Source organism: Staurois parvus, unplaced genomic scaffold, assembly GCF_062004578.1.
Source record: "Staurois parvus isolate SC_StPar_1 unplaced genomic scaffold, SC_StPar_1.0 ptg000311l, whole genome shotgun sequence".
Lineage (NCBI taxonomy): Eukaryota > Metazoa > Chordata > Amphibia > Anura > Ranidae > Staurois > Staurois parvus.
The window spans coordinates 1,464,708-1,530,960 of NW_028318107.1; the positions used below are offsets into that span (position 1 = coordinate 1,464,708).

The 66,253-nt window shown below is 42.8% G+C and overlaps 1 protein-coding gene across 1 annotated transcript; it reads right to left on the reverse strand.

Moving 5' to 3' along the window:
- Nucleotides 1–8,396: 8,396 nt before the first annotated feature.
- Nucleotides 8,397–54,933, reverse strand: LOC149457629 (uromodulin-like). Its single transcript, XM_089683485.1, has 15 exons — nucleotides 54,758–54,933; nucleotides 54,554–54,679; nucleotides 41,951–42,128; nucleotides 40,838–41,041; nucleotides 38,297–38,311; nucleotides 31,218–32,054; nucleotides 30,955–31,068; nucleotides 27,081–27,283; nucleotides 25,781–25,935; nucleotides 22,959–23,204; nucleotides 19,869–20,031; nucleotides 17,329–17,407; nucleotides 13,400–13,420; nucleotides 12,447–12,467; nucleotides 8,397–8,997 (listed from the first exon to the last, which is right to left on the reverse strand). Exons 1-15 carry the CDS (start codon nucleotides 54,824–54,826, stop codon nucleotides 8,933–8,935), a joined length of 2,496 nt encoding a protein of 831 aa, XP_089539611.1. The 5' UTR covers nucleotides 54,827–54,933; the 3' UTR covers nucleotides 8,397–8,932.
- Between the last annotated feature and the right edge of the window lie 11,320 nt (nucleotides 54,934–66,253).

Here is a 66,253-nt window from a genome sequence, read left to right on the forward strand (position 1 = left end):
TAAAGAAGAAAATTTTAAGAACACTTTACATTTTAAAAAATTTTAGTTTTTAGGCCTTTAGTGACAATATTTCAGCCTCATGATGTTATTTCTTTTTCTGATTTGCCAATTAAAATCCTTATTAAGATAAAAAAAATATATGTAGAGAGAGAAGAGATATTTAAAAACAAATAATAGATTTAAAGATTTTGGTTTTCAGGCCTTTATTGGCAATATTTGAAAAATGATTTTTTTTTATGATTTGTCAATTAATATCCATATTAAGATAAAAAAATTCAAAGAAAGAAAAAGAAGAGAATTTTAGGAACAAACCCCACTTGGAAATATTTTAGTTTTTAGACCTTTAGTGACAATATTTCAACTCTGAGATGTCATTTCTTTTTCTGATTTGTAAATTACCAGCCTTAACAAAAATAATAAAAATTCAAAGAAAGATAATGAAGAGAATGTTAATATCAATTTACAATTTTACAATATTTTAGTTTATTGACCTTTAGTGACAATATTCTGTGATGTTATTTCTTTATATGATTTTCAATTAGTATCCTTAATACAATGAAAAATAAATAAAGAAATATAGAGATGAAAATTTTAAGAGCAAATCACATTTTAAATATTTTGGTTTCCAGGTCTTTAGTGGCAATATTTCAGCTCTGAGACTTAAAATGTTATGTATGGTCAATGATTATCCATATTAAGATAATAAACATTGAAAGAATGAAAAACAGAATTTAAAGAAAAAAACAGTATCTTCCATCTTGCTTGATGTCAGTCTTTGCTTTTACTCTGTCTTATCTCTAGTCTAATTCTAGTTTTATAACCATTGCTGTGTACATTTTTTTGTTTATTTTTGTTTATTTTTTATTTATTTTTTTCTCTTAGAGATTGTTTCTTTTAACATTCTGCTAAAACTTTGAGATGTAGTACTGCTTGGACCGTGAAGAAGGGGACAGCTTGTCCTGAAAATTGTATGGTAGTGCAAATAAAACAAGTATCATGGACAGTACTCAATTGTTTCTAAAAAAAGAACACGATTGGAAATATTTTAGTTTTCAGGACTTTAGTGGCAATATTTCAACTCTGAGATGTTATTTCTTTTTCTGATTTGTAAATTGCCATCTTTATCAATAATAATAAACATTCAAAGAAAGATAAAGAAGAGAGGTTTAAGAACAATTTACATTTTAAAATGTTTTCGTTTTTAGGCCTTTAGTGATGATATTCAAACTCCATGATGTTATTTCTTTTTCTGATTTGGCAATTAAAATCCTTATTAAGATTCTGAGATATTATTTATTTTTCTGATCTGTCATTTACCATTCTTATCAATATTAATAAAAAATCAAAGAAAGATAAAATGAATTTTAGAAACAATTTACATTTTTAAAATAGTTTAGTTTTTAGAGACTTTGTGACAATATTTCAACTTCATGATGCAATTTCTTTTTCTGATTTGGCAATTGAAATCGTTATTAAGATAAAGATAATTTCAAGAAATATAGAGGAGATCATTTTAAGAACAAATCACAATTTTAAATAATTTAGTTTTCAGGAAATATTTCAACTCTGAAATGTTAATTCTTTTTCTGATTTGTCAAGTACCATCCTCATCAATAATAAAAAAATTAAAGAAAGATAAAGAGAATTTCACAAACAATTTACATTTTTTTTAAATATTTTGTTTTTAGACCTTTAGTGACAATATTTCAACTCCATGATGTTATTTCTTTTTCTGATTTGGCAATTGAAATGCTTATTAAGATAAAAAATTATTTAAAGGAATATAGAGAAGAAAATTTTAAAAACAAATCACAATTTAAAATAGGCCTTTATTGGCAATATTTCAACTCTGAGATGTTATTTATTTTTCTAATTTGGCAATCAACATACTTATCAATAAGAAAGATAAAGAAGATAATTTAAAAAACAATTTACATTTTAAATATTTTCATTTTTGGGCCTTTAGTGACAATATTTCAACTCCTTGATGTTATTTATTTTTCTGATTTAGCAATTCAAATCCTTATTAAGATAAAAAAAATAAAACAAACATAGAAAAGAGAATTTTGAAAACAAAGCATAATTTTAATATTTTAGTTTTCAGGTCACTATAGCAGCATTAGTCCAACTCTGAGATTTTGTTTTATAATTTGTTGATTAATATCCATATTAAAATAATAAGATTCAAAGAAAGAAAAAGAAGAGTATTTTAAGACCAAACCACGATTGGAAATATTTTCATTTTCAGGCCTTTATTAGCAATATTTCTTTTTCTGATTTTCAATTAACACTTTTATTAAAATACAACAATTTAAATAAATATAAAAATGAAGATTTTAAGAGCAAATCACAACTTAAAGTATTTAAGTTTTCAGGTCTTCAGTAACAATGTTTTCACTTTGAGATGTTATTTTTTTCCTGATTTGTCATGTAGCATTCTTACTAAGAATACAATAATTTAAAGAAATATCAAGAAGAGTATTTTAAGAACAAATCACAATCTGAAATATTTTAGTTCTCAGGTATTTAGTGGAAATACAATATTTTAACTCTGAAATGTTATTTCTTTTTCTGATTTTTTTATTAACACTCTTATTAAAATAAAACAATTTAAAGAAATATAAAGAATAGGATTTTAAGAGCAAATCACAATTTAAAGTATTTAATTTTTCATGTCTTCAGTAACAATGTTTTAACTTTGAGATGTTAGTTCTCAGGTCTTTAGTGTAAATACAGTATTACAACTCTGAGATGTTATTTATTTTTCTGATTTGTCAATTTCTGTAATATTCTTATTACAATAAAAAAAATTTCAGAAAAGATGAAAAAACAACTTGTAATAACAATTTACATTTTAAATTATTTTAGTTTTCAAGTCTTTAATAGCAATATTTCACCTCGTGTAGAGTGTGGAATTCAGAAAGTCTAATTTCGAAGTAACAGACCTAAATTTTTTTTATAGTACCACAGTTTAAATGCCACATCACCGGTAATTATTTTTGATTGAGTAAACTTAGAAAAAACACGATACTAAAATATAAAATCTAAAGCGCTAGGTGTCAGGTTTATTTTCAATTCTAGCCCAGAAGCGCGCCTTTCCCAAATTAGCTGATGGGAGGGTGTTACATTTTGTAAGTTATTTCTTCTTATTATTTTGCAACTTTGACCTGTGTTAGTAAATCCGTACATATCATCACAACTACATATTGTATCCAGGTGGATTATATTGCGCTTTTTTTCAAGACAAATTGGGCTTTCATTTGGTGGTAAATGGTAATGATATCTCCTGATGGTTTTTTTATTACAAAAGTAAAACTGGCCAAAAACATTTATTTTAAATGTAGCTGTATATTTCTTGCTACTGCCATAACCTACCAAAGAACAACCCAAAATAATTTCTCCTGCTCCTGTCAATCGCAGAGATATCACATTTGTGTATGTGTCACTGATACTAATTAAAAAAAAACCCTGACTCTGATCTTTTAACCTGACCTTTTATCCTGACATTGACCTTTGACCCTGACCTTGATCCGAACACTAACCCTGGCACAGACCTAGATCAAACCTTGACCTAGATATTTTTGTTTTGTTTTTTTATTAATATTATTTTTATTTATTTTTTACACACACTTGTGTTTTTTTTTCTCTCTGAAAGGACAGAGACAGATACAATGTATAATATGATGTGTATAATGATACAATTTATAATATGATGTATATAATGATACAATTTATATTATGATGTATATAATTATATAATGTATATAATGATACAATGTATAATTTGATTTATATAATGATACAATTTATAATATGATGTATATAATGATATAATGTATATACAATGTATCTCTCTCCTCCATTCATAGTGAGAAAACAAAGGGGCCGGGCTTCACACTAACTGGTCGCTGTGCTAGTCAATGAGAGGCTATCATAGTGATCAGGTGACCCTGGATTGGGTGTTCCGGGTCCCAATCATTAGAACGGGACACGGGGCTCTCAGTGACACCTCAGTCTCTGTGCTGGGAACGTGCTGTGCAGTGCACTCCTAGTAGAAGGACGGATACACAAATTAGCGGCCCAACTGAAAAAAGCCCAGCTCTGTGAGGCCGCGGTTGGTCGGCATCAAGGGGTTAATCATGGAACATCGATTCTCTATATGATGTTATGTCCTCTACTCTTTCAGAAAGGTTTCAGTTCAGTCAATTTAGCCTTGCAATCATTTTCAGGAAACCCCTGCTATGATTAGTTCATTGGTGGTCATTGGAAAATAAAATCCTGTTACATTGATGGTGGTCAGTGGCAAGAATGCTCCCCTTACAGTGGTGGTCAGAATGTCACCCTTACAGTTGGCTCTGCCAAGTGATGTTGGACCCGGAACTATGCAGGAACCATGACATGGGAGCTCAGTTGGCCAGAGTTCCAGGAACCCCAGCCATCTCTAGAGGGACCCTGGTTAAGGATGGCTCTGCTAGTTGTTTCAACATTGCTTGAGGTACCTCTATGACTAAGTCCTGTGGGTGGGGCAAAATGTGTCAGGGGGCGTGGTTATCAGAGGGGTCATGGCTGAGGCTGGTTTTTACTTCCTCTGCACTTTAAGTCATTTGGTGTGTGACGTTCACCTACCTTGTATTACTTCTTACTGGATTAGCACATACGCCAGCACCCTTCTTGAGTGGGGTACCCGAGGCATAGCATTGGCACTTGGAGTGGTCCTTTGTTACATACCTACAAGGTCACATTGCATGGGGGACGCCACACATTGAGCCATTGATGGTTTAATTCCATGCTGGCCTCTGCATCACTTATCGCTTTGTAGGCAATCATTCTCTACAGAACACCATTTCTACTAGTAGATGAGGGGTGTTCAAGTCAAACTGGGAGTTTTGAGTTTATATACAGTAATAAAAGAACAAATTTCAAGGAGTGGAAACTACATTTATTTTTCAACATCCTCCCCTGCTACATATATACGCTTATCCAATCATTTAACTAATGCCTGGAAAGCTTCGGCATAGAAAGATGTGTCAGGAAGCCTGAACCATCCTAGGACAGCCGGCTTCACTTCCTCATCATTGTGTTCACCGATCCCATCGCTGGAGATAAAGTGTATGGCCTCGTAGGCGAGTCAGAACAATAGGATTCATTTGTATGGACAGATCTCCAAGCATGTCCCCTCAGTGTCACCTTAGCAGATCAAGGACTTATATAGATAGATATACTGTATGCAGCTTCTGGTCAAAGAATGTCAATTCCATCCCCCCCCCCTATTATTGCAGATCTCCACACCTGGAACTCAACATTCTAAGCTCCCAGCCCCAAAATGATTGAAGTGCAATATGTTGAGTGAGGGACTTGCCCAGCACAGTTTTACATACTGGCACACCGTCCAGAAAACAATGATAATGCACTTTATAAACAATGAATAATCTGTTTATTTCTAGACTTGTGCGGATTGTTTCATTCTGAATAGGAGCAATTGAGTACTGTCCGTGATACTTTTTTTATTTGCACTAACATACAATTTTGAGGACAAGCTTTCGGGGAATGTCCCCTTCTTCAGGTCTAAGCAGTACTGAAACAAAGATTTAGCAGAATGTTGGAAGAGATGTAGGGGATGGGAAAAAAAAAACAGAGATAAGACACAGCAAAAACAAAGTCTGGGGGGGGGGGGGGACAACACTAGCAGAGGCAGTCATGCTTGAGCTGATAGTCATAAAACTGTCGGATAATGATTGAGGAATCCCAGGTCCAAATTCAGGCCGTTATCTCTTGTGTCAAATAGAATTATCATTCTTAGTTCAAAAGTTGTTCTTTCTTGAATGGATTTGAAATTACCTTTAAGAACTAAAATATTGAGGTCTCCCATTGTGTGGTCTGGTTGTGTGAAATGGTGTCCCACAGGTGTGCAGAGGTCATCTTCTTTATGTTCCTGGATGGTATGTCTGTGCAGATTCATCCTTGTTTGCACCTTCTGTCCTGTTTCACCAACATAAGATCCTTTGCTGCATTTTCTGCACTGGATGAGGTACACAACATGACTGGAGGTGCAGCTGTATGATCCGGAGATATTGAAGATCCCTTTTGAGTGTCGGACACTTTTTGATGGATTGATTTGGTTGCACAGTTTGCAGTGTTTCTTATTGCAGGGTTTGCTTCCATTATTTGTGACATCATCATCAGAAGGAAGTTTCCTACTGATTAGTTTATTTCTGAGGTTGGGGGGTTGTCTGAAGGCCAGTATTGGGGGGTTGTCTGAAGGCCAGTATTGGGGGGTTGTCTGAAGGTCAGTATTGGGGGGTTGTCTGAAGGCCAGTATTGGGGGGTTGTCTGAAGGTCAGTATTGGGGGGTTGTCTGAAGGTCAGTATTGGGGGGTTGTCTGAAGGCCAGTATTGGGGGTTGCTGGAATATTTCTTTCAGAGTTCCATCCTCTGTTATTCTGAATAGAAATTCAGACGGATTTTACGTTATTCAGAGATTTGGATGTATCCAAATTTCAACAGTAATGAATCCGAAATAATGAAATTATATTTTGTCCAAAATTCAAATCGAATTTGAAAACGAAATTGAATTTGAGAGCAAATTTTAAGTATGAACATATTGTTGATTTCCTTCAAAGACTATGGGGTTTATTTACTAAAGCTGGTTCACTCAGGATCTCGTGCAGTTCTGCATGGAAACCAATCAGCTTCCAGGTTTTATTGCTGAAGCCTAATTGAACCAACTGAGGTTAGAAGCTGATTGGCTGCCATGCACGGCTGCACCAGATTCTGAGGGAACCAGCTTTAGTAAATAAACCCCTATGTGTATTAGCATTAGAATATAGCGGTCTTTCAAATAGAATATAAAATAATAGAATAGAAAATAAAATAATGGACTAGAATAGAAAGTATAGGCATAGAATAGAATAGAATAAAACGATAGCTAAATGATAGCTAAATAAAATGATAACTGAACCCACTTACATATTTTTTTTTACATTTATTATCCCACATTTGGATTCACTGTGTACACAATTGGTGTATGGTATTGATCCCTTGTTAGGGAGTGGGTTCAGTATATGAGTTCATGCACTATTTATTTTATTAGTTCACTTACTGGGTCCAAGTTTAGGACCTTGTGTGTTTATGCAATATTGTTCACTGTTTTGCACATTTTATGTAGGTCCTATGAGTATCATTTCACTTATATGGTTTAATTTATTTATGCATATATAGCGCTGCACCATATTATTGTTTAGTTTGTTTATTCACCTCTAGGTAAAAGGTTTGAGGTGCTAGCTGCTTAGTTTAGATTTATTCATATTAAGCGCAGGGGGAACACTACTCTGTTTAATAAAATGATAGCTGCTTTCTGAAATTCATTTTTTTTAAAAGAATAGAATAAAACAAACTGAATAGAAAATAAAAAAATAGAATACAAAAGAAAAGAATAGAAAATAAAGGAATAGAATAGAATAGAATAAATATAGCCGTCATTCAAATTCACATTTCGAAAAGAATAGAATTGAACAGAATTACTTGATTACCAGTCCCCAAGTGTACTTTGAAACACCACCTTTTGTTTCATTCCTCAAAGAAATGAACATGTCCTTTGGATCTGTAACAGTAGCAGTTTGTGAAGATGCAGGGATATCCTCCAATAAAGGAAGCAGCAGCATTGGAAGGGACAAGCTATGTGAAGAAAGAGGCTCATTTCCCTGCTTGGGTTTCTTTGTTTTAGCAGGACTTCTAGTAGAAGGGCTGTCAGGTGGGCTGCCCAAGGTCGGCTGTGGGTTGCAGAAGACTGAGCTGGTGTCCTCAGCCAATGAGTATGAGTGCTGTGTGTCTCTGAAAGCAGCTTCCCCACCATCAAGCCAAACTCTGCAATTGGGGGATTGAGAGCAGTCAGCTTTGGTAGAGCTGATCGGGTATTTTGCCTTTTGGGCATGGCTGGAAGGGTCCCAGAAGCTCGACATTGAAGAAGACAATGCTCCTTGAGCAGCTGTGGAGCTTCAGGGAGTGAGAAGGAGAGTGGAGCTCTTTCAGCAAGCAGTCATTGAGCTCCAATTCTTCAGATTTATTTGTATATGACAATTAATTTTTCATAAGGGTCTGATTGATGGTAGTCCAGTTTGGAATATTAAAATGATCAAAATAGTGTATATGCTGCATTTTCCTATATAATTATAGGTTAGTATGGTTTACTCCTTTTAATAATGCATTTTTTGTGAAATAAAAACATTGTTTTAATTATACCTTCTCAGCTTTCTTTTAATTACTTTGGCCCCTTAAAAGTCCCATATGGTTTTAATTTTTGATTTTGTATATATTATACTTGCAGACAGTATACATCAGTTATCTGGGAGGATCCCATGGTATTCCTTTGTAAAACAAAAAGAGACAATCCATCACAAAACTTTTTAGATGCCATTTATTATATCTGTATTATACTCATTGAAAATCATTTCCATAATATTTGTTTTTTTTTCAAGCTAATAGTGTTTAGTTTTGGTAATCAGGTATAGAAAATGATCACATGAAATACCATCTAAAAGATTCCCCTCAACCCATATATGTGTATATATCTCCTATTTATCCCAGATACAAATCATTCCTTGAAATGTCCCACTTTGGACACGTTTTTAGTCTTGTAGATGCTTCCAAATGTTTGACCTGACTTTCTCATTTTTTATTTTCTTCTGGCTATGCTGGTCAGCAAAATTCTCCCACATTTATTAATGCGTTCATGTTTTAAGCCATATAAGATTTAATCGATATGCCAGGAAGTGTGATGGTTGTGGTTCTCCCGATATTTACCATCTTGGCAAGACTTTGTCTGCAGTAGAGGATCATGCTTTGCTCTGAGTGTTTATAAAACCCTTCCACAATGTGTAGAGTGTCACTGATCTACAAATCTGACACCAATTCACATGGATGAGTCTCACTAATGCTAGTACAATAGGAACAGGAAAACAATGGCGGAGATGAAAAGCTTTGCCATTGGTACAGCAGTGCCTGGAAGACAAAAAACAAAAATGATCATTTCAAAAAATATCCCTAAACATGATATCAGTCATCCAATCTGTACACTCATTTTCCCCCAGCAAGAAAGTATCGGGGAACTCTGCAGTGACCCCCCCCCCCATCTGTCTGTGTATACCAAATACAACTATTCAAATGAAAGTGCAGGTGAGTACAAATGGTTAATGTTTTATTTTTCTGTGCCGACTTTTCTGCAGTTATCTGGGTCAAATTTTCAGTTACAACTATTACGATGTTTATGTGAGCACTGTGTCCCTGGGGTGACCTGCTGGGTGAATGGATCTCAGAGGAAAGGGTTAATGTGGCTGGCCAGGTCTTCCCACCAAAATTCTGAGGTCCACCCCCCTGCAGGTCAGCCCATATAAATAGAGTCTCTTCTGTGCCCCTGAGAGCTCTTCCTAAGTCACTGCCAAGATGTATGCTGTTACCCTGCTGGACTGTGTCCTCCTCCAGGGGATGGGGGGGGGGGGGGGGCAGTAGGGATTCCTTGAGGGGCTGGAAACCTGAAGACTTTATGAATTCTTAACTGCCAGCTATGGACTTTGTGCCTTTATGGATTATTGCCAGACATGGACTTTAAGGATTCTTGCTTCCACTTGTGGGTTCTTTGCCTTAACGTGGTTCTAAAGGATCAAGGTTTTTTATCTTCATGAATTCTCTGCATGAAGGTAAAAAAACCTTCTGTGTGCAGCAGCCCCCCCCAGCCCCCTCAGAACTTATTTGAGCCTCATTGTGATTCAGCGGTGTGAATGACAGCCTTGGCTGTTCTGAGTCTCTACCTCCTCATTGGCTGAGACAGCAAGCAGGAACCATTGGCTCTTGCTGCTGTCAATTACAACCAGTCAGCCAATGAGGAGAGAGATGGGAGGGCAAAGCCACTGCTCAGTGTATGAATGGACACACAGAGCAGCGGGTGACCATAGCAAACTTCTTTCTGTGGGGTCACCCAACAGACAGGAGGAGCCAGCAGGGGACCCAAGAAGGGGAGGATCCGGGCTTCTCTGTGCAAAACCATTACACCTAGCAGGTAAGTATGACATGTTTGTTAGTTTAAAAAAAAAATGAACCTTTAGAATCACTTTAATGGACTATTGCTTTTAAAGGACTATGGACTTGCTGCTAATCAGGTATTCCTACCCAATGGGCACTTAGAGAATCTTTGTACTGGGATACATGTGATCTTGTTACAAGAAGAGATGCTCCTGTATGTTTTTCATTGCTTGGTTGTTGGTTGTCATATACCTATCTAAGCAACAGGGCTATATCAGCGATGTAAATAACACCCTAGAGACAGTTCCCTCCACTCTCCATGTCACCGCCATGTAAAACAAGGGAAACACAGATAATATAACACCCTTTTATGTCATAAACCACAATATACACAAATTGTGACCTTAAATTCTACATAGATATGTATGCCTCCTCTACTGGCCCCAATCCAAGATAGTCGTGTGCTCCACAGACCTTAAGTGACGTCTTGGACATAGCCCCACCCAACGCATTTCATCTAAAGAATGTCTTCAGGGATGGAGATCCCAGGATTCCAGTCTGTGGAGCACACGGCCATCTTGGGGCCAGCAGTGCAGTTTATATGTATGAGGCCTACATATCTATGCAATATGTAAGTATGCAATGTGTGTATGTTGTGGGGTTTATTAAATACATGGTGTTATATTATCTGTGTTTCCTTTATTTTGCTTGGCGTGGATGGAGAGTGGAGGAAACTGTCTCTAAGGCAGGGAATTGGAGGAAAGTAGGGAAAAGGAGGAGATCTTAAAGCAGAACAGCAGAAACTTTATTTGTTTGCACTTTTAATGTGAGAGCTAGACATGTGTGATTCTTATCATTACGAATCATATTTCGGGAAAAAGTTTTTGTTATTCAGAGATTTGGATGTATACTAATTTCTGAATCACAATAGGAATGAATTCCAACAAATCTGAATGAAATTATACCAAAACAATGAATTAATTTGTATTCATTTGTTTCATTCTAATGATATGACACTACAGTTTGGGCATTTTATTATTGTTTGAAGCATCCGAAATAATGCAACGACATAACTAATGGATCCAGAATTAACTTTTTTCGATACGTTCCTCTGGTTCCATTTCAATTTACCATTTTTCATTATTATAAAAAATGCATATTTGAAATGGAAACATATTGCAATAAGTACAGCAAGGAAAGATGAAATAAGATGATGATTCCCATGTATTGTGGTTGGGTTGGATGGAGGTGAATCCATCAGAATCTCTAAATCATAACATAACAAATTAATATAACATTTAGTTCCATTCGTTCTTTTGGATATCGTCCAATCAGCTCATTCCAATTTTCTTTATTATGAATGAAGATAATGAATGAATCCAAATAAATTTTGTTCCATTTTGTTTTTTTTGGAAATCATCCAGTTAGCTCATTGCATTTCTCTTTGTAACAAATGAACATAACAAATGAATCTGAAATCAATTTAGTTTCATTGTTTTTTGCGGATATCGTCCAATCAGCTCATTGCATTTCTTTTTATAATGAATAAACATAACAAATGAATCCAAAATTAATTTTAGTCCATTGGTTTTTATGTAAATCTCCCAATCAGCTCGCTCCATTTCGCTTTGTGGGTTGGACTAGCCGAATTTGAAAATATGAAACTAATCTGAATATCCAAAACTAATCTGGATATACAAACCAAACTCCAAATATGTGAAACAAATCCGAGTATATGAAAGGAATCTGAGTATACAAAATTAATTCAGAAAATGAATCATTCTAACATAATGATAATGACAAAATTCATTTTTAAACTTACCAAATTAATCCGAAATAAACAGATTTTTTTGTTGTGCGCATCTCTACAGGTAGTACATTTGCTCATGAATGTTTTGAGGCACATATTTTATGATACGATAATGAAGAGGATTTGTGTAATTATTCATACTGTGAGCACAAGCTATTTATTTGTTACTCAAATAATAATTTTTCACCAGTGTGGATTTACATTTATTATTTTTTTACCGAGAGTATATTTGTTTAGAGCAAACAGCGCTCCACCTCTGGAATATCTCTGTAGTATCTCCACCTTCCTTATCAGGAAAGAAAAAGGTGTCCAGTATCAGTACTTACCAATCAGCACCTTGTATTTTCTATAGGTGCGGAATTTATATTAGAGTTATTCTAAGACTCTTACTTTGTCTCATAGGAGGGACAACCCCGATCCCTCTATACAGAGGAAGACCTCCACATTTCTGAAATCCCACCTAACTTCACTGAATGTTTGAAAGTAACACACCTTCCCTGGAATAGGGACTCAGATTTATTATTTAGACCTTTTTATCCCAATGAGTTACTCCACCAGCCAACCAAATGTGATCCACCATGACTAAAGGCAATTGATTTTAATATATAATTTCCCTTCTTACCTCCATCAGAAGACAGAGCAGCTGGAAATAAAAGATATAAACACAAATCAGACGTTTTTTTTATAACAAAACTATGTTACTTATCACATTTGTTCATATATATTTATTTATTTATTTCAGGTACTTATATAGCGCTGTCAATTTACGCAGCACTTTACATATATATTGTACATTCACATCAGTCTCTAACCCTCAAGGGGCGTACAATCTAAGGTCCCTAACTCTCATTCATATAGTAGGGCCAATTTAGACAGGATCCAATTAACCTACCAGCATGTCTTTGGAGTGTGGGAGGAAACCGGAGTACCCGGAGGAAACCCACGCAGGTACAGGGAGAACATGCAAACTCCAGGCAGGTGGTGCGTGGTTGGGATTCGAACCAATGACCCGAGTACTGCCAGGCGGAAGTGCTAACCATTTAACCACTGTGCTGCCCATATATATATATACAGTGGAGCTGTAATTGGCTCTCAGTGGAGCCGTAATTGGCTTTTAAATCAGCTGTGCTTGGAATTATTAACATCAAGGCAACTTCAAATTAACTTCTATTAAACAATCATATTTAGGAAACATTAACAAAAAGACAAAACAAGAATAAAGCACCCCCCAAAAAAAAATAAAACAAAACAAAATAAAACAAAAAAAACACTCCCCCCCAAAAAAAAACCACAACACACACACACAAAACAGACAGACTCGATGGACCACTTAGTCTTTTTCTGCCATCACATTTCTATATTTTTTAATTTCAATGTTTTTCCAATCCCCTTTATTCTGATTGGATACCAAAAATGAGCACAGGTGCTCTCCGCATGGAAAGAATTAACTCCTATCCAGCCAAATACGTTTACCAGCCACCAGTGATAAGACTTCTACTTAATTCTATACTTCTTTTATATGTATAATGCACTTGATAAAATTGCAGCTGATTATAAAAATAAACTCAAGCTCACCTCCAACAGACACCTCAGCAGCTGAAAGTAAAACAAAGATACAAATATTATTAATGAAATTTGTATTATTAACTTAATTTAATTTTGTATTATTAACATTCTTACCTTAACTTTTCATCGATTTTTAGAAAAGGTTTATTGTACTTCTAAAATATATATTTTTGTATCAATTACTTTATGAGATATCAGCTACTGAAATGAAGCCTGGGTATTACAGATATCCAATTTGTTACAAATAAAGAAATAGATATAAAAGAAAAAAACAGAATAGCGCATCATTACTTCTACATCAGTTTTTAACAAGTTATTTTCACTTTTAGGCTGCGTTCACACCTATGCAGTTTGCTTGTTATCCATTTTTCAGTGCTTTTCGCAGTTTGGTTTGCGTTTTTCTACACGCATTTTTTACATGATTTTGATGTGTTTTTGTGTTTTGTTCAGCTATTTTTTTTTCTAATCATAGAATTTTTTTTATTGCTGGGCAGAATTAAAATGCAAAACATGGGAAAAAGTGTCAAAAACGCTCTACCATGCATTTCAGCAGCTTCTCCATTGAACTATTAGCAAAACCGCTGCTTTTTGCTTTTGAAAACTCTCTTAAAGAAGTCTTGTAAAGTGAGAAAAATGCCAGAATATTCTGCTTCTCAACATTACAAGAGGAGGGAAATTCATAATATTTTTGACATACCAGTAAAATCTTTTTCTTGGTGTGAAATTTGAAATATAGGATCCCTATTAATTACATTGAATATTATGCAGCTACTTTCAGGTGATTGGACAAAAAAGGGGTGTATGCAGTGTCATCCTCCTTTGTAACTCCTCCCACTCCAAGATAGTTTCAGTTTTGTAGCAAGCAATCAAGAGACCAGATTTTCTCAATTTCTTCTTGGTCCATAATGTACAAGTCAGGTCCTCCAGCTCTGTGGATGTTTATTGAACTTTTTATATACACTTCATTATTATATCCTTTTGAGTCTTCCTTTCTCCATTTGCAACATTTATTTTTGTGGGTTTAGGAGTGCCACATCTTTTATTTTATCCACAAAGTCAGAGAGCTGCTTGTAGCACCTATGGCTGAAATCACCATTAGAGGAGGCCTTAATGTCCACCTGGTAAATCTTTACAAACATGTGAAAGGAAGACCAAGTGGCTGATGCTGAAAAGTCCATGAAGCACTAACAGGTTTGGTAGAGTTAAAAGGGAAGTGAGGAAATCTATTATTTAGATCATGATGAACTCAGGTGATGACGTGTCTAATCCGCTTAGTAATGGTGGAATCTGAAGTAGAAATTCCTCTTTGGGAACCCTCAGGAAGCACAAAAAGGGGATCCAATTGCATAAAAGAGGCACCAACTAAGAGGTAAATTTTCATAGCAAATATTATGTCAGTGCAGGTCATAAGCTAGAAATGACAATGTACCGGAGGAGGTGTAGCGAAGAAACCACCTCAAGGAGGAAGGAGGCTTTAGGACAGCAATGGGCAAACTACGGCCCGCGGGCCGTATACGGCCCGCCGGACCTTTTAATCCGGCCCACGGAGCTAGGCTCCCGCTAGGCTCCTTTCACAGTCCGCCCTGAAGACCGGTGTAGCATGAAAATCTGTCTCCTATGAGGATCTGTCCCCCTCGACGTATCTGCGCATGTGCCGGAGATTGCCGATCGGCTGCTAATGCCTGAAACTGGCACATGCGCAGATACGTCGAGGGGGACAGATCCTCATAGGAGACAGATTTTCATGCTACACCGGAAAGGCGCGGGAACACGGCGAGAGGAACGCGCGGAGCAAAGGTAAGTGAATTGACACAGGGGGGACTTGGGGACTTAATATGGGGAATGAATTAATATGGAGAATGAATTACTATTTGGGGGATGAATTACTATATGGGGAATGAATTACTATAGGGGGGATGAATTACTATAGGGGGGATGAATTACTATATGGGGGATGAATTACTATAGGGGATGAATTACTATATGGGGGATGAATTACTATATGGGGGATGAATTACTATATGGGGGGTGAATTACTATGGGGGATGAATTACTATATGGGGGATGAATTACTATATGGGGGATGAATTACTATATGGGGGATTAATTACTATGCTTACTATGGGGGAATATTACTATACTTACTGTGGATGACACATACACATCATTCATCTACTCTTGGTCCGGCCCCCGGGTCCAATATATGAACCCATTGCGGCCCTCAAGTCAAAAAGTTTGCCCACCCCTGCTTTAGGATAACCTTGTCCTTGTGCAACAGTTGGAAGGGCTCCTCACAGGCTAAGGCTGCTATCTCAGAGACCCTTGCGTAGAGGTGATAGTAACAAGAATGGCCACCTTGTAAATGAGGTCAAACAAGGGAATATCCCCAACAGGTTCAAAGGGCAGCTTCTCAAAAGCTAAAAAAAAACAGATGAAGACCCCATGGAGAAACAGTGGAGTGTGCAAAGTGAAAGATGTGTGAGACAACTTATACAAAAGCCTTAAATAGTGAATGAGAAGCTAATGACATATGAAACCATACAGCCAAGGCTGATATTTTGCCACTTTAGTACTCAAAGCCATGTGCTGATGCAGACCAGACTGGCAGAAGGGCAGGATGAGTTCCCTGGAGTATTTCTAAGGAGAAATTTCTTTAACTTGCACCAAGCAAGATAGAATTTCATGAAGACTGATCATGTTCACTTGCCAGCTTTCCACTCCAGGGATGTGGATGTGTATAGGGCCAGAATATACAGTTCTATCCATGAGAAAATCATGTATGCTTCCCATTCCACATCTTTGGAGTGAAATTACTTCCTTGACTCCAGTACTGAGTTGGAAACCCCAAACGCCAGTGAGAGTCTGGCCTTGGGGTCTGATGCTGACAAAATGGTGAGATGCAACAGACTGGAGAGAAAGTAGACGTATGGCACTGCTTCAAAGAGGCAATCCTTCCACCCCCAAAAAATCGTGCAGCCACATGACTTTGCCCCAGGGTAGTAAAATCCTGGATCATGTATAACAGGCCAAAGCCCTCTAGTTTGTGAGAAGGTTCCAGCAATGACTTACATAGGCTGAGGATTAAACCAAAGCTTTGCAGAATCTGCATCGTCTACTGGATGTTAGCTGACAGGGATAGGGAGGACTGATCCTTTACCAGGAGATCATCCAGGAATCCCACAACATGAATCCCCAGAACACAGAGCAGAGCTCAGACTGGAGCAAGCGCTTTTGTGAAAACCCGAAGGTACCAAGGACAGGCCAAAGTGATGAGAGACAAAGGGGTGATGCTGATCGTCCATTGCAGAACTCAGATAGCATTGATGGGGAGGATAGATGGAAATGTACAAGTAGGCTTCCCAAATGTCTACTGAAGCAAAAAGATCAGAAGCAAGGAGGCAATTACTGGCCTGGCAGAACCCATGCAGAACCTCTGAACGCATTGAGAGTCTTTAGATCCAGAATGACAAAAATTCCTCCATTTGGTTTCCAACTGTAAAGTGATGTGTGCAGAGGAGCTGCTGGACAACAGCAAGAAGATCCAACCGCCCTTGCTGCACAAGAGTCGCAGTGACTATGGTTCCGCAATGAATATAATCGGAATTAACAGAGTAAGAAAAGCTTCACAGGAAAAGGAAACTTCACTAAGCTAACACTAGCAAACAACTGAGGCTCTCTGGGAGAGGGAGGTCTTATATAGGGGGATGTCCCTGTAGACTTCTCTTTTTTACCGGCGTCCAATCACCTGAAGGCAGATGCATAATACCCAGTGCAACGACTAAAGATCCCGTGTCCTGTACCATACGACTAACACCTTCCCATGCTAAGCATTGTTATACAAATGTTTTGTGAACTAGAAGTAGATATTGACAGTCACATGTACAGTATAGCAGACATCACATATTTCCAAAAACAGTCTTTATAAAAATAAATCTTACCTTTCTGGTATATGGGTCCAATAGTTATATTTTTCACATTATCATTGCCAACCGAAGAAGATCTCATAGCCGGACAACTCTAAAACCCCAAAAAAAGAGTCATCAAATTCTAACCCAGAAACAATAATAGAGATGTCACAAACATGTATTGTCAAATTCTGAGGGTTTCTACATCCCAGGAATGAGAACAATTCTTAATGTATTATCAGATCTTCCCAAAGAGCCCCGGGTGTTATATAAATGACAACATGTTTATACTGCAAATAAAACTCCTCATCTTATTGGAAATATCAGTTAATTATGTATATTGTTCAAGAATATTTTTAAGGGGAACAAATGAATGCAATAAAAATCATTATTATCAATTCATTGTTGCAAATAGGAAATACTTTCAATTGCAATAAATACATAACATGCCGACTTATTATGAAGACATGAACTATTATATGATAAAAAAAATTATCAAACTGTCATCTAATAAACATTTCAAGAAATTTCAAATTAATAGTAAATGTATGTGCCATTGTCTTATATATATTATTTTTTATAAATATTAATTTTAATTGAATTTTCAATTTTCCTAACATTGTTTTTCATTAGTTTATCAAAGAAACTGATAATATTTGCCACATAAAGACAAACCAACAGAAGAACTTAATCCAACTGACCAACCACAGTCACACATTATTATTATTATTAGTAGTAGTAGTAGTGTTGGTAGTACTAGCAGTAGTGGTAGTGTTGGTAGTAGTAGTAGAAGTAGTAGTAGTAGTAGTGTTGGTAGTACTAGCAGTAGTGGTAGTGTTGGTAGTAGTAGTAGAAGTAGTAGTAGTCATGGTAGTAGTAGTAGTAGTAGTAGTAGTATTGGTAGTAGTATTGGTAGTATTAGTGGTAGTAGTAGTAGTAGTAGTAGTGGTGGTAGTAGTAGTGATGATAGTAGTAGTGGTAGTAGTAGTAGTGATGATAGTAGTAGTGGTAGTAGTAGTAGTAGTAGTGATGATAGTAGTGATAGTAGTAGTAGTGATGATAGTAGTAGTGGTAGTAGTAGTAGTAGTAGTAGTGATGATAGTAGTGATAGTAGTAGTAGTGATGATAGTAGTAGTGGTAGTAGTAGTGGTAGTAGTAGTGATGATAGTAGTAGTGATAGTAGTAGTAGTGATAGTAGTAGTAGTGGTAGTAGTAGTGGTAGTATTTTAATATTAATATTGTTTCATAAAGCCGTCACACATTCTGTAATGCTGGACAAGGAGCTCTGAGCCAATCGGCTGCACCGGAGGAGCTTGCACTCTAATATTCCCGCCTCATTAGACATACAACACTCGCAGTTTAAAATGGAACATAAAGTGTTGTAAAGGCAGAAAGTTTTTGCATTATAGGCATGAAGGTAAAAAACCTTAAGTCTTCCCCTCCCCCCCATTGTGATCCAGCACTGTGCATGAGAGCATTGGATCTCTTAGGTCTCTCCCTCTTCATTGGCTGAGACACAGCAGCGGGAGACATTGGCTTCCGCTTCTTTCAATCTTAGCCAGTGAGGAGAGAGTGGGAGGCGGGGCGGAGACAAGCTCCCTGTGTCTTATAGGCACTTGGAGGTGGAGCGGGAGCGAGCATGCTTGAATGCCTCCAGGGCAGGCAGGGGCCAGAAGCACTGGTGGGGGACCCGAGAAGAGGGGAATCGGGGCTGCTCTGTGCACAACCATTGCACAGGGCAGGTAAGTATGATTTGTTTGTTATTTATATACTTTGTTAATATGTGAACCATTACAATCTAAATGTCACAAATAAACCATTGAGGACGGGCAGGATCTTTCATGCAGAATATAGATACAATGTCTCTGCATTACACTTCCCTTGCCTGCCTGTCCTCTCTATACACGGAGCTGTGCATGCGCTGCTCACTGCAGAAATGCAAAAAGCCGGATCACTGAACTCCCATTGTGTGTGGGAGTCACAACATCTTGGGCCAGCCAATTACATCATCCCTGGATTGATACCCAAAGACCACCAGGCTGGTGATGTCAGTGCCCAGTGGGGAGCTCTGGGGGAACACAACACTGGAGAACAGGTAAGTAGAGTTCTGCTTTAAGTGGAGCCCAATTAGCCTATCAGTATAGTAAAATCTTTAACCTGCCAAAATGACATGCAAATCCTTTCCAGTCTGATTTGTGATTCCCACCCTTCTACCACACTACACCTATAGAGGGCGCCGCTCCTACTTTGTTCTTCAGATTTCAGGCTCCTGCTCCCATCTCTGTCTCTAGCCTGCTCATTAGATAATCAACCATCATCATCTCTATGATAACTCATTGTCCAATTAGCAGGCAGGTGACAAAGAAAGTTACTGAAACAGGAAACAGTGGAGTTATATTTCTGGCTGTGCAGTGTGGCAGGGGTTCCTAAACCACAAGACTAGCCAAACAGATTCACAAAATTCCTTTCCAAGAGAAACATTTCACATGTATCAGTTTTGACTTGGAATTCATCTATTTTCCTGAATTCCCAACCTTAGAACACAGAAATGTACATTACCAATCAATACTCACAGCTGCGCAGTAGGAGTTGGAGGTGTCACACAAGCCGACCTGACAGTGTAAGTAAATCTGACTGAATCCTGCCAGGAATTTAAACACTTGAAGTGAAAAGCGACCTTTAAGGGACACTCCATTTTCTGCCATGGAGAGTGTTGGGTCATTCTTGTTGGGACATCTAAAAGTGATATCATCAGACAAGGATCAGAATATTTTCAGCAATATCAAGCTATAAAGGTGAGTAATCCCCATTCATTAATATTCTCTTTCCTGTAACAGTTTTCCTGATCTGAAAGGTCATTTTGGGGTTTTTTCCACCATTGATTAGATTCCGACACCAATGCTTGACAGGTAAATTCTAGAATCAGTTTGGTGAGCAAACAGGAGGCCCATTCATTATATAAAAAAGACAAAATCATTTCCAACCTGTCCTTTCCCTTTTTTATTACCTTGAGATTTAGACACAAATACAAAAAAACAACTTGAAAAAAGTAAAGAGACTTTAACAAAATCATGCAGCCAGTGGTAACCACCTGCCCTCCGAAAGATTTATGACCGGGCCATTTTTTTATATACAGCACTGCGTTACTTTACAAGACAATTGCGCGGTCATGCAAAGCTATACCCAAATAAAATTGAAGTCATTTTGCCCACAAATAGAGCTTTCTTTTGGTATTCTTTGATCACCACTACGCTTTTTTTTTTGTTGTTGTTTTTGCGTTATAATAAAAAAAAAACACAGTTTAAAAAAATATATATTTTTAAAATTTCTGCTATAAAACATATCTCATAAAAACATTGTTCTTAATAAATTTAGGCCAGAATGTATTCTGCTGCATAATTGTGGTAATAAAATGCGAACAAGTGTATATTGATTGGTTTGCACAAAAGTTATAACATCTACAAACTATGGGATATAGACTGGAATGTTTATTTTTAATTTTTTTATAATAGCAAGTGATCAGTGACTTATAGAAGGACAGAAATGCCCGTAGCGAATAGGGAAGAATGGAAATAGCGCAGGGCATACATGACTAGGCCCAGAGTGGTGTAGGGAACGGAATGGGTTAAATTTAGCTCCAGGGGGTGGGGAATTGATTGGGAATTATATTATTGGCAGATGTGGAGTGTAGGAGGGGTCTGTGGTACCTTAGGGTGGGGGGTTCTGCGGAAGGGGAGTCAGTGGAGCAGGACGTGGCGAGGACCAGAGCTTCCCTCCCGCCCTCCCTGTTTTTGGTTAGGTATAGGGTCTTGTCCGGGGGCAGGTGAGTTAGACTGTGAAACATAACACGACCACAAGAACAAAATGGACACCAGTTGTCAGGGGGGTTTTTCCGTTGGTTCTTGGGCGGTTGTTGGTCTTTGGAGGCGGTTCTCATCTTGGAAGGTAATACATTGGTGTGGGACCCCATCCGTGGTATGAGGGGCCCGGTGGATATTCCCAGTTAACCAAGGTTTAACTGGAAGGTGGTGGTGCTGCACTGCGGACGGTATGGTTGTCTCCGAGCTGGTTGGTTGCGGCTGGAGGCCTAGTGTATAGGGTTGTCCGCAGGTGCATTTTGGATCGTTTGTGGGTGCCTTTGAAGACCAACAACAATTCCGTTTTCCGTTAAGGAACGGTTGATGTATGTTAAAATGTGAAGTTGTTAATAAAAGGCCATGTTGGCCATTTACTCCAAATGGTGTCATGTTTTTTGTAAAGTTTAGTTGGTTAAGGGGGGTGTGGAGGGGTATGGATAGGTAATGGTGGAAGTAGGAGTGGACAAGCCTATCTATGGTGCATTAGTCATGCAATATTGCATCAGACAATCGGACACTAACTGACACCTTGTGGGAACCAGTGACACGGATACAGTGATCAGTGCTGAAAAGATAGACTGACACTGTAGTAGTGACACCGGTGAGGAAGGTGCTAAACATCTAAGGCGATCAAAGAGTTAACTGTGTGCCTAGCTAGTGTTTCAGTGTAAACTGTGTGCTGCTTTTACTAAGGGAAGTGATTGATCTTATTCCCTGCTTTGCAAAGACACAGGATCCATCACTTCCCCTCTGTCAGAACAGAGCTCTGCCTTGTTTACATTGGCAGAGCTCTGATCTATTTCTCTGCCCAATAGTTGGCTGGTGCCAGTGGACATTCGCTGTACGGAACTCACAGATCAGTTTCTTCTGTGAGTACTCACAGCCAAAGTGGTACACCGGCGGCACTCGTGTGCGCCCCCTAGGCAGACGTGTGGAATGATGTATATGTATGTGGTTTTGCACAGGAGGGCTGCTCTGTAGCAGTTTATCTGCTATAGGGTGATCCTTAAGTGGTTAAGGTGCCTCAATGCTCCTTTCTTGTACAAGTGTATTGCAGATCCTATTACCAGCCTATGTGTGTTACCATCACTTGCTCCAATTGTGGATCCTTTGTATTTGTGATGTATGTATCTTAAAACTTTTAATAAAAACCTATTGAACATTAAAGTACTTTAGATTTTAAGGATTTTGATTTTCATCTTAGCAAGGGGTTTGCATACTTCCCCACCCATCACCCATGGGGGGTACAAAGCTGAATGTCTTCTGTTCTGGGTTTTTATCTGTTGTTTGTGAGTTTATTTGTTTTCAACAATGTGTCCTCCTCCAAACTCACACACAACATATAGAAGCCCAGCACCCCCGGCATTCAGCTCTGTACCCCCCATGGGTGAAGGATGGGTAAGCATGCCAGTCCCTTGCTAAGATTATCATAAAAATTCTTAAAAATCTACAGAGCTTTTTTAAAAAAGGTCTCCCCACTACCCACATCAGTTCCTTTTAAATCTTCCGGCTTATCCAGGCAGCTTTATATTCCTCATAATCTTTGATTAGACTTTGCCTTGTAGTGCCGCGAGTCAAATCTAAAGAACACATTTTGCAAACTCCAGTCAGACTGAAACTACTACTTTCATAAGTAAAGTTTGGTAACATTTCCCACCCGTACCTACACTCCACTGTTCCTTCACTGTCATTCTTCAACACTTCATCTATCCAATAGTAAAACCAACTGTTCCTCTGTATATTGTCACCCCTCAAAGCTTACTATAGCTTGATACCAATAATATACAACACATGTAATGAACTTACTGGTTTATCAGGATATCATATCGGGGGCCGTAGGAGCTGTCAGCTGTTGGAGAGGCGTAGCAGTTTTTCATGACGAGCACAAATGGTGATGAAGCCGTGGCTCCAGTTACAATGACACCAACATATAGAATGGAGGAGGAGTCCAGCCACACCTCGGAGTCAGTATATGTGGTGGTGTAGCTGGAATCCTGGAATAGACCCATCGTAATTGTGAAATTTGCTGTTCCAGCGATGTTGATAGGATCCCTATAGTCATTATTAAAATAACAAGAAGCAAAAAATACAAAAACATGATGTGTTCATTTTTAGTCTCAGATAGAAAACGTTTCTTTGTTGTAGGATTTCTAAAGTAATTTTTGTGTATAACAGCAACATTAGACAAACATTTATTCCACTATGTAATAAAAAAATAACTAAATAGATAAATAAAATCACATCCCACTTTCAGATTTGTAGCCAGACTGCCTTTATTCTATAAGGAGAATGCTCATAATGAAGATATTGAGGCTGATTTACTAAAGGAGTTGAGATATCTCACACAACAAATTGTGTGAATATTCACTTCTATTATTTAATTATGTGAAAATCAAAATCCCTTTTTAGTTTTTTCACATAATTGGATACATTTTCATAAAATATTAATATATGCACAGTACTAGCGAACGTAAATGTTTACACAGGGGGGCTGTTTGGGCTGCAATTATTTGTGTATCTTTGTATACAAGATCCTATCTAGCTGGTAAGGGTCTTGGGTCATGACCAGAGCAGCCTACCACCCAGGTTACGTATAAGACCATATACACTATATTGCCAAAAGTATTGGGCCAGCCCTCCCAATCATGTGATTCAGGTGTTCCCATCCCCTCCATATCATGTGATTCAGGTGTTCCAATCCCCTCCATATCATGTGATTCAGGTTTTCCAATCCCCTCCCAATCATGTGATTCAGGTGTTCCAATCCCCTCCATGGACAAAGGTGTATACAATCAAGCCCCTAGGCATGCAGACTGCTTCTACAAACATTGGTGAAAGAATGGGTCGCTCTCAGGAGTTCAGTGACTCCAAGCGTGGTCCCGTGATAGGTGCCCACCTGTGCAATATGTCCATCCGTGACATTTCCTGGCTACTAAATATTCCACGCTCAACTGTTAGTGGGATTATAACAAAGTGGAAGCCACTGGGAACAACAGCCACTCAGTCACCAAGTGGTAGGCCACGTCACATGACAGGGCGGGGTCAGCGCATGCTGAAGCGCACAGTGCGCAGAAGTCGCCAACTGTCTGCAGAGTCAATAGCTAAAGACCTCCAAACTTGGTGTGGCCTTCAGATGAGCCCAACAACAGTGCGTAGAGAGCTTCATGGAATGGGTTTCCATGGCCGAGCGGCTGCATCCAAGCCTTCCATCACCAAGTGCAATGCAAAGCGTCAGATGCCGTGGTGTAAAGTATACCGCCACTGGACTCTAGAGCAGTTGAGACGTGTTCTATGGAGTGACAATCACATTTCTCTGGCAATCCGATGGACATGTCTGGATTTGGCGGTTGCCAGGAGAACAGTACTTGCCTGACTGCATTGTGACAAGTGTAGTTTAGTCGAGGGGGATTATGGTGTGGGGTTGATTTTCAGGGGTTGAGCTTGGCCCCCTAGTTCCAATGAAGGGAACTCTTAAGGCGTCAGCGTACCAAGACATTTTGGACAATTTCATGCTCCCAACTTTGTGGGAAGAGTTTGGGGATGTCCCCTTCCTGTTCCAACATGACTGTGTACCAGTGCATAAAACAAGGTCCATAAAGACATGGAGGAGCCAGTTTGGGGTGGAGGAACTTGACTGTCCTGCACAGAGTCCTGATCTCAACCCCATAGAACACCTTTGGGATGGATTAGAGCGGAGACTGTGAGCCAGGCCTCCTCCCCCGACATCAGTGCCTGACCTGACAAATGTGCTTCTGGAAGAATGGTCCAACCTTCCCATAGACACCCTCCTAAACCTTGTGGACGGCCTTCCCAGAAGACTTGAAGCTGTTATAGCTGCAAAGGGCGGGGCCAACTCAATATTGAACCCTACGGACTAATACTGGGAGGCCATTAAAGTTTATGTGCGTGAAAAGGCATGTCCAAATAGTTTTGGCAATATAGTGTGTATGCTGAACATTATAGGACTTTGTAGAGCCCCTTCATTCCTCAGCTCCTCTTTCACATGACTGTGGGGGAATAAACCAGAAGGAAATGAATATGGTCTGTATCAGAAGAGGACAAGGTTAGGCAGTTATTGAACGTTTAATAGTCAGGGCTTAAAGTTGAACAAATAATTTATAATTTATACATAGAGGATTAAAGGCAAACCATTTAAAAGCATATTTGATGTATAAAATAGAACCTGATGTATAAATCATCAAAGAAATACATTTCTACAGGACTGGACACCAATTAGTTCAGCAGGGTACTTGGTCCATGCCAGGACATACACTGTGCTTGTCATAGATAAGCATGGAGAAAATGGAAGTCCATCACGGACACACTTTGGAATAAAATAGTTACAGACTTTAATTTTTATCTATCAAGTCAATAAAAGAATCCAAAGTATAAAAAGAATAACCTGTTTCTGCCCCTTCTGTGCCTTAGTTGTAATAATTATTATGACTAATGCCCGGAAGGGGCAGAAACACGTTAATCTTTTTATATTATGGACTTTTTATTGACTTGATGGATATCAAATAAAGTCTGTAACTGTTTTACTCCAAACTGTGTTGGTGCCGGACTTCCATTTTCTCCATTCAGCACTACACCTGTATCTAGGAAAGGTACCAAGGAAAGTGACTCACACTACGTAGGTGTTGATAGCGGTTAGAAGGTTGATCTCCATGTCTGATGGATAAGAGCAATGGAAGTCAATGGGGTACTCATCTCTTACAATCACTCCGTCAGATTTTGGTGTTAGGTATACGGTGTTTGTATATGTGATATCAGTTCCATCGTTCTGAAAATAACATTTACAGTAAAAATTAAAAAATGAAACAACAATTCCAGGCAAAAATATATATGACTTATTGTATGTTATTGTCATGTAGTTACGTTTCCGGCTCATTTCCTTTGAAGTCTGACGCACGCTGTGAGCTGCCATTTTAATCAAAGCAAGGCAACAAAATGAGTCAAAAAACCAATAAAGTGACCAATGATTGGTTTACTGATCGCTCTCTGTCTGTTCCTGTTGTATCCTCCACCATAGAGATCATCCAAAACCTGGACTGAGTCACCTTTTACTGCTCATTCGGGCCTCCTGTTCTTCAAGGGGGAATCCAGGGCTCAGTTACATAGTTACAGCTGCTGACCCCGATCTGTTCTAAACATTTGTGATTTACAAATCATTTTATTGATTCTGATTGGAAAGCCGGCAAGTCTGCTAGAAGATACTCAGCATCAAACCTTCTCACCGCATATTCAGATCCATCATTTGAGGATTTTTACTTGACATTAGTATTCACCGGTATGTAGCCTTTGATTGGACAGAGAATGGGAAGAAGGGATGATGGGTAGGTGAATATCCCGGGTTTACTTGCTTTATCTATATCCCCCCTTAGTGGTTTTCTGCTGTCAGATCACAACAGGAAATCTGTTGTATATTTGAAATATATCAGGTACATCCTTTACTTTTATTAAATTCTGTTCATATTGTCAGGTGAAATACAGATAAGATAATGTATGATTCCATATCCAATGCATTAAAATGATTTAATTCCATCATATATAATCATGAGGCGATTAAAAAAGTAACATAAAAGTAGCATACCCATTCATGTACTTAGTGTGAATAGTAACAGGTCCATTCCATGTCCTCATGTCACTTTCTCAAGTCCATTGGTAAAGAAGTCCAGTGAAAAAAAAAATATGAACTGACTTCTGTATGAATGATCTGTACATTGAACACAACTTATTGAATGTACTTAGAGAAGGTGATATAATGATATGGTGATGACCAAAACTGGACATTTGTTTATAAAGATCAAAGGCCCATTCACTGGTGACGGGGAGCGGGAAGCCTTGGATTAAATAAATGGGGACAATGGTAATGCAAAGATTTCATGAACCCAACATCAGATAACATGGCTGTGGACATCTACATACCCCAATGAATCCCCCGCAACTACCATCTGATGGCCGTGTGATGAGAGTGATGTAACTTTTATTACTTCTTTCAATGATTCCTCGACAGTAATTGTCTCTCAGATGAAAGGCTGAGGTGTTGTATCCCCACTGCTCCAGGAGACATTTGCTGAACCTCACTTCTATGTTCTCCAGGCCACAGGTGACTTGTGGTTTACGATCATCTACAAATGTAGAATGAAAACCCATATTGATATACAGGATATTGTAAATATAATATACTGGAAGGTCTTCTTTGTCATCCACCTGACTCATCTGCCTCACTCACAATGGATTGCTTAAAGCATAAGTTCACCTTTAGGAACATGTTACAACCGTTTTGATGGTGGAACAAGTTCCCACTCCTGCGGCCTCTCCCTGATCCACACCCTCGCTGGGACAGCAAGCCAAGATCTTGTCCCCGCACTCGCTGTCACCATTTGAAAAAAAAAATAACACAGCCATGTGGAGCTCCATCCACCAAGCTGCTTCATTCATTCATAGAGTTCTGTGAGTGGAAGAACTACAACTACTGTCAACTGTTATGCCTGACGGCTTGTAATTCTCAATGAACTACTCTGGAGCTGGTGAGCACTCTAGGTAGTTCATTGATCCTTCCTGTCACTCAGTAACCGCCCGCTAGTATGATGTATGGGCAGACAGTATAGTGGGAGAGTCTGCAGGATCCAGGCATTGCACCCACAATCTGATCATCACGGTTGCAATGCCTTACAGGCTGAAATGTGAAGAAAAAATACATGTACATGTTTTTTACCTGCAAATGTGTTGACTGCATTTAGTAACTGAATGAATGGAGTGTTGGGTTTGTATTTCTTTAAAAAGACCCTTTGACTGTACACTGAAGTGAAGGGTAGAAACGTATTAACTCCCCTATTCTAGCAGGAAAGTAACACAGGTAACACCTTTTTGCAAATCCATCATGTCCCCCTAGGATACCAGTACTGCAAATGGTCTCCAATAACACAAAAACTGTTTTTTTTTTTTTTTTTAAAGGGAGATGGCTACTTTATATGAAGATTTCCTCTAGAAGAACCTTCTCAGAGCTGAAAGACATGCAGACAGGGCTATTCAGCCATGGCCGTAGTATCCGCTATCTTTGGGTAGAGGGGACATGCACATTCCCAATTTTTAATTCTTAACTCTATCAATCTGAAAAGTGGAAACATCAAGTTTTTAAATTAAACTGAACCTGGTAACAATGCTGCTAGAGTGCAGGCAGAGGACATGGAAGAACATGTGTTATACCTCAAACTGGACTCAACACCCTGGATTTATGGAGGATCGGCCCAAGCCACCACTAAGCTCCGACCCCTCCTAATACTATGCCCCACCCCTTATTATTCAAGTTTAAAAGGACACGGCCTTTATTGGCTAATAGGAATTTGGCATTTAGAAGAAGAATGGCCGGGGGAGTGGCTTAGAACAAAGAAGGGACATGAATCAGTGCAGATTTGGACAGAAAGCAATGTTCTCAGTACAGCCTGAACCTGGAATCTAATGGGCTCACCAAAGACACAGAAACTGATAGAAGAAAGGAGATGGAACTTTAACAATATTAGACCATTATAAGTCAGAACATGTTTATTTTAAAACTGCATTTTTAAAGTTATTTGTCAAAATCAGGAAGTGTGTCTAATCATCCTACCAAAGACACCAGACTAGTACAGGCTACTATGTAGTTTTCCATAATCTGTTCAGTTTTATTGTATTATCAAATATCAGTATCTTTAAAGGATATGTTCACCTTTGGGAACGTATTTCATGTTCCACCAGCTATTGTTCCCATAGCCACAGCCGCTGCCCACCGCCCCCCTCCCTTCGACAGATAATACGGGGAGAAGTTCCCCCATACTATCTCTCAGGTTTGAGAACAGAGTGGGGATGTGGGGCTCTGCCCACACGTCATTCATCCACAGACTTCCATGAATGAATGAACTACAAGTCCCCACAGCCTTAGTGGCTGTGTGCTTGTAGTGCTCACTGAACGACCACGGCGCTGTGGAGCTCTATGGTAGTTCATTGATTTGTCCTGTCAGTATATCTTCTTGCTTGTACATCCCATACACCGTGTACACCCCGCACACCCCGTACATCCCTTACACCCCGTAATCCTGTACTCCCCATACACCCCCTACATCCTGTACATTCTGTACACCCCATACACCCTATACACCCCTTACATCATGTAAACCCGTACACCCCATACACCCCATACATCTCACACATCACACCCCATACATCTCACACATCCCATACACCCCATACATCCCATACACCCCATACATCCCGTACATCCCATACACCCCGTACATCCCATACACCCTGTACATCCCATACACCCCGTACATCCCATACACCCCATATGCCCCATGCACCCCATACATCCCATACACCCTGTACATCCCATACACCCCATACATCCCATATATCTCGTACATCCCATACACCCCGTACATCCTGTATACCCCATACACCCCGTACATCCCATACACCCCGTACATCCCATACACCCCATATACCCCATGCACCCCATACATCCCATACACCCCATACATTCCATACACCCCGTACATCCCATACACCCCATATACCCCATGCACCCCATACATCCCATACACCCCGTACATCCCATACACCCCGTACATCCCGTATACCCCATACACCCGATACACCCCATACATCCCGTACATCCCACACATCCCATACAGCCCGTACATCCCATACACCCCATACATCCTATACATCCCATACATCCCGTACATCCTGTACAGCCAAGCAGATATTCTGACAGGTCTGCAGGAGACCTGCATTGCATCAGCGATCTACTGATCGCTGGTACAATGCTTTCCAGGCTCTTGTAGACAAAAATAATAAATGCACATTTTTTTACCTGCAAAAAATGTGCGTTTAATATTTTGGTCTAAAAAGGTGATCCTTTAAAGTTGAATGATAACCTATTTGTAAATAAAATTTAGCACGTATCAATATAAGTGATTCAAAAAGAAAGTAAACTTAAAGTGTTCAGAAAAAAAAATGTAATCATTGCCATATCAAACAACATGAAGCAATGATTAAAATAGTGAATAAAAAAAGCACACAGTGAAACAATCTTAAGTGAATTCTTCACTTGAATGAACAATGGTGTCTCCATCCTTTAAATCCACCACCAGGATCATGTGCAACACCACAAGTGTCCTTTAACCAGCACCACTAGGAACTCACCAGATATTAAGCTGCAGTTATCCATACAGCTAATCACACCTATATACAGATGATGACATCACTCCTCCGAAGTAACCAAAATGCAATCTTCCTCCACAGTAGGGATTACTCCAAGCATTCTAAGGCACTACATGTGAAGAGCCACTCATAACCACAAAGAGAAAGCTCGTATAGTGTGGTATTTTACCAAAAAAGGGCAATAAAGCTCACTTTAAATAAAAACTAATCTAAATCACACAATATTCCAATTCAGCAGTGATAAAACTACAATAGTTTTGCTCCAGTAGCAATCAAACAATAAAAATTGCTCAACAAACATTTACAAAGATGTCTGTCAGTTCCAGAAGCAAAAGCAGTGGCTTAACGTCGGCACATAGTTCTGTCCCAATGTGTTCCGTGTGAAGGAACATCCTCAGGGGATTTCCACATAGTACCTTAGAATGCCTGGGGTGATCCCTACTGTGGAGGGAGATTGTGTTTTGTCTACTTTGGAAGAGTGAAGTCCTCATCTCTGTATATGTGTGATTGGCTGCATGGATAACTGCAGCTTAATATCTGGTGAGCTCCTTTCTTTCTTTCCTTTAAATAGAAATCCTCATGTTTTATAACCTACCTTCTAGATTTCCTTGTTGTATTCCATCTTTACAGTAACAGCCAGGAACTCCGCCCACAATTCTACATTCCTCATCCGGAGCGCAGTCCACCCCTGAGCAGCTATATTTGGATTCTAGAAATGAAGGAACACAAAGAATGTTTTATAAACTGAAGAAAAGACAGCACATAAGTATCATACATACACATACTGTATATATAGATAGATATATTGTTTTACACATGAAGACAACACACTGAATGATGCTTTGTGTCAGTACTTACCTGTACAATAGGCAAAGTTGCAGCTTGGTGTACTCTGTAGCTTATACACATAAAATCCTCCCGGACACATTTTCACAGAAATATTGAAAGGTTCTGTACAGCATCCATCATACGCGTTGGAACAAGCTACACGATTAACAACGCCGTCACTGCTTGTAGGGTGGGAGCCGTTCATCCAAATGGGGACAACAGTACCACAGCTAAATTGTGGTATGCAGTGCTCAGGGATTTGCTGGTCATATTCTCCTTTAAACCGATACCAGCCAGACAGGCCATTGTCACAATTATACCAATACCACCAATAATACCAGTAATTACTATAATCATATGTATTAGAAGTACTGCGCCAGGGGTCATTAAGTTCGGTGTAGCTGGAGCAAGGGTCAATACAGTAATATGATCCACTGTACTTAACACAGTCTTCATTAGATCGACATGGTGATCCTTGTTGGCATTCATTGACTTCACAGTGTCTTCCATCTCCATAATATCCATAGGAACAAGCACAGGTGTAAGATCCATAATAATAATTTGTACATATAGCTACTGGATCACAGTCATTCAGAGATCTGTCCGCACACTCATCAATATCAACACAGCCAACTCCTTCTTTATATTCAAATCCAGAGTAACAGTTACAGGTGTAAGATCCGACAGTGTTCACACAGGAACTGCTACCATAATAATAACAATTGTTGGTGTAATAATCCAGACATTCATCTATATCATTACAAGATGTTCCGTCTCCAGCAAATCCCTCTTTACATGTGCACTCCCCGTATCCTCCAAATTCTGAACAAGTGGCATTTGGGTGGCAATCAGAATCAGAACAAGTTCCTAGAAAAGTGAAAAAAAGTGTTTTCTTGGGTAGGTGGGTTTAAACAAAATAAAAAATAAAACAAATAAACAAAAAAATATATGTAATGGTATATATACACAATCCTACATCCACTGTTGAAACAGAGAAAGGCAAAAAACCCTCAAAAAAGCATGAATCAATTTGCTCCTGCAGGGGAAAAATGCCTTTGTCATCCGCCAATAGGAAATCAGACATACCCTGGATCAAATTTACCCATAAATATGTTAAATGCTAAAATGTTAAAATCAAAAACATGTAATGAACTCAACAGCCAATGTGTTTCTAGGGCCTCAGCCCACCCCCATCATCAGGACTTGAGAGAATGGCTTTTGGAGGACTTGAGCATGAAATAGGATCAGGATTATTATTATACAGTATTTATAAAGCACCAATAGTTCGCTCAGCGCTGTACATTATAAAGGGGGACAGAACAATACCAATACAATGCAAAACATGAGGGGATTGAGGGCCCTGCTGCTTGGAACTTACAATCTAGGAGGGAGGGGATGGTGGTACAGGAGGAGATAGCTGTGGGGGATGCAGTGGTAGGAAGAGTGGAGGAGGTTGGCAAGTTAGCAGGGGGTGGGGTAGGCTTCCCTGAAGAGATGGGTTTTCAGGGTGCGCCTAAAAGAGAGGAGAGTAGGTGATAATCTGATGGGTTGGGGCAGGGAGTTCCAGAGGATGGGTGACACCCTGGAGAAGTCCTGGAGGCGGGCATGGGAGGAGGAGACCTGGGAACTAGAGAGAAGGAGGTCTTGTGAGGAGCGGAGTGTGTGTGTTGGGCGGTACTTGGATATTAGGTTGGTGATGTAGTTCGGGGCAGTATGGTGGACGACTTTGTACGTCAGTGTTAGGATTTTGAATTTGATCCGTTGCGCAATCGGAAGCCAGTGGAGGGATTGGCAGAGGGGGGTGGAGGACACTGAGTGGAGGCCAGTGGAGGGATTGGCAGAGGGGGGTGGAGGCCAGTGGAGGGATTGGCAGAGGGGGGTGGCGGAGACGGAGCGGTTGGAAAGGTGAATGAGTCTGGCAGCCGTATTCAGGATGGGCTGAAGCGGGGATAGCCAGCGGCGAAGCAGGCCAGTGAGGAGGGCGTTGCAGTAGTCGAGTCGTGATATGATGAGGGAGTGGATGAGCTGTTTAGTGGTTTCTGGGGTTAGGAACGTGCGGATTTTGACGATGTTGCGGAGGTGGAGTCTGCATGTTGCGGAGGTGGAGTCTGCATGTTGCAAAGGTGGAGTCTGCACAAGTTTGTTAAAGATTGGACTTGGGGCTGGAAGGATAGGTTGGAGTCCAGAATGACACCAAGTACTCTGGCCTACAGGGCGGGTTTGATGGTGGCGTTGTTGTTCAGTTTAAGGAAGTGGAGCGACATCCAGTCAGATATGTCGCTCAGTAGGTGTGTGATTCGGGTGGAGACCGAGGGGGTGAGGTGGGGGTTGAGAGATAGATTTGTGTGTCGTCGGCATATAGGTGGTAGTTGAAGCCGTGAGAGTGTATGAGTTGGCCAAGGGAGGAGGTGTTGATGGAGAAGAGAAGGGGCCTGAGGACAGAGCCTTGAGGGACCCCAACAGAGAGGGGGAGTGAGGGGGAGGTGGTAGCATTATAGGTAATACTGAAAGAGCGTTGTGACAGGTAGGATGAGAGCCAGGAGAGAGCAGAATCTCTGAGGCCCAGGGAGTGTAGTTTTTTTTTGAGGAGGGGGTGGTGGACTGTGTCGAAGGCCGCAGAGAGGTCAAGGAGTAGGAGCACTGAATAGTGGCCATTAGCTTTGGCGGTTAGCAGGTCGTTGTAGAGTTTGAGTAAGGCAGTTTCGGTGGAGTGTAGGGGATGGAAGCCGGACTGTAGGAGATCGAGGAGGTTGTTGTCATTGAGGTGAGAGCTTAGGCGGGTGTAGACGAGGCGCTCGAGGAGTTTAGATGTAAATGGGAGCAGGGAGATGGGTCTGAGGTTGTTCGGGTCATTGAGGTCCAGGGAGGGCTTTTTAAGTATGGGGGTGATGTGTACATGTTTCAGAGGGGAGGGGAAAGTGCCAGAGGAGAGGGAGAGATTAAATATGTGGGTGAGGGAGTGTAGGATGGAGGGGGAGGGAGGTCGTAGGAGTTGTGAGGGGATAGGGTTGAGGGGGTAGGTGGTGAGGCGGGCATCAGAGAGGATCTTGGAGACTTCCTCGATAGTAGTAAGGTCAAAGGTGTGAGGTGTTGGGAGGGCTTCAGTATGAGGAATGTATGATGGGGTGGAAGTGGAGGTCAGAGCAGTGGTGGGGCCGTGGGAGATAGGTGACGAGGGGGTAGCTGAGTGAGGGGGAACGGGGTTGGAGGGAGTTTGAGCAGCGACGAAGTCCCTGCGGGTTATGTCGAGGGGGAGGGAGGATGAGGGGGTAGCTGTGTGAGTGGGAACGGGTTGAGAGGGAGTGTGAGTTGCGGCAATGTCCTTGCGAATTGTGTCAATCTTGTTTTTGAAGTGATTGGCAATATCAAGGGCGGTGAGTGAGGTGCTGGGTGGAGGCGGGGGTGGCGAGAGTAGAGAGTTGAAGCTGGAGAAGAGTCGGCGAGGATTGGAGGAGAGGGCCTTGATGAGGGTCAGGAAGTAGGCTTGTTTGGCTGCGTGGAGGGAGGAGGTGTAGGTGTGGAAGGCAGATTTGTAGCGGGTGAAGGCTTGTTGGGATTTGGTTTTGCGCCATAGTCGCTCCAGGGCACGACTTTGTCGTTTGAGGGTTTTGGTGTGATCAGTCTGCCAGGGCTGGAGCGGTCGGGGTCTGATGTTGCGTGTGGTTAAAGGAACTAGTGAGTCAAGGGCTGTTGACAGCGCGTTGTTGTAGGCGGTCATAGCCAAGTCGGGGCAGGACAGGGGGAGGATGCTGTCGTGGAGTTGATCAGCTGCAGAGTGGAGGGGGGCAGGGTTAAGGTTGCAAAGGTTACGGCTGGTAGTAGTGTTACATTTGGAGGGGTAGGCGTTGGAGGACAAGGAGATAGAGAAGGTAATTAGGTTGTGGTCAGAGAGAGGGAAGGGGGTGTTAGTGAGGTTGTGGGGAGCACAGCGGTTGGAGAAGACAAGATCTAGGATATTACCGTCGGAGTGGGTGGTGGATTGTATGCACTGTGCAAGTGCAAAGGAGGAGGTTAAGCGGAGGAGATGGGATGTGTCCGGGTTGTCGAGGTTGACAGGGATGTTGAAATCCCCAAGGATGACGGTGGGTAGCTCAGAGGAGAGGAAGAAGGGTAGCCAGGAGGAAAAGTCATCCAGGAAGCGGGGTATGGATCCAGGAGGCCGGTATATCACAGCAATCTTCAGGGGGGTTGGGGAGAATAGTCAGACGCAATGGGTCTCGAAGGAGGAGAAGGATAGGGAGGGGGGGTTTGGGAGGACTCGGAAGGTGATCTGCGGTGACAGGAGCAGACCAACCCCACCACCTTTACGACCGTGGGCCTGGGTGAGTGGGTCCAGGTGAGACCTCCATAGGAGAGTGCAGCAGGGGAGGTAGAGTCAGTGGGCTGGATCCAGGTTTCTGTGATCGCTAGGAGGTTGAGGGAGCGGGAAACAAATAGGTCATGGATGGCGGTAAGCTTGTTGCACACCGATCGGGCGTTCAGGAATGCACATGAAAATGGGGGGGGATTTAAGGGAGCAGGGGGACAGATACTAAGTTGCGGGGGTTACGGCAGGACGTGGAGGGTGTTGTGTGGGTGAGGGAGGTGGTGGAGGGCCAGGATTCGGAGAGATGTCCCCCCCCGCGGTTAGGAGGAGGAGAAGGGTGAGAAAGGTGGCATGGGAGCGGGATGTGCAGGAGCGTGAGAAACTACTAGTGGAGGTATTCGGGTCAGTGGGAGAGTGGAGTAGGTGGTGGGTGCCGTAGAGGGGTGAAGGAAGCAGTGAGGTCACAATATACAATTGTTTGGGAAGAGCAGAGGGATATAGTGAATGGATTTTGGGAACGGAGGAGAGGAAAATGAGAAGGAGGAGCGGAAGAGGCATTTTGGGAGGTGCCCGGGAGGGCGGATAGGAGTGGTGGGAGGCTTAGTTATCGATAGTCCAGCGGGCAGAGGCGTATCTTGTCGATATGTCTTCTGGTGGCTGGAGTTTAGGACAGAAGGGGGAGGGGATCAGGTTTGGATGGACGGTTTCCAGGGGCGCTTGAGTGGTGAAAGTCTGGGGTGCAGAGGAGTCTCTCGTTGTGGTGGCTTTCAACAAAGGTTCAAGTCTTTAGGTCAAGTTGAACCGGGGGTTGGTATGAGTGGAGGTGCTGAAGGCCCAGCGTCTGGAGGTGGAGTGGGCTAGGTGTTGGTAGGCGCAGTAGGGCCCGGCGTCAGTGGGTGTTGTGGGCCAGTGCATGTGGATGCTGCGGGCCAGCGACTGAGGGTGCTAAGAGGCCCGGCGTCAGTGGGTGCAGGAGGCTGCGCAGCAGGCTCGCCTCCGCCGGATTGGACGGGGCTCGGGGCTGTGCGGTGACAGGGGAACAGCTGTGTGATACACAGTGGGGAGCAGGGAAGCAGATCTGGTAGTGGTGGATTGCCCTCTTGGTGCCGGTGGGGGTGGTTGCTGCTTCTCTTCTCACTGTGGCAGCTGTAGGTAGGGGAGGCGGGGGTGGTAGCTCCCCTTCTCACTGGTGCGGACGGTGGCGTCCTGGTTCGGGCGTTGGGCAGTAGCGAGGCTTAGAGGCAGCAGTAGGCCGCAGGGGACAGGGCGCCCAGTACTCCTCCTGGCCAATGGCAGGACCTCGGGAGCGGCTGACGAGGGTACCGAAGGGGGCGGTGGCCCCTCAGGAGCGAAGATATCCCCAGAGGTTAAGAGAAGAAGAAGGGTGAAGAAAGTAACATGGGAGACACGAGTGCACATGCCTTCCAGTCCTGGTGTTTGGGTCAGCAGGAGGAGATGAGAGCAGTAGTAGGGAGATGATAGCAATGAGGGGCAGATGTACAAGTTTTGGGGTGGAGCAGAGGGGTAAAGAAATGAGATTTGGGAACAGAGGATAGTAATATGGAAAGGAGAAGAGGGGACACATTATAAAGGTACACGGAGTGGGACTCAGGCATGTAAGAGAGGTTTCCCAGGGTGTTTGCTTGCAGTCTGTCCAGCGTGCAGTAGAGTTTCTTGCTGTTGTTGTATCTTCCTGCTGCTTAAGTTCTCCTGCTTTAGTTCAACTGCTGTGTTTAACTGCTTCTTCTATGCACTCCTTCAATGCAGCACTCAATCAAAAGCAGCACCCCCATCAAAGACTGTGCCCCCCATCAGTGATCTCCCCTCATGAGCTGATCTAAATTTATAGGGAGATGCTCAAATGAACATTCAACTCCACCCCAATTAGAAGCTGATAAGGGTCACATGAATATTGTGTTCCAAATATATTGATCTCCTTGCTACATTCATCAGCTGCTGAAAGTGCTGAAGGAGACTCAAGACTTTCAGTATACAATTATCCTGATCCAATTTCCATCTCGAATTCGTCAAAACCCATTTTCCTAAGCCCTGATGAAGGGGAGTGGGCTGAATCCCCACAACTCAATGAGATCATTAAATGCTTTGGAATAAACCCTCCATTTGGATTTTAAACCTTAGAAATAACCATAATAACTTCAAATTGGTTTTGCTGTCTCTCACATTGATGTATGATTTGATATCGTAAGCATAACACTTGGACTATCAAACCTGATGTGTTCTTGCACCTTTGTTCCTTTCAGTTTTATATGTAATAGTTCTTGTTTTTTCACCAATGATTGTTACTTTTACAAAACAAATAAATACTAGTTGAAATAAAAAACAAATAGTACTAGGACAGAATGAACTTGGCCACTGACTACTTGTCTGTTTTATGTGAAACCTGTCTCACCTCCAGTGGTAAACTTGTCTCAGACTTAGTAACCTACAGAATTCATCAACCTTTTGGATTTTTCTGCAAGGGTCACAAATACAGATACAGACTGTTGCACAGACTTTGCTAACTGACACAATGCCTGATTTGTATTGATATTTATCACTAACTTGCTTAAAAGTGTCCTTGAATAAATTTCTCTTTTGGGTGTACATGAAACATCCAAACCTGAAAAAGTATCACTTGTAGGAAACAAAGGTAAATGCAGAAGTTTTGCCTTGTATACCTCTGGGGTGATGACCATGTTGAATGGCATCTATAGACAGATGATCTCTACACATAACAGAAAGATAATAGAACTGGAATGTTTACATATAAGGAAATCACAAAATTATTGTATGTTGGGCTTACCTGATTTGTCCAACCCTACAAAAATGTAAAAAAAATAAGAACATTAGATTTTGTTTTTTGGCATGCATCTCTTGGAAATAGCAAATCATCAGATAAAGTGGTATTTTGTGACATCAATAATTATAAAGTAATAACTTACACTTTACCAACAAAATATTGCTCACATTCCACTCTACATGATGCTGAACTATGTGCTGTTAGCATTGCATTCATTCAGGAAGGATTACTTTAAAAACCTATATTCAGAGATTGACATATTAATCCACGAGGATTCCCTTTCATAGGATAGAAAATAATATGTAGGTAAGTTACAGTGGAATTTGAGGACTTTGAACATTACCAACAGTGGAAAAACTATAGCCATAGCAGCCTGAGCAGGTGCTAAGGGGCTTTGGGGTTAGAAGGGGCCTCATTAGCGAGGCTGTTGAGGTAAATTAAAATGTGAAGTTTACAGTCTAGAAGAGCTCACAGAAGAAATCATTAGGATCCTTAGTCACAGATCCTTCTTGTTTTAACTATTTTGTTTAGCCGTCTTAGCAATGTAGACACAGACAGTACATGGGATTGTGGTTGCCATCACAGCACTTTCTTGGTGATCACATGGCTCTGGGTATAAATAAAGTTACAGCTACCTTAGAGTCAAATTTAGGGTCACTTTTGGGGATAATGTTTTGGTCTGTTATAACCTTTTTGGCAGAAGAACAGGTCCAGGATAGTTAAAAGAAGCTTCTGTAACTCTCAGGAGCCATTGCACCCTTAAAAACTAATAAGTAATTGTAGTTCTATTTTTTTAACCCCTTAGCACCGGCACCTCTAGGCCCTTTAGGAGGTCTCAGACACTGAGAGGTGGAGGCAGGAATTTCGGTTATGTGACCCCTGTGATTGGCTGTCATAGTGGTCACACGATCATAAAGCTCCCAATCAGAAGTAGTGATCCTGACCTTTCTGTTACCTGCATTGCTTACATTTGGTACACATAAATGCGACCTCTCGGTGTTAAGAGGCCATATATATGCAAACTGCTGGCATAAGGGATTAATAACAAAATGTCTCTGTTCAATGGCTTTGCACAGATCAGTTTCAATTCTCCTCTTCTTAAGTCCCCCGCTGGAGCTCCTGGTTTCTTCCTGTTCAGTTCCCCCATAGTCAGCCACTTGCTATCGGTGCATTTGTGCAGGCTCTCTTCCGAGCCGTGCTCTGTGTGTCCTTTCATACATAAAGTGAAGCTGAGCTCTACTGCCCACCTTCTCCTCACAGGATGTAACTGAAATCAGCCAATAGCTCCCTCTGATGACTCTGTCCATTGAGGAGGGAGCAAGAGGAGAGAGTCGCTGCCCTTTTGTAGTGGTTCAGGTAAGTATGGCCTGGGGGGGAGCTGCATATAGAAGGGTTTTTTTTAACCTAATGCAGTGATTGTACCAACCAGAACCACTTTAATGTCTCTTTTTTATGTGCCTACAATACATTTAGAAAACAAATGTCAACATTTTCACTTATTGCAAATTAATAATTCCACATCTTGCTACTTACTAAATATAGCCTCCAAAGGTACTGGATAAACACACTTTATAGAGAGTTGTATAATACTTGATTATAGAGAAAAGCAATACAAAATTGGTAGGACACCCTTCCTCACCTTGTCAAAATTGTTTGTGAAATTCCTGCAGTTCTGCATAATGAGATAGTGGGTCCAAAAAAATTGGGATGAGTACAAAAAAAAAAAAAAACAGGAACTCCTATCAACCCTGGGAGTCTCATATACATTAACAAAGTATTCCAATGGGTTTGGGGGAGGGGAGCTTTGGTGGTCTCAGACAACAGTCAGAATCAGTGTAGGTGTAAGACACAACCTTTTACTCCGAAAAATATTACCAAGGACACTTAGATATCACTAGGTGAGTGGGATAGGCAGGTGTCAGGAGCCTTGGGATGGATAGATAACAACTGCAGTAGGCATAGATGCATACATAGTGTGAGGCATCAGTTCCACAAATTGTACCAGATGACAATTAGCAATCCAGTAGACTACAACAGTCCAAACTGACTGCCAGTAGCCAAAGGTGCAGAATGACAAGATGCAAGTGCCTTTTAGAGTTTAGAACTGCAAAAAACTGCTCATTTTTATAAAACAAGTTAAAAAAGAAACATTAACATTGGCCCGTGCTGCCCTCATTGTAGTCACCTACTTTAAATGGCTGTTTTTCTATCCTCTATTCTATCCCGCCACAACAATATCTCCATACACCCCCTTCTCCCTCCACCACAATGGGGAGAGATGGACTCTGGGAGGGGCTTCCTTTCATACTAGAATGGAAAGAACATTTTGCAGCATCACAGCAAAAATATTGGCTCAATGGAGGTCACATGGCTCCTAGAAGACATTTGGGAATCTGAACTGCCAAAAAACACACCAAAATATGGATTCATATTTACCTGAATTTAACAATATTCAAATTTTAGGAATGACTCTACTAGACAAGTCATAGGAGGGGAACTGCCAGAGTCAGAATTATTCATATACACTGAGATGATAGAACTTACCAGTAAATCCCAATATTTGAACAGAAAGTGAAAATCTTCCCTGAGCGTTCAGAGTCCAGGATCCTGCAGCCGGACTTTTTACCAAATGGGCATTTATAAAACCAAGATCATAGTAGTAATAATAGTAGTAGTAGTAATAGTAAGAGTAGTAATAATTGTAATAGTAATTATAATTTGGATTTTTTTCAAATGTAAATGTGTTTCCTGAAATAATAAAAGATATATAAATAGATACAACTTAAATACATTTATACATTGAAAGCAAGTCTAATAAATGCATTTTGTTATCAAACATTTGTAAGTGTAATATTCAAACAACATTAACGGTGTGTTTCAACCTGTTCATATGATCAATAGATACTGATGTTCCTGAAGAACCGATTTAGAAACATCCTTTTATTTAATGAGCACGTCTGCTGAACAAAATTTAGTTATATTTTTGGGGCCTCATCCCCTTCACCATTGTTCACTGGATCTGATTTCAGCCTAGCACAATGCGGGTATCTCTTGAAAACCCTGATGAGCATTGAGTGTGACCCCAACACTCTGTATGGAGACAGTCTCTACACATTCTCCACATGTGCTAAATAAGGTTTTTTTGACCCTAGGATGGGCATTCTGCAACCTTATGACATCCAAATCTATCTCTCTATTCCTCGCCACACTCCTTCAGTCTCCTCTCGCATTACTAACTTACGGATGTCACACCACTTAATCTCTCCCCCACCTCTAGTTGTCTATTAACTATCAGTCCCATCCCTTACGCCAGGGTACTAGGTGTAATCCTAGACTCTGACTGTCCTTTTGGCTAAAATCCAATCGCTGTTAAAATCGCTGTTAAAAGCAACAAACGCCATTAGGATGAACTGGATTTAGGGTCACTAATGCATTAACTCTACTCCCATCTCAGGTTCTGGTGATCCAAGAAGAAAAGAATTCCCTTATACTAAGTTTGGGTTGGACTTTTTAAACAATATGAAACCCGATGACTCCCAGGACACTTTGTCTGAATTTTGGCAGTAAGGATTGACTATAATTTTTTTGTAGAAATGGTGGACATCAGTTAAATGATGCAATATATACATTCAGACATTCTTACAGACATGAACGTACCATTCGGATCAGTGAAACTAAGAGTGAATGTTTCTTTTCCTATGATCATTAAATGTGTTAAGGAAGTTGTAACATCAAACGTGTCAGTATATTTCTTAGTGACATTTTTGTTGACGTTCAGGATGTGCACAGATGAATTTAGAGGTTTAGACAACAATAATTCCAATGAGCGAAACAACTGTCAAAAATAAGAGAGAAAGAAAACATATTATTTAAAAAAACACAAAAAACGTACCAAGGAATACATTTATGGACAAAAACCCTTTGCTACAGTTGAAACCTCCATTTATTTCCCATATACACCCAGATTTGGAAGTCTACCTTTGTGCATCAAGGGCTAATGATACCATTGAGCTATGATAATTGGTGATTTGTCGTACAAGAATTTGTCCAATGGTCATTATTGAAATGGCTCTTGGTTAGGCCCAGCCTTATTGGTCCATATACTGACCTGGGAACCACCAAAGAGTCCTGGGTTGGGCGTCCCCACAATCTGGATGTTGTGTGACATGGACAATCTCTAAATCACACAATGCAGCACTATGAGACTCCCACAGAACTTTGAGGGACTGAGATCATATAGATAAGAACATACACTATATTGGGTCGCCTGCCTTTCCAAGAACATGAACTTTAATGTCATCCCAGTCTTAGTCCGTAGGGTTCAATATTGAGTTGGCCCCGCCCTTTGTAGCTATAACAGCTTCATCTCTTCTGGAAAGGCCATCAACAAGGTTTAGGAGGGTGTCTATGGGAATGTTTGACCATTCTTTCAGAAGTGCATTTGTGAGCTCAGGCACTGATGTTGGACAAGAAGGTCTGGCTCGCAGTCTCAGCTCAAATTCATTCTAAAGGTGTTCTATCGGGTTGAGGTCAGGACACACTGGTACGCAGTCATGTTGGAACAGGAAGGGGTCATGCCCAAAGTCTTCCCACAAAGTTGGGAGCATGAAATTTTCCAAAATCTCTTGCTATGCTGGCACCTTAAGAGTTCCCTTCACTGGAACTAAAAGGGACCAAGCCCAACAGCTGAAAAACAACCCCACACCATAATCCCCCTCCAACAAAAATTACACTTGGCACAATGCAGTCAGGTAAGTACCATTCTCCTGTCAACCACCAAACCCAGACACATCCATCAGATTGCCAGACAGAGAAGTGTGATTGGTCACTCCAGAGAGCATGTCTCCACTGCTCTAGAGTCCAGTGGCGGCGTGCTTTACAACATGACATCTGACGCTTTGCATTGCACTCGGTGATGGAAGGCTTGGATGCAGCTGCTCGGCCATGGAAACCCATTCCATGAAGCTCTCTACGCACTGTTGTTGTGCTAATCTGAAGGCCACACCAAGTTTGGAGGTCTTTAGCTATTGACTCTGCAGACAGTTGGCGACTTCTGCACACTGTGCGCTTCAGCATGCGCTGACCCCGCCCTGTCATGTGACGTGGCCTACCACTCGGTGGCTGAGTGGCTGTTGTTCCCAGTTGCTTCCACTTTGTTATAATCCCACTAACAGTTGAGCGTGGAATATTTAGTAGTAAGGCAATGTCACGGATGGACTTAATGCAGCCTATCTCGGGACCACACTTTAATTCACTGAGCTCCTGAGAGCAACCCATTATTTCACCAATGTCTGTAGAAGCCGTCTGCATGCCTAGGGGCTTGATTGTATACACCTGTGTCCATGGAGGGGATTGGAACACCTGAATCACATGATATGGAGGGGATTGGAACACCTGAATCACATGATTTGGAGGGCTGGCCCAATACTTTAGGGAATATAGTGTATCAGTTCTCCAGCCTTGTCTCTTATTGTTTGAGAGAAAAACATCAGGGTCACTCCCTCTAAATGCCGGCTTCTGTAAGATCTGTTGAATTTATTATATGGCCGGTGTTACATTTGTTGGCACCTTTTACTTTGTAAAATTCAGTGTTTTGAAAATCAAAATAAATACAGATTTTCAGGGGTCCCCTCATGCAGGGCTATTGTCTTCTATTGCACATTTATCAGAATTCCAGTCAGTATTTTCATCTACAATTCCTCATATTTAGGTCATTGTTTCTCTCCATAACCAGATGCAGACACCGGCCCTTTTACTTCTATTTCCCACAACTCTCTGGGTTCCTGGACATGCCCAATAATAATACGTTTCTCTGATGCTCTCCATTGCCAGCTCAGAGAGGCCACACATGATGAGGCAGTAGTGGCTAAGCAAGTGATCTGCAGCCGGGTAAAAGGCCCTCAGAATGGGTGTGAGGGTGTCAGGGGAGAAGTCTCATAGCTCACAGCTTCTTTAGAAAACTCAGCTATCATGGGCAGCCCTTCCCCCATTGCTACCAATGCACTCAAGTTCCAGTGGGGTGGCCCTTTGTTACTGATCTATGCAGCCACATATTACCTTGATTGAGCCGCAGAGACATTTCTGTGAAGAATCCATGTTTGTGTAGCTTTTTTAACCACTTCTTGACTGCAGTATAGCTGAATTATGGCTACAGCATGGTCGTCTAGTTCTGGGAGGGCGCCATCATATGACATCCTCACAGAACACACCTCCCCCCCCGCACACATCCAGCGGTGCAAACCCAGTGCTCTCTGGACACAGCTGATTATGTGACATGGTGAAGGACCAATTACAGCAGCCTTTTACTATGTGATCAGCTGTGTCCAATCAAAGCTGATCACCATGTAAATGCACTTGCAGATTATTGGCAGTTCTTTCCTTACACTGTTACAGCGTGAGGAAAGTACTGCCGATACCCAGCAACTGTAAAAGGTTTAATCTACACTGATAATCAGGGCACTGGTTATTAGTGCAACCCCAAAAGTTTCCATCAGCACCCAGCAGTGCTGCCAATCTGTGCCTGTCAGTGCTGCCAATCTGTGCCTGTCAGTGCTGCCAGTCATTGCTGCCAGTCAATGTCACCTATTGGTGCCATCAGTCAGTGCCACCAGTCAGTGCAGCCTATCAGTGCACTCCAGTGCTGCCTATTAGTGCCCATCAGTGCCACCTATTAGTGTCCATCTTTGCCACATATCAGTGCAATCAGTGCCACATATCAGTGCAGCCTCATCAGCACCTTCTCAACAATGCCCACCAGTGCTGCCTCATCAGTGCAGCCTATCAGTGCCCATAAGTGCTACCTATCAGTGCCTCCTCCTCAGTGCCCATCAGTGCTGCCTATCAGTGCCTATCAGTACCTATCAGTGAAGGAGGAATATTACCTGTTAGCAAAATGTTATAATAAAAAATAAGAAAAACCAACATTTGGTCTTTTTTCACTTGTTTAGCAAAAAATAATACACCCAGCGGTGATTAAATACCACCAAAAAGAACACTCTATAGTATTTGTGTGAAAAATAATAAAAATATCATATGTGTACAGCGTTGCATGACCGCAGAATTGTCAATCAAGGTTTGACAGTGCTGAAAGCTGAAAATTGGCCTGGACAGGAAGGGGGTGATAGTGCCCGGGAGGCAGGGAGGGGGTGACAGTACCCGGGAGGCAGGAAGGGGGTGACAGTGCCTGGGAGACAGGAAGGGGGTGACAGTACCCGGGAGGCAGGAAGGGGGTGACAGTGCCCGGGAGGCAGGAAGGGGGTGACAGTGCCCGGGAGGCAGGAAGGGGGTGACAGTGCCCGGGAGGCAGGAAGGGGGTGACAGTACCCGGGAGGCAGGAAGGGGGTGACTGTGCCCGGGAGGCAGGAAGGGGGTGACTGTGCCCGGTAGGCATACGGTTAATATGTTTTGTATTAGTCTGAATTGTATTCATGCGTTTTGCATCCTGAACCTGGTTTGCATTATTGTTTCCAACTTGGGATGAGCTTCTGGTTCAGTCTAAACTCCGATTCACACTGAATTCTGGCTGTTCGGAAGGTTCAGCAAACAGCTGAGTGAAATGAATGTTGGGCCATGTTGAACCTCCGGATGCAGAGAAAAGCAGTACATTTAGTAATACCTCTGCACAACCAGTGATGTATCTCCACCTGGTCCATTCATCTGTCAGCTTGGGATTCCCGGCTGACATCATGTGAACAAAGGGGAGGGGATAGAGTGAAAAAACTGTGGTGAGTCCCCCTCCCAAAATTCATACCAGGCCTGGCAGGGTTTTTAAGGGGGAATACAGTATAAGTAAAATAAAAACAAAAAGAGAGGATCATCCCCGCAGTCTGATCCAGACCCTTTGATAGATGAAGGGAATCCCGTGCCACATTTTTGCAAATAAAGTAGTCAGAAGCAGTCATTTAGGGGCAATTTAATGGCTTTTTTTTGTAAATGTCAATTTTTCTATAGAAGGTTGTATACATAATACATAAATATCACCTCACAGGCAGGCTAAGGACACCCACCAGGCATGATATTTAGAGGAATTTTGCATTTTTAATGTTATCCCTAAGGCAACATTAAAATTGCTGCTATCCACAAGATTCAATTTTGTAGAATCCCTTTTTACTTTGGTACATGTTCCAAAAGGCCATGACCCCCCCCCCCCCCCCGACACACACACACACACACATACACACATGCAATTTTATTAGGCATTTCTTGCCTACTAGTTTGAAAACGACCAGTATTGTTGACTCCTATTGGCTTCAGTTGTGTTTGGATCCGGCACTTAACCTTTGATTAAATTTGCAAGCTTACCCCTTTACACCTATTTTACAAGTTACAATTACTCCGTGTCTGGTCACTCAGGTGATTGCCTGTTCTGTGAAAGAACCTCAGACATGAAATATGAACAAAGCATATCCCTCTATAGTGTGTACTTGTCTCAATTAGGAGCACCAAGTGTCATTTCTGTCTGCTGCTTTGTTCCTCTGCTATCAGAAAACTTCTGACAAGTTTTCCTAACAACAGGAGAAAAATGATGACGGGGAGGGAGCTCTGGCAGATTGACACCCTCAGCTCTGTTCCTGTGTTCTGTGTGGAGGGGTGTGTGTCTCTTCTCACCAATCAGCTCTCAGAGCTTTCCTCACTGAGCTCTGCAGTGTGTGATTTCAGCTCTCCACCCCCTGTTTTCTGAACTCTCAGACAATCTGTAAAATTCAGCACTTTGAACCGATACAGAGAAGAGTAGACTGCAGATAATCAGGTCCAAAGTATGTAGTAGAATTTATTTAATTTCTGTGTATCACATGAGGCCAGTCACTTCACTGGGTATATGGGAGGGTTTACAACCACTTTAAAATGCCTGTTGGTAAATTACACAGTGACTAGTTTCACTGTCCTCTAATACAAAATAAAATACATGCTGTTGTGGTATATGTGGTATGTACACTATTGGCAAAGAAAGGACACATTTCCTAGCAATGGACCCAGACTTGTCAGCATAGTGTCAATGAGAGCAAACAATAGCCTGAGCTTTGTGCGTATTTCACCAATGACATTCATAGTACTACACTAGGATCCAGAGATTGTAGTGAGAAACGCTTTCCTGAGGGGGTTATACCAGGCTGACCATGAACGGGTGGGCGGAGCCTGACTATGGCGTCGGAGGAGAGCTCGATGTAGGAGCTCTCGCACGAGTCTCCTCTGTCCGACCCCCCCCTCAACCCCAAATCCCCTTTGATGTGGGGAACCCCAGCGGACTGAGTCTTACCTCTGCCAGGCGGGCACCCTTGGAAGAGCGGTGGCCCGCGGGAAGGGGAATCCGGGAGGTGGAGAGCAGTGAGTGAGCAGCCCTGCGGTGACAGCGTGCCTGGTTGCCGGGAGATGAGGAGGCGCAGCCTGAACACGTGGTCGGCCGCGGTGCATCCCTGGGAGGCGAGGAAGCTGGCCGGCGTCCGACAGAGAGAGGGAGAGACGCTGACCTGCTTGCCGGCCAGCTACCCCAGAGTCCTGCTGAGGTGCTGCGGAGGAAAGAAGGACAGTGTGGCCCGAGGAAAGAGAGAGCGGAGGAAGGCCTCGGGGGGTCCCCCTGAGAGGGGATGGAGAAGAGCTGACCTGCCAGATGGATTGAAAGAAGGAGCCTGGAGCCGTCTCACAAGAAGAGAAGTACAAGGAGGGTGAGTGAGTCTGGCTGTGGCTTCATATATAAATCCTGTATTGAATTTGTGGGGAATGCAGAGAGTGAGAGAAAAGGGGGGACCCCCAGAGAATACAAATAAGGAGAAGAAGAATGGTGAAGGAGAAAGTTAAAGGAAAGGCAGGGACTTGTATATTAATAATTGTCTCTTCCTAATCACAAGTTTTTAGAGGAAAATAAAAGACATAGAAGAAATGAAAAATAAAAGTGTAAAAGGAAGTGGGCCTAAAGGGAACCAAACTGGCACAATTAAAAAATACACGTCCCAGGGAAACGTGACCCCAGAAAGGCCCCAGAGTAGGAATGGAAAAGGAGAAATAGACCTTAGTCTGCAAAATAGTCCTAGACAGTTATTGGATCTGGATATCAGCAGTCAACAAATATCAGAAAATATAGAGTTGGAAAAAGATCTACAAATACCAAACAAAAAAGAGATGGCAGAAATGTTTAAAGAATTGGAGAGAACAATAAAACAAGAAATGGTAAATATTCGGAATGATTTGGGACAGCTACTGATAAGAGTGGAAGAAACGGAGCAGAAAGTTAAAAATCAGATCCAAGTTATTTCCGAATTAGAAAAGAAGATAATTATATATGGAGAAAGTTCAGGAAAAACTGTTGTATAAGGCGGAGATACAAGAGAACAGAGAAAGAAGGAGAAACATCAGGATAAGAGGGGTTCCAGAAAGCCCAAAAGGAGAAATATTGTATGAGGTGGTTTGCAAAATATTAAACTCTATAATGGAAAACTCTGATATAGAAAGGACTAAAACAGAAGGAATTTCTAGAAAAGGGAAACTCCATGGGAATCTTGGGAAGGAAAGGCCGAGAGATATACTGGTTAAATTTTATGAACTTCAGGATAAAGAAAGAATCTGGAGGAAAATTAAGGGAAAACCAGTAATTAAGTATGGAGAAATGGATATCCAGATATATGCGGATTTATCACTGGAGAGTTTGCGGAGGAGGAGAGCTCTGAGGCCTTTGTTAGAACAGATGAAAAAACAGAATGTGCAATACAGATGGGGGATACTGGAGTGCCTAATAGGATGGAAGAATGGAATTACAGCTTATTTGAGGTTCCCAGAGGATTTGAGAATTTTTTGTGATAGACTCAAATTGCAAAGAACAGAAATCATTGGTTGGGAAGAAGAACTTGGGGAAATCAGATTTAAAAGAAAAGAGGACTGGCAGTTTGTGGGGGGAGGGAGGTAGTAGGAGGAGGAGTTGGGAAAGGGAGAGGGCCCTTTTTTTCCCCTCTCCTCTCTCTTTCCTTTTCCTCTTCTTCCCTCACCCTCCCGGCCTATTTCCTTTACCAAAATGTGTATGTAGAATGGGGGTCAACGGGGGGTCTGGATAGAGGGGAAGTCGTCCATGGGAGGAGTGTAGCCCTACGGATTAAATCAAAGGTGGACCTTATCTCCACAAATGATGGTTAGGCAAATTGAAGGCCTAAAAAGAGGGGAGAGGGAAGGGAGGGGTGGTGAGGGGGAGGAGGGAGGGGAGAGATGGGGTAGAAGGGGGGGGCAAGAGAGGGATTGAGGGGAGCGCTGGGAGAGGGGGGGAGGGACAAGGTTAGGAAAAAGAGTAGTGGGATAATAACACTCTACAGGAATAAGAAAGAGGAAGTGAAGGAGGAAGAAGGAGTTAAGAGGAGTAGAGTAAGATGGAAGAAATTCAAGTTATAACCTATAACGTAAAGGGGTTATCTTGTCCAGGGAAGAGATTTAGGTTATTTAAAGAACTACAATACAGAACATCTTCGGTGGTATTTTTGCAAGAAACACACTTAGAAATGGAGTCAAAGGTTAGATTGAAGACTAGACATTTCCCAACATGGTATTATGTGGACTCACCAATCAAAAGAGCAAAAGGGGTTGCTATAGGTTTTGCAAAGAATATAAGGTTTGAGGTGGAGGAGAGAATAACGGATCCGGAGGGAAGGTTTTTATTTTTGAGAGGAAAAGTACAGGGAATTGAGTGTACAATGGCCAACATATATTGTCCAAATAAGAAGCCAGAGATATTTTTAAGAGAAGTGTTGAGGAGACTGATGGACTTTAAAAGGGGGTGTATGATAATAGATGGAGACTTTAATATCTGTATGGACCCGCGGATGGATACTACTTCCTGTGTGAGGAGGGAGGAGAGCAGGTCCTTAAGACTATTAAAGAAACTGATGCATGAGTGTCAATTGGTGGATATATGGAGAATTAGGAATATGAAGGATAGGGATTATACTTTTTTTTCACATGTACATGAGACTTACTCTACACTGGATTACATATTAATAGAACATCGATTTATGGAGTTGGTGGTAGAAGTAAAGATTGAAGGGAGTACTCTGTCAGATCATGCCCCTGTTGCAATGAAGTTAAGATGGAGTAGAGAGGAGAGAAAGGGTTATGTTTGGCGGATGAATGAGGCACTCCTCATGGATGAAGAGATTGGTCAAAGAATCGAGAAGGAAATTAAATGGTTGTTTGAAAAGAATGAAACAGAGGATGTGTCGGTTGCAACAGTATGGGAAGCCCACAAAGCCTACATTGGAGGTCTACTCATAGCAATAGGGGCAAAAAAGAAAAAAGAAAGGAGAGAAAAGATTAATAGATTGTTAAATGAAATATATGATCTTGAACAGGCTCATAAAAGAGAAAGATCTAAGGAGATAATGCAAAAAATAATAAAGAAGAAAGGAGAACTAGAGAATGTAATGGAGGAGGAAAAAAGAAGAGTCCTTAACAAAATAATAAGTGAAAGGTATAAATGGGGAGACATGCCGGGAAAGTATTTAATGAGAACTTTGAGAAAGAAGAAAAATAGGAACTATATAGAGAAAATAAGAAAACCCAAGGGGGAATTTGTACACTCAACTAAGGACATTACTAGAATATTTAAAGATTATTATAATGAGTTATACAATATCACACCTCAAGATAAATTAAATAAAATGGAAACAGTAAATAGAGAAAAAAGAAGGACATATCTAGAGGAGGCAGGCCTACCGAAATTAAGTAAAATACAATTGAACTCTCTAGAAGTTGAAATTACTTTAGAGGAAATAAAAATAGCGTTAAAAAGCATGGCAGGGGGGGAAAGTCCAGGCCCGGATGGGTATACGGTTAAATATTATAAAAATATAAAGAGCTTTTAATACCCAAGTTGAAGATGTATATGAACGCTCTGGGAAATGGGATGGAGATGAGGGGAGAATCCTTACAGGCTAATATAGTTTTAATCCAGAAGGAAGATAAAGACCCCTCGCAATGTGCGAGTTATAGACCAATAGCGCTGTTGAATGTAGACACTAAACTATATGCAAAGGTTTTGGCAAATAGATTGAAAGATCTGATGCCAGAGTGGATACATGGAGATCAGGTGGGGTTTGTCCCAGGGAGAGAGGGTAGAGATAACGGTTTGAGATCACTGTTGCTCATACAGGAAGGTAAAAAAAGGAAAACTCCAATGATACTGATGGCGATTGATGCTGAGAAAGCATTTGATAGAGTGAGTTGGGGTTTTATGATGGACACCTTGGAAGTGTTAGGGATGGGAGAAAGAATGAGAAAGTGGATTGGAGAGTTATATAGGAGGGCTAATGCCGCCAAAATGGTAAGTGGAGGAAGATCGGAGCACTTCAAGATGTCAAATGGTACAAGACAGGGATGTCCATTATCCCCACTGTTATATGTTTTATCATTGGAGCCTTTATTGTCCACGATTAGGAAGAACATAGATATAAAAGGAATAAGGATAGGTGACAGAGAACATAAGGTAGCGGCTTATGCGGATGATTTGATGTTTTATGTTGGGAATCCAAGAACGTCACTTCCAAATTTAATGAAAATATTGAAAGAATATGGGGAACTATCAAATTTAAAAATTAACCCGACAAAGACCGAAATCTTAAATATAAACCTTAAAAATTGTGAAAAAGAAAAAATATAAGATGAATTCCCTTTTGTTTGGAGAGATAAAGAATTAAAATACCTGGGAATAAAACTATCAGCCTCAATTAAGAACCTCTATAAAGCTAACTATATTTCATTATTAAATGAGATTAAGGAGGAGTTAAAGAGAGTGGGAACTGGAAACCCATCGTGGATAGGTCGCATAAACCTGATAAAGATGATAATTGTGCCCAAAGTATTATATAAATTTCAAATGATTCCAATCAAACTTCCAGAGGCATATTTTAAAGAACTTAAAAAAATGATAACGAAATACATATGGAGAAATAAAAAGCCTAGAATTCGCTATGAAATGCTGATTAGAAGTAAAGAAAGGGGGATTGGGGGTACCAGACCTTAAGAGATATTATAAAGCGGTGATTATTGCGAGAATTTTTGATTGGACTCACAATCCTGAGAGAAGCTGGGTCAAAATTGAAAATGCACTGAGTGAAACAAATTTGGGTAGGATTGTTTGGGTACCTGCACAATATAGGGGATTAGAGGACAGCACAAGCACGTATACTTTTAATGTTTTAAGAGAGTGGGAATTGTTACACAGACAAAAGGGATGGGTTTTTAATTCACAATTAATCCCACTAAGGAACACAAAATATGTTATCCCTGGAAAGGAAAGCATCGCAGGGAAATGGATTATAAAATAAGAGGCGCAAGTGAGAGACATAATGGTAGGGGAGGAATTTAGATCATATAAGGAGATGGAGGGAAAAAAGGGAGAAGTTTTCAATAAGATGGATAGACTACGATATTTTCAATTGAAACACTTTTTTGAGAGTCTCCCAAAGCCTATAAGAACTAGAAAAGAGTGGAATCCATTTGAGAGAATATTGGAGACACGGGGAAATGGGAGACACGGAATTGCAAAAATACACAAGATATTTATGGAATTAGACACCGACACAAAACTAATACACATAGAGAAATGGGAAAGAGACATGGGAAGAGAAATAGAGGAGGAGGAGCAGAGGAAGATGCTTAGATTAATTCACGAAAATATTAGTATGAGGGAAGTTGAAATAAATTATAAGTGTTTGATGAGATGGCACATTACACCTAATGTAGAGCACAAACTAAATGGGGAAATTTCACGGTTATGTTGGAGAGGATGTGGAGAGGTGGGCTTGTGGTATCATATATGGTGGGAGTGTTCAGAAATACAGGTGTTTTGGCGGAAAATAGTTTATTTAATAAGGAAAATCACTAAAATTAACATAAGATTAGACCCAGAATTATGCCTTCTCCATATCTCAGAACTCCCAGTGAAATTATATAAGAGCTCGGGGATATGGCATTATTTGACCGCAGCAAAGAGCTTGATACCTAGGGTTTGGAAAAAAACTAAGATGCCAAATGAAGAGGATTGGATGGGCAGAATGAACCAGATCTGTGGGACAGAAAAATTGTATTACATGCACATAGATAAGATGGAGCTGTATAATATAAAATGGAAAGGATGGGAAGAGTATAGAGAAAAAGTGAAAGATATGAAGATATAATACCCCTGGAATTTGATTTAGAAATAATAGAAATGTATGGTGTAAAGGAGAACGGAGAAAATGTAGAGTGGGAAAGTGAGGGAGGGGTAGAAGGGGAGTGGGAGATTGAGGGGGGGGGGAGAGGGGTAGGAGGGAGGGTAGAGGGGAGTGATATAAATAAAATATGCAAATTGGAAGATACTGTTTTGAATATCATTTTAATAAAAATGTCAAAGTGATTTGTATTTGAACTGAAAATCAATAAATATTTATAATATAAAAAAAAAAAAAGAAACGCTTTCCTCATAGAAATAGATGTCTCCATATTTCATCAATGTCATTGCCTAAAACACCTTTGGATGTGGTATGAATTTCTTGGGTGACTACACACTTTTTTTTTTTTTTTTTGTGTGAGGTGCTCCCTCAAAGGGTCTGATACGTATTTTGGGGTCTCTATGGTATTTTTTTCATTCTTCCTGAAGGATGTACTACAGCACAAATGACAGTAAAATGACAGTTAAAAAAAGTACACAAACTCTCCTAAGGACCCCCAAAATGCATAGGAGAACCTCGGAGGGGTCTGTGTGCTTTTCTAAACAAAATAGCTATAAATTATGTAATTTTCCAACAATTTTGAACCCTTTTTCCTTTGTAAATGTCAGTACTGCTGCAGTGCTTTCTATACATCACAGAGATGTCCCCTTACAGGCAGGATTAGGACACCCCGGGGCACGTTATTAAAATAATTTTTACAGTTTAAATTCAAGCATTTAAAAAATCACTGCTGCTCACCAAATTAATTTTTAAAAATATTTTTTTTTTACATTGGCACGTGTTCCCAATGGCAGTGCTACCCCAATGCTATTATTGCCTATTAGTCCATAAAATGGTCATTTTTAATTTGGCAGATTCTGCTTCCATTAATTTCAAAGGGGTTCAGGTTCAGCATGTAAACTTCTTTAAAGTTCACTGAATCCCTGCTGAACTGAACCTATGACAGTTGAGATCATTGTAATCTACAGATGTATAGTAGACAGTATATTTGGAATTGAATCTCATACATAAAGTGTCCACCAAAAATATATTTGCCTTCTCTACTGTATCTTTCCTATGATTCTAATATGATTCTTACCTTATAATAATCAGTAAAACCCATATTAATCCATTCTCCATAACTACGAGATGAAATGTCACGAAATACATCAACCTGGGAACCACTCCATGCATAATACCACCATGGGAACCAAAGAAAATAAACCTGTACAGAGAAATAAAATGTTTAGCTACGGATCAGAGATACGTAGACGATGTATGACTTTACATGGAAGACTCTTACTTGGGACTTCTTTTCCTCCAGCAATGTATGAACCTCAGACAGGAGCCGAGTGTCATTGTAATCTGTCATGGAGCCAGTTGTAAAAACCCAAATGATGGACTCGGCGGGGGAAACCTCCAGAGCTCTCTTCAGCCCATAGAGGAGGGACTGATTGAAGTTTATTAGATGGTTATAGTAATTATCATAAGCAGACGGGTCATTCCAATAGTTTCCTGTTATGCTTTGTAAAAAAACACTCTTGTCATCAGTGATAGTTTCATTGGTTTCTGAAAGAAAAAAAAGAATATTTTATTGAAAAGTAGAAATGTAATGCTCAAAATAAAGTTATAAAGACTAATGGTAGCATAAGAAATAGTAAGAGAACAAAACCGCCCATCAAAGTTTTGATGACTTCAGCTTAGTAATGTCAATTAAAATCAGATCTGCTCTGAAAAAAACAAAAATGTACAGAGCCCAATTATATCTATTTTCAGGCTAGATCACTTCTCCGTTACTGGCAAATATCACCGAGTGATCTGATTGGCCCAAACAAGGAGTGGATGTTGTACATATCATACTCTTAGCCAGCAGTTCACACCCTGCGCTTTACTGCTGTACTCTGTATGCTGTGCTTTATGTTGTACTCGTGACTGCTGTACTCTGTATGCTGTGCTTTATGTTGTACTCGTGACTGCTGTACTCTGTATGCTGTGCTTTATGTTGTACTCGTGACTGCTGTACTCTGTATGCCGTGCTTTATGTTGTACTCGTGACTGCTGTACTCTGTATGCCGTGCTTTATGTTGTACTCATGACTGCTGTACTCTGTATGCTGTGCTTTATGTTGTACTCGTGACTGCTGTACTCTGTATGCTGTGCTTTATGTTGTACTCGTGACTGCTGTACTCTGTATGCTGTGCTTTATGTTGTACTCATGACTGCTGTACTCTGTATGCTGTGCTTTATGTTGTACTCATGACTGCTGCACTCCATGCTGTATGTTACATAGTCCTGATCACTGCACCCTATAGGCTGTGCTGCTCATTACAAGTTTTGCTAAATCCAAAAAAAACGAAGTTAAAAAAGAGGGGAACTCCATAAACTGGATACATAATGTGCACCCTCGGTCAACTGCCCACTCACTGAAGTAAAAATATATACAGTGGGGCTCTATGGCCAAGGTACAGCATAAAGAAAAAAGAGGCAGATACAGAACAACCCACCAAAAGGGCCGTATAACTCAGCCTTCGGGGCATAAATTGACAGGTTCATCAATGACACTCAATAATAATAGACAATTAGAAAACATCTTTACCAAAATCTTTACAAAAAAACTGTAAAAAAATAATAATCTTCCACCACCATAAAAAACAAGACAACATTGCCATAGTAGTAAATAGACGTCACACGTACATTCATACAGCCCACATTATAATATATCAAAGCACTAAATTCTGCTATACAGACTGTATGTATCCTCCACCTAAGGGTGTCCTATCAGTGAGACTGCAGGATCATGGTGACCCGTAATCAGCTAAATGAGCCAGAGGTGAACAATCACAATGCTATAATAACTCCGGGCAACCAAAATACAACACAGCTCACTCAAGCTTAACTGCTTCCCCTCAACCCTATAACATAAATACTGCTACAGGGCGGCAGGGGTGCACAAAATCATGTATATGTGCGAGGCGCGTGAGCACCCTGCCTGTGCCGCAATTCGCGGGCTCGGTTGTCAATCACCATGTCTTGGCCGGTGAGTACTCACCAGCACCCAGTGATCTCCATATCTCACAGACGGGGGAAAGACCTGTTTGTAAACAATACAGATCTCTCCCCTGTCAACTCCTTCATACTGCTTTGTATGGCTCTGCATAGAAACGTGCTTGCTGTAAAACACACACAGAACACAGTTAACCCTTTGATCGCCCCAGATGTTAACCCCTTCCTGCCCAGTGCCATTAGTACAGTGTCAGTGCTTTTTATTAGCACTGATCACTGCATTGGTGTCACTGGGGATGTCAGTGACGCCAAGTCAGTTCCCTGCAGTGCCAGAATGCCCGCCGCAGTCCCGCTATACGTCGCCACTATTACTAGCAAAGAAAAAATAAATTTCAGTATTTATACCTCCATTTGTAAATGCTATAACTTTCACATAAACCAATTAATTTCCACATATTGGGATTTTTTTTAGCAAAGACATGGAGCAGAATACATTTTGGCCTAAACTTATGACGAAATTTGATTTTTTAAATTATTTTACTGCACGTTTAATAGCAAAAAGTCAAAAATATTGTTTTTTTCTCAAAATTGTCTTTTTTTATTTATATTGCAAAAAGTAAAAAATGCACAGTCCACCAAATACCACCAAAAGAAATCTCTATTTGGGGGGAATGAAAAGCCGGAAAATATCATTTGGGTGCAGCGTTGCATGAGTGTGCAATTGTCAGTTAAAGTAACGCAGTGCCATATCGAAAAAAATGGCCTGGTCAGGAAGGGGGGGGGGGGGTATACTCTGGAGGGCGAGGGGTTAACAAGATGCATAACAGGATCCCCGGGTGTAAAGGACATTCTGTAAGTCATTGTGACTATTAAATCGGTCAGATATTGATTCATGCAGGAAGCCTCTACTTGGGCTAGGAATGTAGTAGCAGAAAAGCCATGGATACAGAGGAGCCAATGTCCTATACTGAGCACACAATCCTGTAAGTGGGGGGGGGGGGCTGGTCACAGTGTTTATGCAAATAATTACCTCTCACAGCCCCCCAGATAGGTAACAGTTCAGCAGAAAAGCTCAAAGCGGCAGAGCCAGCATGTGTAACAAATGGTAAAGAGACAGCGCTCCGCATCACCAGATCTTCCACAACAGGCTCATGAAGGGTGTGAAACTACAGCACCATAAACCAAAGGAGATATATTTTGCACTGTGGGCTGTGCTGTGCATTACATACCTCTGACCTCTGCACTCTGTAGGATGTGCTGTGCATTATATACCCCTGACCTCTGCACTCTGTAGAATGTGCTACATATTACATATCCCTGACCTCTGCACTCTGTAGGATGTGCTACGTATTACATACCCCTGATCTCTGCACTCTGTAGGATGTGCTACGTAATACATACCGCTGACCTCTGCACTCTGTAGATTGTGCTATGTATTATATACTTCTGACCAAAATGTCTTTTGTTTCACCTGTTAAAGTGATTGTAAAACTTTAGTTTCTTTTTTATTAAAATAATAAACATCTTATACTTACCTGCTCTGTGAAATGGTATTACACAGAGCAACCCTGACCTCCTCTTCTGGGATCTCCCATCAGCACTCCTGGCTCCTGCCCCCACTGAGTGGCCCCATAGGAAGCGACTTCCTATAGTGGACACCCGAGCATGCGCAATCCCAAGCCAGGCTATTTGCATCTATTCAGACTCACAGCCCGGCTTGGCCCTGCCCCCCACTCTCTGCCCTCAGCCAATACTGTGAGACAGGAGAGAGGAGAGAAGAGCGGCTGCAGATGTGCACAGTGCTGGATGGAGATGGGGATCAGGTGATTATTTAGGAGGGGCTGCGGGGGAGTTACTAATAAAAGGTGTTTCACCGTAATACAGAGAATGCATTAAAGTATAAAAAACATTTACCTTTACGTCCTCCTGAATGTTTGCTTAGCACCCCCCCCCCCCCCCAGCTCTTTAAAGTTCCCCCAATGAAAGGCTCAGGCAGTGTGTTGGCTGTGTGTCTATAATCTGATTGCAGAAAATCAGATGGAAGGGAAGAGTTTCATTATTTCTAAAATCACAGTTTGTCTTGAAGTTTTTAGGGTCCCAGCAATGACCTGAAAAACCTGTTACATTGGTGGGTCAGTGGAACATCTATGTCCTTCTGTACTCATCCACCATACCTCCATATAAGTATGGGAAGTGATGTCAATTCATAACCCCTCCCAGCTATGACATCAGAGAGCCCATCAGGCTGAGTGAGATATCAGGCAGAGAAGGACTTAGACATCCCACCGATCATTGTATATAGGGGGAAGAATGTGCAGCAATTCAGGGGGGAGAGAAGAAAAGTGAGTGTTGGTTCAGAAACAGAAAGTGAAAACCTGAATATTGGTGCCGGGATGGAGGGGGAAGAGGTGAGCATCAGTGCCGTGCCAGAGAGTGAAGAAGTCCATGTCAGGCTAAGAGCAGATGGACCCGTTGGGGTTGATTTACTAAAACTGGAGAGTGCAAAATCTGGTGCAGCTGTGCATGGGAGCCAATCAGCTTCTCACTTCAGTTTGTCCAATTAAGCTTTGACAATAAAAACCTGGAAACTGATTGGTTTCTATGCAGAGTTGCACCTGATTTTTCACCCTCCAGTTTTTATAAATCAAACTCTTTGTGAAATTCCCCTCAATGGTCAGTGTGACTGTTCTCATAGACAGATATCACTGGAATCATTTCTACAAAAATGAAACATTGCTTAGATATTCAAATGTTACAACAAAACAAGTAAAGTAGTGATGTTTGTACTTACCTGCATAGTCCAGGGTTACTGTAGTATATTGGCGTGTGACGCAGGGGAATCTGGATGATAAATAATTCTGAACTTTCTCAAAGTAGTAGGAATAACCATAATACATGAAATACGCATCCATCAGTACAGTCAGGGAGGTCCCCTCTGCAACACAAATCCATCAGATAAATCCATGTTCTATTCATATTTTATAAATCACATTCAGGATCATTATTATTATTATTATTATTATACAGTATTTATAAAGCGCCAATAGTTCGCTCAGCGCTGTACATTACAAAGGGAGACAGAACATGTGACAGAACAATACCAATACAATACAAAACATGAGGGGATCGAGGGCCCTGCTCTTTCGAGCTTACAATCTAGGAGGGAGGGGATGGTGGTATAGGAGGAGATAGCTGTGGGGGATGGAGTGGTAGGAAGAGTGGAGGAGGTCGGTCAGGGGGTAGGGTAGGCTTCCCTGAAGAGATGGGTTTTCAGGGTGCGCCTAAAGGAGAGGAGAGTAGGTGATAATCTGATGGGTTGGGGCAGGGAGTTCCAGAGGATGGATGACACCCTGGAGAAGTCCTGGAGGCGAGCATGGGAGGAGGAGACCAGGGAACTAGAAAGAAGGAGGTCTTGTGAGGAGCGGAGTGTGCGTGTTGGGTGGTACTTGGATATTAGGTCAGTGATGTAGTTCGGGGCAGTATGGTGGACGGCTTTGTACGTCAGTGTTAGGATTTTGAATTCGATCCGTTGTGCAATCGGAAGCAAGTGGAGGGATTGGCAGAGGGGGGTGGAGGACACTGAGTGGAGGCCAGTGGAGGGATTGGCAGAGGGGGGTGGCGGAGACGGAGTGGTTGGAAAGGTGAATGAGTCTGGCAGCCGTATTCAGGATGGACTGAAGCGGGGATAGCCAGCGGCGAGGCAGGCCAGTGAGGAGGGAGTTGCAGTAGTCGAGTCGTGATATGATGAGGGAGTGGATGAGCTGTTTAGTGGTTTCTGGGGTTAGGAACGTGCAGATTTTGGCGATGTTGCGGAGGTGGAGTCTGGATGAGTTTGTTAAAGATTGGACTTGGGGCTGGAAGGATAGGTTGGAGTCCAGAATGACACCAAGTACTCTGGCCTGCAGGGCGGGTTTGATATTGGCGTTGTTGGATGTGATGGAGAAGTTAATGGGGGGTGGGATCCAGGCTGGGGGGAAGACAAGAAACTCGGTTTTGGAGAGGTTCAGTTTAAGGAAGTGAAGTGACATCCAGTCTGATATGTCGCTCAGTAGGTGTGTGATTCGGGCGGAGACCGAGGGGGTGAGGTGGGGGGTTGAAAAATAGATTTGTGTGTCTTCGGCATAGAGGTGGTAGTTGAAGCCGTGAGAGTGTATGAGTTGGCCAAGGGAGGAGGTGTAGATGGAGAAGAGAAGGGGCCTGAGGACAGAGCCTTGAGGGACCCCAACAGAGAGGGGGAGTGAGGGGGAGGTGGTAGCATTATAGGTAATGCTGAAAGAGCGTTGTGACAGGTAGGATGAGAGCCAGGAGAGAGCAGAATCTCTGAGGCCGAGGGAGTGTAGAGTTTTTTGGAGGAGGAGGTGGTCGACTGTGTCGAAGGCCGCAGAGAGGTCAAGGAGTAGGAGCACTGAATAGTGGCCATTAGCTTTGGCGGTATCAGGAATGGACTGGCCAGCAATGGTGGGACTCACCTGCCTTTTGATCTGCAGTACCAGGGCTGGCCAGCGGGTGCTCCCAGCAATCAGAGACTCAACCTTTCAGCCAGCTAACACCTGGAACTGATGATACTGGTGTATTTAAGGGATGGCCAGACTTGCAGACTCGGCCTTGGTGTTGTGTTTCTCTTGGGCCCTGTATCCTGTTCCTGCTCTCTGTTCCTGTCTGATTCTCTGCTACCTGTTCTGATCCCTGGCTTGTCTGACCATCCCTCTGCCTGACCCTCTGTACTACACTGCCTGCTACCTGTTCTGATCCCTGGCTTGTGACCCTGACCATCCCTCTGCCTGACCCTCTGTACTACGCTGCTAGCTACCTGCTGAACCTGGCCTGTGACCCCGACCAATCTCCGCTTGCTCCCCCTGTACCTACCTGCCCAATTGATATTGACCCGGCCTGCCTGACGACGCTTGCTTGTATGTACTGTTATCTGTGGGTGGTTGGTTTGGTTTGTTTGTACTGTATTATGTTTAGTATTGCACTGCGTTTATGTTTGTATTGTTAGTGTTAATAAATTATATTGTTTATAACATATCTGAGGTCTGCGTTTCCCTGCGTCAGTCACACACCTCTGGTCACACCTGGGAGCCCTGACATTACACCAAGGCCAATCCTGACCAGAAGTGGCTGCACAGGGAAGCCATCTTGGCTTGTTGCTGGGAAGGATGGATCTGGATGAGGTTGTGTATTTATCTCTGCTAGTGTTTGATGACAGGGAGTATGCTTATCAAACTCTGAAGGAGTATACCCGGGATGAACTGCTAGAATGTATACGGCTCGCTCATGTTCTAGTAGATCAGGGCACAGAGTTCTCTGAGGTGCAGCCTTTGATTGAGGTTTGTGCTGAGTTGGTTTCATCTGGTACCCCCGAATGCAGGGATGAATTTTTGCCACCATTTAGTGCAGACCAGGTAGAGTCCCTGGTGTGGTTATTAGAGGATGATGTGGGTTACTTTCTGGAGCGTTATTCCACATGTTCACCACAGACACTAAGAGATTGTATAAACGCAGTGCAGTCATTGACCAGACAGGCTTTGTGTAAGCTCAGCTTTGTTCAACCCATACTGCAGACATGGACAGACTTGTTGCACCCAGCCTCAGTCAGCTTACAAAAACCCAGTCCTGCTTCTAACTCTACTCCTGTATTCCCAACAGCTCCTCCAGTTACAGCCCAGTATACTTGGCTATCTACCGCATGTCAGTACCCTGTTCCCACTCGCTGCACCTATCCTGCCTTTAACCCTGTAAAAAAGCCCTCTGTAGCAACTGCTCCCTCTCCTGTTCCATCCTCCAGTTCTTCTCTGTCTCCAGCTGCTCCATTCGTTTGCAGACCTGCGTTTACTTGCAGTGCTCCAGTAGTTAAAACCAGAAAAAAGCGAAAATTCTTTCCAACCAATACCATCCTGCCAGTATCCAAACCGGTGAGCCTGCCTTCCGTGGTTCAGCCTGAAGCCTCTACTCGGCCTGATGCCTCTACTCGGCCTGATGCCTCTACTCGGCCTGATGCCTCTACTCGGCCTGATGCCTCTACTCGGCCTGAAGCCTCTACTCAGCCGGACGCCGGCATTCAGCCTGATGCCTCTACCCAGCATGATGAACTGATCCAGCCTGACGATCCTATTAGGCCAGTTGACTCGATGCCCGCTGTTGATCCAGATGATCCGGTACCTGATCCAGTGCCCGCTGTCATACCTGGTGACCCGATGCCTGCTGTCGAGCCAGACAATCCGGTACCTGATGACCCGGTGCCCACTGTCGTGCCTGTTGACTCGGAGCCCACTGCCTTGCCAGATGACGCGGTGCCCGCTGGCGAGCCAAATGACCTGATGCCTGGTGACCCAGTGCCCGCTGTCATACCTGGTGACCCGATGCCCGCTGTCGAGCCAGACGATCCAATGCCTGGTGACCCGGTGCCCACTGCCTTGCCAGATGACGCGGTGCCCGCTGGCAAGCCAAATGACCTGATGCCTGGTGACCCAGTGCCCGCTGTCGAGCCAAATGACCTGATGCCTGGTGACCCGATGCCCGCTGTCCAGCCAGACGATTCAATGTCTGCCCCAGTGCCCGCGGTCATGCCAGTTGACTCGGAACCCACTGCCTTGCCAGATGACGCGGTGCTCGCTGTCAAGCCAAATGACTTGATGCCTGGTGACCCGATGCCCGCTGTCCAGTCAGACGATCCAATGTCTGACCCAGTGCCCGCGGTCATACCAGTTGACTCGGAGCCCACTGCCTTGCCAGATGACGCGGTGCCCGCGGTCGAGCCAAATGACCTGATGCCTGGTGACCCGATGCCCGCTGTCCGGTCAGACGATCCAATGTCTGACCCAGTGCCCGCGGTCATACCAGTGACTCGGAGCCCACTGCCTTGCCAGATGACACTGTGCCCGCTGTCGAGCCAAATGACCTGATGCCTGGTGACCCGATGCCCGCTGTCCAGCCAGACGATCCAATGTCTGACCTAGTGCCAGCGGTCATGCCAGTTGACTCGGAGCCCACTGTCGTGCCTGGTGACTCGGTGCCCGCTGCTTCCGCCTGGGGGGCCCGAGACCTGTCGCTCCGCCTGGGGGTCCAGCGCCCGCCGCTCCACCTGGGGGTCCGGCGCCCGCCGCCCCGCCTGGGGGCCCGAGACCTGTCGCTCCGCCTGAGGGCCCGAGACCTGTCGCTCCACCCGGGGGTCCGGCGCCCGCCGCTCCGCCTGAGGGCCCGAGGCCTGTAGTTCCGCCTGGGGGTCCGGCGCCCACCGCCCCGCCTGGGGGCCCGATGCCTGTCGCCCCGCCTGGGGGCCCGAGACCTGTCGCTCCACCTGGGGGTCCAGCGCCCGCCGCTCCGCCTGAGGGCCGAGACCTGTCGCTCCACCCGGGGGTCCGGCGCCCGCCGCTCCGCCTGAGGGCCCGAGACCTGTAGTTCCGCCTGGGGGTCCGGCGCCCGCCGCTCCGCCTGGGGGCCCGAGGCCTGTCGCCCCGCCTGGGGGCCCGAGGCCTGACGCCCCGCCCGGGGGCCCGGTGCCTGACGCCCCACCCGGGGGCCCGGTGCCTGACGCCCCGCCCGGGGGCCCGGTGCCTGACGCCCCGCCGGGGGCCCGGTGCCTGACGCCCCGCCCGGGGGCCCGGTGCCTGCTGCTCCGCCCGGGGGCCCGCTGCCTGCCGCTCCGCCCGGTGGCCCGCTGCCTGCCGCTTCGCCCGGTAGCCCGATGTGCCTCTGCCCGGGGTCCTGCCCGATGTGCCTCTGCCCGGAGTCCTGCCCGATGTGCCTCTGCCCGGAGTCCAGCCCGATGTGCCTCTGCCCGGTGTGCCTCTGCCCGGAGTCCAGCCCGTTGTGCCTCTGCCCGGTGTACCGCTGCCCGGAGTCCTGGCCCGGTGTGCCAGTCTTTGATATCCCGCCAGTTACCAGACCCGGGCGGTGGAACATTTTTCCAGCTAGGACTGTTTGGAGCGTCCTGAGGCCGCTCTTGAGGGGGGGGTACTGTCAGGAATGGACTGGCCAGCAATGGTGGGACTCACCTGCCTTTTGATCTGCAGTACCAGGGCTGACCAGCGGGTGCTCCCAGCAATCAGAGACTCAACCTTTCAGCCAGCTAACACCTGGAACTGATGATACTGGTGTATTTAAGGGTTGGCCAGACTTGCAGACTCGGCCTTGGTGTTGTGTTTCTCTTGGGCCCTGTATCCTGTTCCTGCTCTCTGTTCCTGTCTGATTCTCTGCTACCTGTTCTGATCCCTGGCTTGTCTGACCATCCCTCTGCCTGACCCTCTGTACTACGCTGCCTGCTACCTGTTCTGATCCCTGGGTTGTGACCCTGACCATCCCTCTGCCTGACCCTCTGTACTACGCTGCTAGCTACCTGCTGAACCTGGCCTGTGACCCCGACCAAGTCCCGCTTGCTCCCCCTGTACCTACCTGCCCAATTGATATTGACCCGGCCTGCCTGACGACGCTTGCTTGTATGTACTGTTATCTGTGGGTGGTTGGTTTGGTTTGTTTGTACTGTATTATGTTTAGTATTGCACTGCGTTTATGTTTGTATTGTTAGTGTTAATAAATTATATTGTTTATCACATATCTGAAGTCTGCGTTTCCCTGCGTCAGCCACACACCTCTGGTCACACCTGGAGCCCTGACAGGCGGTTAGCAGGTCGTTGGAGAGTTTGAGTAAGGCGGTTTCGGTGGAGTGTAGGGGACAGAAGCCGGACTGTAGGGGATCAAGGAGGTTGTTGTCATTGAGGTGAGAGCATAGGCGGGTGTAGACGAGGCGCTCGAGGAGTTTAGATGTAAATGGGAGCAGGGAGATGGGTCTGAGGTTGTTCGGGTCATTGGGGCCAGGGAGGGCTTTTTAAGTATGTGGGTGATGTCTGCATGTTTCAGAGGGGAGGGGAAAGTGCCTGAGGAGAGGGAGAGATTAAAGATGTGGGTGAGGGAGCGTAGGATGGAGGGGGAGGGAGGTCGTAGGAGTTGTGAGGGGATAGGGTCGAGGGGGCAGGTGGTGAGGCGGGCATCAGAGAGGATCTTGGAGACTTCCTCGATGGTAGTAAGGTCAAAGGTGCAGAGTGTTGAGGGGCTTCAGTATGAGGAATGTAGGGTGGGGTGGAAGTGGAGGTCAGAGCAGTGGTGGGGCCGTGGGAGAGGGGTGATGAGGGGGTAGCTGAGTGAGGGGGAACGGGGCTGGAGGGAGTTTGAGCAGTGACGAAGTCCCTGCGGGTTATGTTGAGGGGGAGGGGGGATGAGGGGGTAGCTGTGTGAGAGGGGATGGGTTGAGAGGGCGTGTGAGTTGCGGCAATGTCCTTGCGAATTGTGTCAATCTTGTTTTTGAAGTGATTGCAATCTCAAGGGTGGTGAGTGAGGTGCTGGGTGGAGATGGGGGTGGAGAGAGTAGAGAGTTGAAGGTGGAGAAGAGTCGGCGAGGATTGGAGGAGAGGGCCTTGATGAGGGTCAGGAAGTAGGCTTGTTTGGCTGCGTAAAAGGAGGAGGTGTAGGTGTGGAAGGCAGATTTGTAGCGGGTGAAGGCTTGCTGGGATTTGGTTTTGCACCATAGTCGCTCCAGGGCATGACTGTGTTGTTTGAGGGTTTTGGTGTGATCAGTCTGCCAGGGCTGGAGCGGTCGGGGTCTGATGTTGCGTGTGAGTCAAGGGCTGTTGACAGCACGTTGTTGTTGGCAGTCATGGCCAAGTCGGGGCAGGACAGGGGGAGGATGCTGTCATGGAGTTGATCAGCTGCAGAGTGGAGGGGGGCAGGGTTCAGGTTGCGGAGATTACGGCTGCTAGTAGTGTGACATTTGGAGGGGTAGGCGTTGGAGGACGAGGAG

Excerpts from the sequence above, each read along its gene's own strand:
- LOC149457629 (XM_089683485.1), bottom strand. The coding sequence starts at position 54,826 with ATGACAGATTACAATGACACTCGGCTCCTGTCTGAGGTTCATACATTG. Across the intron at positions 27,284-30,954 it reads ACAACAAGGAAATCTAGAAG|ATGATCGTAAACCACAAGTC; the intron begins GTAGGTTATAAA and ends CTACATTTGTAG. Across the intron at positions 20,032-22,958 it reads TATGATATCCTGATAAACCA|ATGTCCCAACAAGAATGACC; the intron begins GTAAGTTCATTA and ends TATCACTTTTAG.